The sequence below is a fragment of the Rhinoderma darwinii genome, unplaced genomic scaffold (assembly GCF_050947455.1).
Source record: "Rhinoderma darwinii isolate aRhiDar2 unplaced genomic scaffold, aRhiDar2.hap1 Scaffold_4589, whole genome shotgun sequence".
NCBI lineage: Eukaryota > Metazoa > Chordata > Amphibia > Anura > Rhinodermatidae > Rhinoderma > Rhinoderma darwinii.
This window is the reverse complement of record NW_027463992.1, coordinates 13,893-85,981: the sequence shown is the minus strand read 5'-3', so window position 1 is coordinate 85,981 and position 72,089 is coordinate 13,893. Positions and strand designations below refer to the sequence as shown.

The 72,089-nt window shown below is 48.8% G+C and overlaps 1 long non-coding RNA gene across 1 annotated transcript; it reads right to left on the bottom strand.

Annotated features, from left to right (window-relative positions):
• Positions 1 to 35,770: 35,770 nt before the first annotated feature.
• Positions 35,771 to 42,587, bottom strand: LOC142718070 (uncharacterized). Its single transcript, XR_012872209.1, has 2 exons — positions 39,243 to 42,587; positions 35,771 to 39,172 (listed from the first exon to the last, which is right to left on the bottom strand). It is a non-coding gene; the product is annotated as an uncharacterized LOC142718070 (long non-coding RNA).
• Positions 42,588 to 72,089: the final 29,502 nt, after the last annotated feature.

Sequence of the window (72,089 nt, the reverse complement as noted above, 5' to 3'; positions counted from 1 at the left end):
GAGTGTACGCCTGTCCCTGACTGTAAGAGCGAGTGTACGCCTGTCCCTGACTGTAAGAGCGAGTGTGCGCCTGTCCCTGACTGTAAGAGCGAGTGTACGCCGGTGTCTGACTGTAAGAGTGAGTGTACGCCTGTTTCTGACTGTAAGGGCGAGTGTACGCCTGTCCCTGACTGTAAGAGCGAGTGTGCGCCTGTCCCTGACTGTAAGGGCGAGTGTACGCCTGTCCCTGACTGTAAGAGCGAGTGTACGCCTGTCCCTGACTGTAAGAGCGAGTGTGCGCCTGTCCCTGACTGTAAGAGCGAGTGTACGCCTGTCCCTGACTGTAAGAGCGAATGTGTACCTGTCCCTGACTGTAAGAGCGAGTGTATGCCTGTCCCTGACTGTAAGAGCGAGTGTACGCCTGTTCCTGACTGTAAGAGCGAGTGTACGCCTGTCCCTGTCTGTAACAGCGAGTGTACGCCTGTCCCTGACTGTAGGAGCGATCGTACGCCTGTCCTTGACTGTAAGAGCGAGTGTACGCCTGTCTCTGACTGTAAGAGCGAGTGTACGCCTGTCCCTGACTGTAAGAGCGAGTGTACGCCTGTCCCTGACTGTAAGAGCGAGCGTACGCCTGTCCTTGACTGTAAGAGCGAGTGTATTCCTGTCCCTGATTGTAAAAGCAAGTGTACTCCTGTTCCTCACTGTAAAAGCGAGTGTACGCCTCTCCCTGATTGTAAGAGCAAGTGTACGCCTGTCCCTGATTGTAAGAGCAAGTGTATGCCTGTCCCTGACTGTAAGAGCAAGTGTACACCTGTCCCTGACTGTAAGAGCGAGTGTACGCCTGTCCCTGACTGTAAGAGCGAGTGCACACCTGTCCCTGACTGTAAGAGCGAGTGTACACCTGACCCTGACTGTAAGAGCGAGTGTACGCCTGTCCCTGACTGTAAGAGTGAGCGTACGCCTGTCCTTGACTGTAAGAGCGAGTGTATGCCTGTCCCTGATTGTAAAAGCAAGTGTACACCTGACCCTGACTTTTATAACGATTGTACGCCTGTCCCTGACTGAAAGAGCGAGCGTACGCCTGTCCTTGACTGTAAGAGCGAGTGTACGCCTGTCCCTGATTGTAAGAGTGAGCGTACGCCTGTCCTTGACTGTAAGAGCGAGTGTACGCCTGTCCCTGACTGTTATAACGAGTGGACGCCAGTCCCTGACTGTAAGAGCGAGTGTACGCCTGTCCCTGACTGTAAGAGCGAGTGTATACCTGTCCCTGACTGTTATAACGAGTGTACACCTGTCCCTGACTGTTATAACGAGTGGACGCCAGTCCCTGACTGTAAGAGTGAGTGTACGCCTGTCCCTGACTTTTATAACGATTGTACGCCTGTCCCTGACTGTAAGAGCGAGCGTACACCTGTCCTTGACTGTAAGAGCGAGTTTACGCCTGTCCCTGATTGTAAGAGCGAGTGTACACCTGTCCCTGACTGTTATAACGAGTGGACGCCAGTCCCTGACTGTAAGAGCGAGTGTACGCCTGTCCCTGACTGTAAGAGCGAGTGTACACCTGTCCCTAACTGTTATATCGAGTGTACACCTATCCCTGACTGTTATAACGAGTGGACGCCAGTCCCTGACAGTAAGAGTGAGTGTACGCCTGTCCCTGACTTTTATAACGATTGTACGCCTGTCCCTGACTGTAAGAGCGAGCGTACGCCTGTCATTGACTGTAAGAGCGAGTGTACGCCTGTCCCTGATTGTAAGAGCGAGTGTACACCTGTCCCTGACTGTTATAACGAGTGGACGCCAGTCCCTGACTGTAAGAGTGAGTGTACGCCTGTCCCTGACTGTTATAACGATTGTACGCCTGTCCCTGACTGTAAGAGCGAGCGTACGCCTGTCCTTGACTGTAAGAGCGAGTGTATGCATGTCCCTGACTGTAAGAGCGAGTGTACGCCTGTCCCTGACTGTTATAACGAGTGGACGCCAGTCCCTGACTGTAAGAGCGAGTGTACGCCTGTCCCTGACTGTAAGAGCGAGTGTACACCTGTCCCTGACTGTTATAAAGAGTGTACACCTGTCCCTGACTGTTATAACGAGTGGACGCCAGTCCCTGACTGTAAGAGTGAGTGTACGCCTGTCCCTGACTTTTATAACGATTGTACGGCTGTCCCTGACTGTAAGAGCGAGCGTACGCCTGTTCCTGACTTTTACAACGAGTGTACGCCTGTCCCTGATTGTAAGAGCAAGTATACGTCTGTCCCTGATTGTAACTGCGAGTGTACGCCTTTCCCTGATTGTAACAGCGAGTGTACGCCTGTCCCTGACTGTAAGAGTGAGTGTACACCTGTCCCTGACTGTTATAACGAGTGGACGCCAGTCCCTGACTGTAAGAGTGAGTGTACGCCTGTCCCTGACTTTTATAACGATTGTACGCCTGTCCCTGACTGTAAGAGCGAGCGTACGCCTGTCCTTGACTGTAAGAGCGAGTGTACGCCTGTCCCTGATTGTAAGAGCGAGTGTACACCTGTCCCTGACTGTTATAACGAGTGGACGCCAGTCCCTGACTGTAAGAGCGAGTGTACGCCTGTCCCTGACTGTAAGAGCGAGTGTACACCTGTCCCTGACTGTTATAACGAGTGTACACCTGTCCCTGACTGTTATAACGAGTGGACGCCAGTCCCTGACTGTAAGAGTGAGTGTACGCCTGTCCCTGACTGTAAGAGCGAGTGTACACCTGTCCCTGACTGTTATAACGAGTGGACGCCAGTCCCTGACTGTAAGAGTGAGTGTACGCCTGTCCCTGTCTTTTATAACGAGTGGACGCCAGTCCCTGACTGTAAGAGTGAGTGTACGCCTGTCCCTGACTTTTATAACGATTGTACGCCTGTCCCTGACTGTAAGAGCGAGCGTACGCCTGTCCTTGACTGTAAGAGCGAGTGTATGCCTGTCCCTGACTGTAAGAGCGAGTGTACACCTGTCCCTGACTGTTATAACGAGTGGACGCCAGTCCCTGACTGTAAGAGTGAGTGTACGCCTGTCCCTGACTTTTATAACGAGTGGACGCCAGTCCCTGACTGTAAGAGTGAGTGTACGCTTGTCCCTGACTTTTATAACGATTGTACGCCTGTCCCTGACTGTAAGAGCAAGCGTACGCCTGTCCCTGATTGTAAGAGCGAGTGTACACCTGTCCCTGACTGTTATAACGAGTGGACGCCAGTCCCTGACTGTAAGAGCGAGTGTACGTCTGTCCCTGACTGTAAGAGCGAGTGTACGCCTGTCCCTGACTGTAAGAGCGAGTGTACGCCTGTCCCTGACTGTAAGAGCGAGTGTACGCCTGTTCCTGACTTTTACAACGAGTGTACGCCTGTCCCTGACTGTAAGACCGAGTGTATGCCTGTCCCTGACTGTAAGAGCGAGTGTGCGCCTGTCCCTGACTGTTATAACGAGTGTACGCCTGTCCCAGACAGTTATAATAAGTGTACGCCTGTCCCTGACAGTTATAATGAGTGTACGCCTGTCCCTGACAGTTATAATAAGTGTACGCCTGTCCCTGACAGTTATAATGAGTGTACGCCTGTCCCAGACAGTTATAATAAGTGTACGCCTGTCCCTGACAGTTATAATGAGTGTACGCCTGTCCCTGACAGTTATAATAAGTGTACGCCTGTCCCTGACAGTTATAATGAGTGTACGCCTGTCCCAGACAGTTATAATAAGTGTACGCCTGTCCCTGACAGTTATAATGAGTGTACGCCTGTCCCTGACAGTTATAATAAGTGTACGCCTGTCTCTGACAGTCTAATGAGTGTACGCCTGACCCTGACAGTTATAATGAGTGTACGCCTGTCCCTGACAGTTATAATGAGTGTACGCCTGTCCCTGACAGTTATAATGAGTGTACGCCTGTCCCTGACTGTTATAATAAGTGTACGCCTGTCCCTGACAGTTATAATGAGTGTACGCCTGTCCCTGACAGTTATAATGAGTGTACGCCTGTCCCTGACAGTTATAATGAGTGTACGCCTGTCCCAGACAGTTATAATAAGTGTACGCCTGTCCCTGACAGTTATAATGAGTGTACGCCTGTCCCTGACAGTTATAATGAGTGTACGCCTGTCCCTGACAGTTATAATAAGTGTACGCCTGTCCCTGACAGTTATAATGAGTGTACGCCTGTCCCTGACAGTTATAATGAGTGTACGCCTGACCCTGACAGTTATAATAAGTGTACGCCTGTCCCTGACAGTTATAATGAGTGTACGCCTGTCCCTGACAGTTATAATGAGTGTACACCTGACCCTGACAGTTATAATAAGTGTACGCCTGTCCCTGACAGTTATATTGAGTGTACGCCTGTCCCTGACAGTTATAATGAGTGTACGCCTGTCCCTGACAGTTATAATAAATGTACGCCTGTCCCTGACAGTTATAATGAGTGTACGCCTGTCCCTGACAGTTATAATAAGTGTACGCCTGTCCCTGACAGTTATAATAAGTGTACGCCTGTCCCTGACAGTTATAATAAGTGTACGCCTGTCCCTGACAGTTATAATGAGTGTACGCCTGTCCCTGACAGTTATAATAAATGTACGCCTGTCCCTGACAGTTATAATGAGTGTACGCCGGTCCCTGACAGTTATAGTAAGTGTACGCCTGTCCCTGACAGTTATAATAAGTGTACGCCTGTCCCTGACAGTTATAATAAGTGTACGCCTGTCCCTGACAGTTATGAGTGTACGCCTGTCCCTGACAGTTATAATAAGTGTACGCCTGTCCCTGACAGTTATGAGTGTACGCCTGTCCCTGACAGTTATAGTAAGTGTACGCCTGTCCCTGACAGTTATAATAAGTGTACGCCTGTCCCTGACAGTTATAATGAGTGTACGCCTGTCCCTGACAGTTATAATGAGTGTACGCCTGTCCCTGACAGTTATATTGAGTGTACGCCTGTCCCTGACAGTTATAATGAGTGTACGCCTGTCCCTGACAGTTATAATAGGTGTACGCCTGTCCCTGACAGTTATGAGTGTACGCCTGACCCTGACAGTTATAATAAGTGTACGCCTGTCCCTGACAGTTATAATGACTGTACGCCTGTCCCAGACCGTTATAATAAGTGTACGCCTGTCCCTGAGTTATAATAAGTGTACGCCTGTCCCAGACAGGTATAATAAGTGTACGCCTGTCCCAGACAGTTATAATAAGTGTACGCCTGTCCCAGACAGTTATAATAAGTGTACGCCTGTCCCTGACAGTTATAATAAGTGTACGCCTGTCCCTGACAGTTATAATGAGTGTATGCCTGTCCCTGAGTTATAATAAGTGTACGCCTGTCCCAGACAGTTATAATGAGTGTACGCCTGTCCCTGACAGTTATAATAAGTGTACGCCTGTCCCTGAGTTATAATAAGTGTACGCCTGTCCCAGACAGTTATAATAAGTGTACGCCTGTCCCTGAGTTATAATAAGTGTACGCCTGTCCCAGACAGTTATAATAAGTGTACGCCTGTCCCTGACAGTTATAATGAGTGTACGCCTGTCCCTGACAGTTATAATGAGTGTACGCCTGACCCTGACAGTTATAATAAGTGTACGCCTGTCCCTGACAGTTATAATGAGTGTACGCCTGTCCCTGACAGTTATAATGAGTGTACGCCTGACCCTGACAGTTATAATAAGTGTACGCCTGTCCCTGACAGTTATATTGAGTGTACGCCTGTCCCTGACAGTTATAATGAGTGTACGCCTGACCCTGACAGTTATAATAAGTGTACGCCTGTCCCTGACAGTTATAATAAGTGTACGCCTGTCCCTGACAGTTATAATAAATGTACGCCTGTCCCTGACAGTTATAATGAGTGTACGCCTGTCCCTGACAGTTATAATGAGTGTACGCCTGTCCCTGACAGTTATAATGAGTGTACGCCTGTCCCTGACAGTTATAATGAGTGTACGCCTGTCCCTGACAGTTATAATGAGTGTACGCCTGTCCCTGACAGTTATAATAAGTGTACGCCTGTCCCTGACAGTTATAATGAGTGTACGCCTGTCACTGACAGTTATAATGAGTGTACGCCTGTCACTGACAGTTATAATGAGTGTACGCCTGTCCCTGACAGTTATAATGAGTGTACGCCTGACCCTGACAGTTATAATGAGTGTACGCCTGACCCTGACAGTTATAATGAGTGTACGCCTGTCCCTGACAGTTATAATAAGTGTACGCCTGTCCCTGACAGTTATAATGAGTGTACGCCTGTCCCTGACAGTTATAATGAGTGTACGCCTGTCACTGACAGTTATAATGAGTGTACGCCTGACCCTGACAGTTATAATGAGTGTACGCCTGTCCCTGACAGTTATAATGAGTGTACGCCTGTCCCTGACAGTTATAATGAGTGTACGCCTGTCCCTGACAGTTATAATGAGTGTACGCCTGTCCCTGACAGTTATAATGAGTGTACGCCTGTCCCTGACAGTTATAATGAGTGTACGCCTGTCCCTGACAGTTATAATGAGTGTACGCCTGTCCCTGACAGTTATAATGAGTGTACGCCTGTCCCTGACAGTTATAATGAGTGTACGCCTGTCCCTGACAGTTATAATGAGTGTACGCCTGTCCCTGACAGTTATAATGAGTGTACGCCTGTCCCTGACAGTTATAATGAGTGTACGCCTGTCCCTGACAGTTATAATGAGTGTACGCCTGTCCCTGACAGTTATAATGAGTGTACGCCTGTCCCTGACAGTTATAATGAGTGTACGCCTGTCCCTGACTGTGTGATCAGGTATTTCTGAGCTCCACTTTTGTACACGTGTGAACACAGCCTTACCTGATGGCTGGGGGGGGGCCGCTGTTTTGATGTTAGTCCTGTCAGCTATATTCTAGGTACGGGCCTGGTTTATATTTGTACTTTGTTCTGATATTCGATGATTTCTACGATGAAGGAGGAGAAGTCACCATCACTCGCAGCCTCCTACGCGCACAGCTAATTATCAGACAAATGTCAACAGATCTCAGCGAGAAATCTTATATAACGGAAAGTGACAGCTCTGACTAAAGATCTGACACTCACGAGCAGCGAGTACAGGGAGGGAAGACGGCTGCCTGCTCTGCTGGAATACTCTGTGCTGCTGGGAGGACCCTGCTGCTTCTACCTGTAAGGGCATGTTCACATTTCGTATTTTCAGGCAGAAAAACACAGAAGGGATTTGAATGTAAATCTCCCTCTGAATTCCGGGCGTTATTGTCGCAGAATTTTAAAGCCTTTTTTGAGGTGTATTTTTGATTCTTTTTTTGCTTTTTTAATGGAAATGCTGAAAATTTGTTTAAAAAACACCTCAACGCACTTTCTTAAAGCGTATTTTAGCGGCGTAACATTGTGCCTCACATGAATTACACAGCTCTTTACCAATGAAAACAATAGAAGTCTCTGCTGTGTGCTGTCTGCTGTGTGATGTCTGCTGTGTGCTGCCTGCTGTCTGCTGTCTGCTGTGTGCTGTGTGCTGTCTGCTGTGTGCTGTCTGCTGTGTGCAGTGTGCTGTCTGCTGTGTGCTGTGTGCTGTCTGCTGTGTGCTGTGTGCTGTGTGCTGTGTGCTGTGTGCTGTCTGCTGTGTGCTGTCTGCTGTCTGCTGTGTGCTGTCTGCTGTGTGCTGTCTGCTGTCTGCTGTGTGCTGTGTGCTGTCTGCTGTCTGCTGTGTGCTGTGTGCTGTCTGCTGTGTGCTGTCTGCTGTGTGCTGTCTGCTGTCTGCTGTGTGCTGTGTGCTGTGTGCTGTCTGCTGTGTGCTGTCTGCTGTCTGCTGTGTGCTGTGTGCTGTCTGCTGTCTGCTGTGTGCTGTGTGCTGTCTGCTGTGTGCTGTCTGCTGTGTGCAGTGTGCTGTCTGCTGTCTGCTGTGTGCTGCGTGCTGCGTGCTGTGTGCTGTGTGCTGTCTGCTGTGTGCTGTGTGCTGTCTGCTGTGTGCTGTCTGCTGTGTGCTGTCTGCTGTGTGCTGTGTGCTGTCTGCTGTGTGCTGTCTGCTGTCTGCTGTGTGCTGTCTGCTGTCTGCTGTGTGCTGTCTGCTGTCTGCTGTGTGCTGTGTGATGTCTGCTGTGTGCTGTCTGCTGTGTGCTGTCTGCTGTGTGCTGTGTGCTGTCTGCTGTGTGCTGTGTGCTGTCTGCTGTGTGCTGTCTGCTGTGTGCTGTGTGCTGTCTGCTGTGTGCTGTGTGCTGTCTGCTGTGTGCTGTGTGATGTCTGCTGTGTGCTGTCTGCTGTGTGCTGTCTGCTGTGTGCTGTGTGCTGTCTGCTGTGTGCTGCCTGCTGTCTGCTGTCTGATGTGTGCTGTCTGCTGTGTGCTGTCTGCTGTGTGCTGCGTGCTGTCTGCTGTGTGCTGTGTGCTGTCTGCTGTGTGCTGTCTGCTGTGTGCTGTCTGCTGTCTGCTGTGTGCTGTCTGCTGTCTGCTGTGTGCTGTCTGCTGTGTGCTGTCTGCTGTGTGCTGTCTGCTGTCTGCTGTGTGATGTCTGCTGTGTGCTGTCTGCTGTGTGCTGTCTGCTGTGTGCTGTGTGCTGTCTGCTGTGTGCTGTCTGCTGTGTGCTGTCTGCTGTGTGCTGTCTGCTGTGTGCTGTCTGCTGTGTGCTGTCTGCTGTCTGCTGTGTGCTGTCTGCTGTCTGCTGTGTGCTGTCTGCTGTGTGCTGTCTGCTGTGTGCTGCGTGCTGTCTGCTGCGTGCTGTCTGCTGTGTGCTGTGTGCTGTGTGCTGTCTGCTGTCTGCTGTGTGCTGTGTGCTGTGTGATGTCTGCTGTGTGCTGTGTGCTGTGTGCTGTGTGCTGTCTGCTGTGTGCTGTGTGCTGTGTGCTGTGTGCTGTCTGCTGCGTGCTGTCTGCTGTGTGCTGTGTGCTGTCTGCTGTGTGCTGTGTGCTGTGTGCTGTGTGCTGTCTGCTGTGTGCTGTGTGCTGTGTGCTGTCTGCTGTGTGCTGTGTGCTGTCTGCTGTGTGCTGTCTGCTGTGTGCTGTCTGCTGTGTGCTGTCTGCTGTGTGCTGTCTGCTGTGTGCTGTCTGCTGTGTGCTGTCTGCTGTCTGCTGTGTGCTGTGTGCTGTGTGCTGTCTGCTGTGTGCTGTCTGCTGTGTGCTGTCTGCTGTGTGCTGTCTGCTGTGTGCAGTGTGCTGTCTGCTGTCTGCTGTGTGCTGTGTGCTGTGTGCTGTCTGCTATGTGCTGTCTGCTGTGTGCTGTCTGCTGTGTGCTGTGTGCTGTGTGCTGTCTGCTGTGTGCTGGGTGCTGTCTGCTGTCTGCTGTGTGCTGTCTGCTGTGTGCTGTCTGCTGTGTGCTGTCTGCTGTGTGCTGTCTGCTGCGTGCTGTCTGCTGTGTGCTGTCTGCTGTGTGCTGTCTGCTGTGTGCTGTCTGCTGTGTGCTGTCTGCTGTCTGCTGTGTGCTGTCTGCTGTCTGCTGTGTGCTGTGTGCTGTCTGCTGTGTGCTGTGTGCTGTGTGCTGTGTGCTGTCTGCTGTCTGCTGTCTGCTGTCTGCTGTGTGCTGTCTGCTGTGTGCTGTCTGCTGTGTGCTGTCTGCTGTGTGCTGTCTGCTGTGTGCTGTGTGCTGTCTGCTGTGTGCTGCCTGCTGTCTGCTGTCTGATGTGTGCTGTCTGCTGTGTGCTGTGTGCTGTCTGCTGTGTGCTGTCTGCTGTGTGCTGTCTGCTGTGTGCTGCGTGCTGTCTGCTGCGTGCTGTCTGCTGTGTGCTGTGTGCTGTCTGCTGTCTGCTGTGTGCTGTCTGCTGTGTGCTGTCTGCTGTGTGCTGTCTGCTGTGTGCTGTCTGCTGCGTGCTGTCTGCTGCGTGCTGTCTGCTGTGTGCTGTCTGCTGTGTGCTGTCTGCTGTGTGCTGTCTGCTGTCTGCTGTGTGCTGTCTGCTGTCTGCTGTGTGCTGTGTGCTGTCTGCTGTGTGCTGTGTGCTGTCTGCTGTGTGCTGTGTGCTGTCTGCTGCGTGCTGTCTGCTGCGTGCTGTCTGCTGTGTGCTGTGTGCTGTCTGCTGTGTGCTGTCTGCTGTCTGCTGTGTGCTGTCTGCTGTGTGCTGTGTGCTGTCTGCTGTGTGCTGTCTGCTGTGTGCTGTGTGCTGTGTGCTGTCTGCTGTGTGCTGTCTGCTGTGTGCTGTCTGCTGTGTGCTGTCTGCTGTCTGCTGTGTGCTGTGTGCTGTCTGCTGTGTGCTATCTGCTGTGTGCTGTCTGCTGTGTGCTGTCTGCTGTGTGCTGTCTGCTGTCTGCTGTGTGCTGTCTGCTGTCTGCTGCGTGCTGTCTGCTGTGTGCTGTCTGCTGTGTGCTGTCTGCTGTCTGCTGTGTGCTGTGTGCTGTGTGCTGTCTGCTGTGTGCTGTGTGCTGCGTGCTGTCTGCTGTGTGCTGTCTGCTGTGTGCTGTCTGCTGCGTGCTGTCTGTTGTGTGCTGTGTGCTGCGTGCTGTCTGCTGTGTGCTGTGTGCTGTGTGCTGTCTGCTGTGTGCTGTCTGCTGTCTGCTGTGTGCTGTCTGCTGTCTGCTGTGTGCTGTCTGCTGTGTGCTGTCTGCTCTGTGCTGTGTGCAGCCTGCTGTCTGCTGTGTGCTGTCTGCTGTCTGCTGTGTGCTGTCTGCTGTGTGCTGTCTGCTCTGTGCTGTGTGCAGCCTGCTGTCTGCTGTGTGCTGTCTGCTGTGTGCTGCGTGCTGTCTGCTGTGTGCTGTCTGCTGTGTGCTGTGTGCTGTGTGCTGTCTGCTGTGTGCTGTGTGCTGTCTGCTCTGTGCTGTGTGCAGCCTGCTGTCTGCTGTGTGCTGTGTGCTGTCTGCTGTGTGCTGTCTGCTGTCTGCTGTGTGCTGTCTGCTGTGTGCTCTGTGCTGTCTGCTGTGTGCTGTGTGCTGTGTGCTGTCTGCTGTGTGCTGTGTGCTGTCTGCTGTGTGCTGTCTGCTGTGTGCTGTCTGCTGTGTACTGCCTGCTGTCTGCTGTGTGCTGTCTGCTGTGTGCTGTGTGCTGCCTGCTGTGTGCTGTCTGCTGTGTGCTGTGTGCTGTCTGCTGTCTGCTGTGTGCTGTGTGCTGTGTGCTGTCTGCTGTGTGCTGTCTGCTGTGTGCTGTGTGCTGCCTGCTGTCTGCTGTGTGCTGCCTGCTGTGTGCTCTGTGCTGTCTGCTGTGTGCTGTGTGCTGTGTGCTGTGTACTGTCTGCTATGTGCTGTCTGCTGTGTGCTGTCTGCTGTGTGCTGTGTGCTGTGTGCTGTCTGCTGTGTGCTGTGTGCTGTGTGCTGTGTGCTGTGTGCTGTCTGCTGTGTGCTGTCTGCTGTCTGCTGTGTGCTGTCTGCTGTCTGCTGTGTGCTGTCTGCTGTGTGCTGTCTGCTCTGTGCTGTGTGCTGCCTGCTGTGTGCTCTGTGCTGTCTGCTGTGTGCTGTGTGCTGTGTGCTGTGTACTGTCTGCTATGTGCTGTCTGCTGTGTGCTGTCTGCTGTGTGCTGTGTGCTGTGTGCTGTCTGCTGTGTGCTGTGTGCTGTGTGCTGTGTGCTGTGTGCTGTGTGCTGTCTGCTGTCTGCTGTGTGCTGTGTGCTGCCTGCTGTGTGCTGTCTGCTGTGTACTGTCTGCTATGTGCTGTCTGCTGTGTGCTGTCTGCTGTGTGCTGTGTGCTGTGTGCTGTCTGCTGTGTGCTGCGTGCTGTCTGCTGCGTGCTGTCTGCTGCGTGCTGTCTGCTGTGTGCTGTGTGCTGTGTGCTGTCTGCTGTGTGCTGTCTGCTGTGTGCTGTCTGCTGTCTGCTGTGTGCTGTCTGCTGTGTGCTGTGTGCTGTGTGCTGTCTGCTGTGTGCTGTCTGCTGTGTGCTGTCTGCTGTGTGCTGTGTGCTGTGTGCTGTGTGCTGTCTGCTGTGTGCTGTGTGATGTCTGCTGTGTGCTGTGTGATGTCTGCTGTCTGCTGCGTGCTGTCTGCTGTGTGCTGTGTGCTGTGTGCTGTCTGCTGTGTGCTGTGTGCTGTCTGCTGTCTGCTGCGTGCTGCGTGCTGTCTGCTGTGTGCTGTGTGCTGTCTGCTGTGTGATGTCTGCTGTGTGATGTCTGCTGTCTGCTGTCTGCTGTGTGCTGCGTGCTGTCTGCTGTGTGCTGTGTGCTGTCTGCTGTGTGCTGTGTGCTGTCTGCTGTCTGCTGCGTGCTGCGTGCTGTCTGCTGTGTGCTGTGTGCTGTGTGCTGTCTGCTGTCTGCTGTCTGCTGCGTGCTGCGTGCTGTCTGCTGTCTGCTGTGTGCTGGGTGCTGTCTGCTGTGTGCTGTCTGCTGTGTGCTGCGTGCTGTGTGCTGTCTGCTGTGTGCTGTCTGCTGTGTGCTGTCTGCTGTGTGGGACCCTTGTATACATTACACGCGGGACACTTGTATACATTACACGCGGGACACTTGTATACATTACACGCGGGACACTTCTATACATTATACGCGGGACACTTCTATACATTATACGCGGGACACTTCTATACATTATACGCGGGACACTTATATACATTATACGCGGGACACTTATATACATTATATGCGGGACACTTATATACATTATATGCGGGACACTTATATACATTATATGCGGGACACTTATATACATTATATGCGGGACACTTATATACATTATATGCGGGACACTTATATACATTATATGCGGGACACTTATATACATTATATGCGGGACACTTATATACATTATATGCGGGACACTTATATACATTATATGCGGGACACTTATATACATTATATGCGGGACACTTATATACATTATATGCGGGACACTTATATACATTATATGCAGGACACTTATATACATTATATGCGGGACACTTATATACATTATATGCGGGACACTTATATACATTATATGCGGGACACTTATATACATTATATGCGGGACACTTATATACATTATATGCGGGACACTTATATACATTATATGCGGGACACATATACATTATATGCGGGACACTTCTATACATTATATGCGGGACACTTCTATACATTATATGCGGGACACTTATATACATTATATGCGGGACACTTATACATTATATGCGGGACACATATACATTATATGCAGGACACTTATTATATGCAGGACACTTATATACATTATATGCAGGACACTTATATACATTATATGCGGGACACTTATATACATTATATGCAGAACACTTATATACATTATATGGGGGACACTTATATACATTATATGCGGGACACTTATATACATTATATGCAGGACACTTATATAAATTATATGCGGGACACTTATATACATTATATGCGGGACACTTATATACATTATATGCAGGACACTTATATACATTATATGCGGGACACTTATATACATTATATACAGGACACTTATATACATTATATGCAGGACACTTATATACATTATATGCAGGACACTTATATACATTATATGCGGGACACTTATATACATTATATGCGGGACACTTATATACATTATATGCAGGACACTTATATACATTATATGCGGGGCGCTTGTATGCATTATATGGGGGACACTTATATACATTATCTGCGGGACACTTATATACATTATATGCGGGACACTTATATACATTATATGCGGGACACTTATATACATTATATGCGGGACACTTATATACATTATATGCAGGACACTTATATACATTATATGCAGGACACTTATATACATTATATGCGGGACACTTATATACATTATATGCGGGACACTCATATACATTATATGCGGGACACTTATATACATTATATGCGGGACACTTATATACATTATATGCGGGACACTTATATACATTATATGCGGGACACTTATATACATTATATGCGGGACACTTATATACATTATATGCGGGACACTTATATACATTATATGCGGGACACTTATATACATTATATGCGGGACACTTATATACATTATATGCGGGACACTTATATACATTATATGCGGGACACTTATATACATTATATGCGGGACACTTATATACATTATATGCGGGACACTTATATACATTATATGCAAGACACTTATATACATTATATGCGGGACACTTATATACATTATATGCGGGACACTTCTATACATTATATGCGGGACACTTATATACATTATATGCGGGACACTTATATACATTATATGTGGGACACTTATATACATTATATGCGGGACACTTATATACATTATATGCGGGACACTTCTATACATTATATGCAGGACACTTCTATACATTATATGCGGGACACTTATATACATTATATGCGGGACACTTATATACATTATATGCGGGACACTTATATACATTATATGCGGGACACTTATATACATTATATGCGGGACACTTATATACATTATATGCGGGACACTTCTATACATTATATGCGGGACACTTCTATACATTATATGCGGGACACTTCTATACATTATATGCGGGACACTTATATACATTATATGCGGGACACTTATATACATTATATGCGGGACACTTATATACATTATATGCAGGACACTTATATACATTATATGCGGGACACTTATATACATTATATGCGGGACACTTCTATACATTATATGCGGGACACTTCTATACATTATATGCAGGACACTTATATACATTATATGCGGGACACTTATATACATTATATGCGGGACACTTATATACATTATATGCAGGACACTTATATACATTATATGCGGGACACTTATATACATTATATGCGGGACACTTCTATACATTATATGCGGGACACTTATATACATTATATGCGGGACACTTATATACATTATATGCGGGACACTTATATACATTATATGCGGGACACTTATATACATTATATGCAGGACACTTATATACATTATATGCGGGACACTTATATACATTATATGCGGGACACTTATATACATTATATGCGGGACACTTATATACATTATATGCGGGACACTTATATACATTATATGCAGGACACTTCTATACATTATATGCGGGACACTTATATACATTATATGCGGGACACTTATATACATTATATGCGGGACACTTATATACATTATATGCGGGACACTTATATACATTATATGCGGGACACTTATATACATTATATGCAGGACACTTATATACATTATATGCGGGACACTTATATACATTATATGCGGGACACTTATATACATTATATGTTGGACACTTATATACATTACATGCGGGACACTTATATACATTATATGCGGGACACTTATATACATTATATGCAGGACACTTATATACATTATATGCGGGACACTTATATACATTATATGCGGGACACTTATATACATTATATGCGGGACACTTATATACATTATATGCGGGACACTTATATACATTATATGCGGGACACTTCTATACATTATATGCGGGACACTTATATACATTATATGCAGGAGACTTATATACATTATATGCGGGACACTTATATACATTATATGCGGGACACTTATATACATTATATGCGGGACACTTATATACATTATATGCGGGACACTTATATACATTATATGCGGGACACTTATATACATTATATGCGGGACACTTATATACATTATATGCGGGACACTTCTATACATTATATGCGGGACACTTATATACATTATATGCAGGACACTTATATACATTATATGCGGGACACTTATATACATTATATGCGGGACACTTATATACATTATATGCAGGACACTTATATACATTATATGCAGGACACTTATATACATTATATGCGGGACACTTATATACATTATATGCGGGACACTTATATACATTATATGCGGGACACTTCTATACATTATATGCGGGACACTTATATACATTATATGCAGGACACTTATATACATTATATGCGGGACACTTATATACATTATATGCGGGACACTTATATACATTATATGCGGGACACTTATATACATTATATGCAGGACACTTATATACATTATATGCGGGACACTTATATACATTATATGCAAGACACTTATATACATTACATGCGGGACACTTATATACATTATATGCGGGACACTTATATACATTATATGTTGGACACTTATATACATTATATGCGGGACACTTATATACATTATATGCGGGACACTTATATACATTATATGCAGGACACTTATATACATTATATGCGGGACACTTATATACATTATATGCGGGACACTTATATACATTATATGCGGGACACTTATATACATTATATGCGGGACACTTATATACATTATATGCGGGACACTTATATACATTATATGCGGGACACTTATATACATTATATGCAGGACACTTATATACATTATATGCAGGACACTTATATACATTATATGCGGGACACTTATATACATTATATGCGGGACACTTATATACATTATATGCGGGACACTTATATACATTATATGCAGGACACTTCTATACATTATATGCGGGACACTTATATACATTATATGCGGGACACTTATATACATTATATGCAGGACACTTATATACATTATATGCGGGACACTTCTATACATTATATGCGGGACACTTATATACATTATATGCGGGACACTTATATACATTATATGCGGGACACTTATATACATTATATGCGGGACACTTCTATACATTATATGCGGGACACTTATATACATTATATGCGGGACACTTATATACATTATATGCGGGACACTTATATACATTATATGCGGGACACTTATATACATTATATGCAGGACACTTATATACATTATATGCGGGACACTTATATACATTATATGCGGGACACTTCTATACATTATATGCGGGACACTTATATACATTATATGCGGGACACTTATATACATTATATGCAGGACACTTATATACATTATATGCGGGACACTTATATACATTATATGCGGGACACTTCTATACATTATATGCGGGACACTTATATACATTATATGCGGGACACTTATATACATTATATGCAGGACACTTCTATACATTATATGCGGGACACTTATATACATTATATGCGGGACACTTCTATACATTATATGCGGGACACTTATATACATTATATGCAGGACGCTTATATACATTATATGCGGGACACTTATATACATTATATGCGGGACACTTATATACATTATATGCGGGACACTTATATACATTATATGCGGGACACTTATATACATTACATGCGGGACACTTCTCAACAAGTAACTCCCCCAGTGTAGCTCCCCCTAGGACATATGATGCTGCAGATTATTACACCCAGATCCTTCTCTACAAGTGACTCCCCCAGTGTAGCGCCCCCTAGGACATATGATGCTGCAGATTATTACACCCAGATCCTTCTCAACAAGTGACTCCCCCAGTGTAGCGCCCCCTAGGACATATGATGCTGCAGATTATTACACCCAGATCCTTCTCAACAAGTGACTCCCCCAGTGTAGCGCCCCCTAGGACATATGATGCTGCAGATTATTACACCCAGATCCTTCTCAACAAGTGACTCCCCCAGTGTAGCGCCCCCTAGGACATATGATGCCTGCAGATTATTACACCCAGATCCTTCTCCACAAGTGACTCCCCCAGTGTAGCCCCCCTAGGACATATGATGCTGCAGATTATTACACCCAGATCCTTCTCTACAAGTGACTCCCCCAGTGTAGCGCCCCCTAGGACATATGATGCTGCAGATTATTACACCCAGATCCTTCTCAACAAGTGACTCCCCCAGTGTAGCCCCCCTAGGACATATGATGCTGCAGATTATTACACCCAGATCCTTCTCAACAAGTGACACCCCCAGTGTAGCCCCCCCTAGGACATATGATGCTGCAGATTATTACACCCAGATCCTTCTATACAAGTGACTCTCTCAGTGTAGCCCCCCTAGGACATATGATGCTGCAGATTATTACACCCAGATCCTTCTCTACAAGTGACTCCCCCAGTGTAGCTCCCCCTAGGACATATGACGCTGCAGATTATTACACCCAGATCCTTCTCAACAAGTGACACCCCCAGTGTAGCCCCCCCTAGGACATATGACGCTGCAGATTATTACACCCAGATCCTTCTCAACAAGTGACTCCCCCAGTGTAGCGCCCCCTAGGACATATGATGCTGCAGATTATTACACCCAGATCCTTCTCAACAAGTGACTCCCCCAGTGTAGCGCCCCCTAGGACATATGATGCTGCAGATTATTACACCCAGATCCTTCTCTACAAGTGACTCCCCCAGTGTAGCGCCCCCTAGGACATATGATACTGCAGATTATTACACCCAGATCCTTCTCCACAAGTGACTCCCCCAGTGTAGCTCCCCCAGGACATATGATGCTGCAGATTATTACACCCAGATCCTTCTCAACAAGTGACTCCCCCAGTGTAGCTCCCCCTAGGACATATGATGCTGCAGATTATTACACCCAGATCCTTCTCTACAAGTGACTCCCCCAGTGTAGCGCCCCCTAGGACATATGATGCTGCAGATTATTACACCCAGATCCTTCTCTACAAGTGACTCCCCCAGTGTAGCTCCCCCTAGGACATATGATGCTGCAGATTATTACACCCAGATCCTTCTCTACAAGTGACTCCCCCAGTGTAGCTCCCCCTAGGACATATGATACCTGCAGATTATTACACCCAGATCCTTCTCAACAAGTGACTCCCCCAGTGTAGCGCCCCCTAGGACATATGATGCTGCAGATTATTACACCCAGATCCTTCTCAACAAGTGACTCCCCCAGTGTAGCCCCCCTAGGACATATGATGCTGCAGATTATTACACCCAGATCCTTCTCAACAAGTGACTCCCCCAGTGTAGCTCCCCCTAGGACATATGATGCCTGCAGATTATTACACCCAGATCCTTCTCAACAAGTGACTCCCCCAGTGTAGCGCCCCCTAGGACATATGATGCTGCAGATTATTACACCCAGATCCTTCTCAACAAGTGACTCCCCCAGTGTAACTCCCCCTAGGACATATGATGCTGCAGATTATTACACCCAGATCCTTCTCCACAAGTGACTCCCCCAGTGTAGCCCCCCTAGAACATATGATTCTGCAGATTATTACACCCAGATCCTTCTCAACAAGTGACTCCCCCAGTGTAGCCCCCCTAGAACATATGATTCTGCAGATTATTACACCCAGATCCTTCTCAACAAGTGACTCCCCCAGTGTAGCTCCCCCTAGGACATATGATGCTGCAGATTATTACACCCAGATCCTTCTCTACAAGTGACTCCCCCAGTGTAGCCCCCCTAGGACATATGATGCTGCAGATTATTACACCCAGATCCTTCTCCACAAGTGACTCCCCCAGTGTAGCGCCCCCTAGGACATATGATGCTGCAGATTATTACACCCAGATCCTTCTCTACAAGAGACTCCCCCAGTGTAACGCCCCCTAGGACATATGATGCTGCAGATTATTACACCCAGATCCTTCTCAACAAGTGACTCCCCCAGTGTAGCTCCCCCTAGGACATATGATGCTGCAGATTATTACACCCAGATCCTTCTCTACAAGTGACTCCCCCAGTGTAGCTCCCCCTAGGACATATGATGCTGCAGATTATTACACCCAGATCCTTCTCTACAAGTGACTCCCCCAGTGTAGCCCCCCCTAGGACATATGATACCTGCAGATTATTACACCCAGACCCTTCTCAACAAGTGACTCCCCCAGTGTAGCTCCCCCTAGGACATATGATGCTGCAGATTATTACACCCAGATCCTTCTCAACAAGTGACTCCCCCAGTGTAGCCCCCCCTAGGACATATGATGCTGCAGATTATTACACCCAGATCCTTCTCAACAAGTGACTCCCCCAGTGTAGCTCCCCCTAGGACATATGATGCTGCAGATTATTACACCCAGATCCTTCTCAACAAGTGACTCCCCCAGTGTAGCCCCCCCTAGGACATATGATGCTGCAGATTATTACACCCAGATCCTTCTCTACAAGTGACTCCCCCAGTGTAGCGCCCCCTAGGACATATGATGCTGCAGATTATTACACCCAGATCCTTCTCAACAAGTGACTCCCCCAGTGTAGCTCCCCCTAGGACATATGATGCTGCAGATTATTACACACAGATCCTTCTCAACAAGTGACTCCCCCAGTGTAGCCCCCTAGGACATATGATGCTGCAGATTATTACACCCAGATCCTTCTCAACAAGTGACTCCCCCAGTGTAGCCCCCCCTAGGACATATGATGCTGCAGATTATTACACCCAGATCCTTCTCCACAAGTGACTCCCCCAGTGTAGCTCCCCCTAGGACATATGATGCCTGCAGATTATTACACCCAGATCCTTCTCAACAAGTGACTCCCCCAGTGTAGCCCCCCCTAGGACATATGATGCTGCAGATTATTACACCCAGATCCTTCTCCACAAGTGACTCCCCCAGTGTAGCGCCCCCTAGGACATATGATGCTGCAGATTATTACACCCAGATCCTTCTCTACAAGTGACTCCCCCAGTGTAGCCCCCCTAGGACATATGATGCTGCAGATTATTACACCCAGATCCTTCTCTACAAGTGACTCCCCCAGTGTAGCTCCCCCTAGGACATATGATCCTGCAGATTATTACACCCAGATCCTTCTCTACAAGTGACTCCCCCAGTGTAGCTCCCCCTAGGACATATGATGCCTGCAGATTATTACACCCAGATCCTTCTCAACAAGTGACTCCCCCAGTGTAGCTCCCCCTAGGACATATGATGCCTGCAGATTATTACACCCAGATCCTTCTCTACAAGTGACTCCCCCAGTGTAGCGCCCCCTAGGACATATGATCCTGCAGATTATTACACCCAGATCCTTCTCTACAAGTGACTCCCCCAGTGTAGCTCCCCCTAGGACATATGATGCCTGCAGATTATTACACCCAGATCCTTCTCAACAAGTGACTCCCCCAGTGTAGCTCCCCCTAGGACATATGATGCTGCAGATTATTACACCCAGATCCTTCTCAACAAGTGACTCCCCCAGTGTAGCGCCCCCTAGGACATATGACGCTGCAGATTATTACACCCAGATCCTTCTCAACAAGTGACTCCCCCAGTGTAGCGCCCCCTAGGACATATGATGCTGCAGATTATTACACCCAGATCCTTCTCTACAAGTGACTCCCCCAGTGTAGCGCCCCTAGGACATATGATGCTGCAGATTATTACACCCAGATCCTTCTCAACAAGTGACTCCCCCAGTGTAGCCCCCCTAGGACATATGATGCTGCAGATTATTACACCCAGATCCTCCTCTACAAGTGACTCCCCCAGTGTAGCCCCCCCTAGGACATATGATGCCTGCAGATTATTACACCCAGATCCTTCTCAACAAGTGACTCCCCCAGTGTAGCGCCCCCTAGGACATATGATGCTGCAGATTATTACACCCAGATCCTTCTCAACAAGTGACTCCCCCAGTGTAGCCCCCCTAGGACATATGATGCTGCAGATTATTACACCCAGATCCTTCTCAACAAGTGACTCCCCCAGTGTAGCGCCCCCTAGGACATATGATGCCTGCAGATTATTACACCCAGATCCTTCTCTACAAGTGACTCCCCCAGTGTAGCGCCCCCTAGGACATATGATGCTGCAGATTATTACACCCAGATCCTTCTCAACAAGTGACTCCCCCAGAGTAGCTCCCCCTAGGACATATGATGCTGCAGATTATTACACCCAGATCCTTCTCTACAAGTGACTCCCCCAGTGTAGCCCCCCTAGGACATATGATGCTGCAGATTATTACACCCAGATCCTTCTCTACAAGTGACTCCCCCAGTGTAGCGCCCCCTAGGACATATGATGCTGCAGATTATTACACCCAGATCCTTCTCTACAAGTGACTCCCCCAGTGTAGCGCCCCCTAGGACATATGATGCTGCAGATTATTACACCCAGATCCTTCTCAACAAGTGACTCCCCCAGTGTAGCCCCCCTAGGACATATGATGCTGCAGATTATTACACCCAGATCCTTCTCAACAAGTGACTCCCCCAGTGTAGCCCCCCTAGGACATATGATGCTGCAGATTATTACACCCAGATACTTCTCTACAAGTGACTCCCCCAGTGTAGCTCCCCTAGGACATATGATGCTGCAGATTATTACACCCAGATCCTTCTCTACAAGTGACTCCCCCAGTGTAGCCCCCCCTAGGACATATGATGCTGCAGATTATTACACCCAGATCCTTCTCTACAAGTGACTCCCCCAGTGTAGCGCCCCCTAGGACATATGATGCTGCAGATTATTACACCCAGATCCTTCTCAACAAGTGACTCCCCCAGTGTAGCTCCCCCTAGGACATATGATGCTGCAGATTATTACACCCAGATCCTTCTCAACAAGTGACTCCCCCAGTGTAGCGCCCCCTAGGACATATGATGCTGCAGATTATTACACCCAGATCCTTCTCAACAAGTGACTCCCCCAGTGTAGCTCCCCCTAGGACATATGATGCTGCAGATTATTACACCCAGATCCTTCTCAACAAGTGACTCCCCCAGTGTAGCGCCCCCTAGGACATATGATGCTGCAGATTATTACTCCCAGATCCTTCTCAACAAGTGTCTCCCCCAGTATAGCCCCCCTAGGACATATGATGTTGCAGATTATTACACCCAGATCCTCCTCTACAAGAGACTCCCCCAGTGTAGCGCCCCCTAGGACATATGATGCCTGCAGATTATTACACCCAGATCCTCCTCTACAAGTGACTCCCCCAGTGTAACGCCCCCTAGGACATATGATGCTGCAGATTATTACACCCAGATCCTTCTCAACAATTGACTCCCCCAGTGTAGCTCCCCTAGGACATATGATGCTGCAGATTATTACACCCAGATCCTTCTCAACAAGTGACTCCCCCAGTGTAGCCCCCCTAGGACATATGATGCTGCAGATTATTACACCCAGATCCTTCTCAACAAGTGACTCCCCCAGTGTAGCCCCCCCCTAGGACATATGATGCTGCAGATTATTACACCCAGATCCTTCTCTACAAGTGACTCCCCCAGTGTAGCCCCCCCTAGGACATATGATGCCTGCAGATTATTACACCCAAATCCTTCTCAACAAGTGACTCCCCCAGTGTAGCGCCCCCTAGGACATATGATGCCTGCAGATATTACACCCAGATCCTTCTCAACAAGTGACTCCCCCAGTGTAGCTCCCCCTAGGACATATGATGCTGCAGATTATTACACCCAGATCCTTCTCCACAAGTGACTCCCCCAGTGTAGCTCCCCCTAGGACATATGATGCTGCAGATTATTACACCCAGAACCTTCTCTACAAGTGACTCCCCCAGTGTAGCGCCCCCTAGGACATATGATGCTGCAGATTATTACACCCAGATCCTTCTCTACAAGTGACTCCCCCAGTGTAGAGTCCCCTAGGACATATGATGCTGCAGATTATTACACCCAGATCCTTCTCAACAAGTGACTCCCCCAGTGTAGCCCCCCTAGGACATATGATGCTGCAGATTATTACACCCAGATCCTTCTCTACAAGTGACTCCCCCAGTGTAGCGCCCCCTAGGACATATGATGCAGATTATTACACCCAGATCCTTGTCTACAAGTGACTCCCCCAGTGTAGCGCCCCCTAGGACATATGATGCTGCAGATTATTACACCCAGATCCTTCTCTACAAGTGACTCCCCCAGTGTAGTGCCCCCTAGGACATATGATGCTGCAGATTATTACACCCAGATCCTTCTCTACAAGTGACTCCCCCAGTGTAGCCCCCCCCCCTAGGACATATGATGCTGCAGATTATTACACCCAGATCCTTCTCTACAAGTGACTCCCCCAGTGTAGAGCCCCCTAGGACATATGATGCTGCAGATTATTACACCCAGATCCTTCTCTACAAGTGACTCCCCCAGTGTAGCGCCCCCTAGGACATATGATGCCTGCAGATTATTACACTCAGATCCTTCTCAACAAGTGACTCCCCCAGTGTAGCCCCCCTAGGACATATGATGCTGCAGATTATTACACCCAGATCCTTCTCAACAAGTGACTCCCCCAGTGTAGCTCCCCCTAGGACATATGATGCTGCAGATTATTACACCCAGATCCTTCTCAACAAGTGACTGCCCCAGTGTAGCGCCCCCTAGGACATATGATGCTGCAGATTATTACACCCAGATCCTTCTCAACAAGTGACTCCCCCAGTGTAGCCCCCCTAGGACATATGATGCTGCAGATTATTACACCCAGATCCTTCTCTACAAGAGACTCCCCCAGTGTAGCGCCCCCTAGGACATATGATACTGCAGATTATTACACCCAGATCCTTCTCAACAAGTGACTCCCCCAGTGTAGCCCTCCCTAGGACATATGATGCTGCAGATTATTACACCCCGATCCTTCTCTACAAGTGACTCCCCCAGTGTAGCCCCCCTAGGACATATGATGCCTGCAGATTATTACACCCAGATCCTTCTCTACAAGTGACTCCCCCAGTGTAGCGCCCCCTAGGACATATGATGCTGCAGATTATTACACCCAGATCCTTCTCAACAAGTGACTCCCCCAGTGTAGCGCCCCCTAGGACATATGATGCTGCAGATTATTACACCCAGATCCTTCTCTACAAGTGACTCCCCCAGTGTAGCTCCCCTAGGACATATGATGCTGCAGATTATTACACCCAGATCCTTCTCAACAAGTGACTCCCCCAGTGTAGCCCCCCTCGGACATATGATGCTGCAGATTATTACACCCAGATCCTTCTATACAAGTGACTCCCCCAGTGTAGCGCCCCCTAGGACATATGATGCTGCAGATTATTACACCCAGATCCTTCTCAACAAGTGACTCCCCCAGTGTAGCGCCCCCTAGGACATATGATGCCTGCAGATTATTACACCCAGATCCTTCTCCACAAGTGACTCCCCCAGTGTCGCCCCCCCTAGGACATATGATGCTGCAGATTATTACACCCAGATCCTTCTCAACAAGTGACTCCCCCAGTGTAGCTCCCCCTAGGACATATGATGCTGCAGATTATTACACCCAGATCCTTCTCTACAAGTGACTCCCCAGTGTAGCACCCCCTAGGACATATGATGCTGCAGATTATTACACCCAGATCCTTCTCTACAAGTGACTCCCCAGTATAGCGCCCCCTAGGACATATGATGCTGCAGATTATTACACCCAGATCCTTCTCTACAAGTGACTCCCCCAGTGTAGCGCCCCCTAGGACATATGATGCTGCAGATTATTACACCCAGATCCTTCTCTACAAGTGACTCCCCCAGTGTAGCTCCCCCTAGGACATATGATGCTGCAGATTATTACACCCAGATCCTTCTCCACAAGTGACTCCCCCAGTGTAGCCCCCCCTAGGACATATGATGCCTGCAGATTATTACACCCAGATCCTTCTCAACAAGTGACTCCCCCAGTGTAGCCCCCCCTAGGACATATGATGCTGCAGATTATTACACCCAGATCCTTCTCTACAAGTGACTCCCCCAGTGTAGCCCCCCTAGGACATATGATGCTGCAGATTATTACACCCAGATCCTTCTCTACAAGTGACTCCCCCAGTGTAGCCCCCCTAGGACATATGATGCTGCAGATTATTACACCCAGATCCTTCTCAACAAGTGACTCCCCCAGTGTAGCCGCCCTAGGACATATGATGCTGCAGATTATTACACCCAGATCCTTCTCAACAAGTGACTCCCCCAGTGTAGCCCCCCCCCTAGGACATATGATGTTGCAGATTATTACACCCAGATCCTCCTCTACAAGAGACTCCCCCAGTGTAGCGCCCACTAGGACATATGATGCCTGCAGATTATTACACCCAGATCCTTCTCTACAAGAGACTCCCCCAGTGTAACGCCCCCTAGGACATATGATGCTGCAGATTATTACACCCAGATCCTTCTCAACAAGTGACTCCCCCAGTGTAGCCCCCTTAGGACATATGATGCTGCAGATTATTACACCCAGATCCTTCTCAACAAGTGACTCCCCCAGTGTAGCTCCCCCTAGGACATATGATGCTGCAGATTATTACACCCAGATCCTTCTCTACAAGTGACTCCCCCAGTGTAGCTCCCCCTAGGACATATGATGCTGCAGATTATTACACCCAGAACCTTCTCAACAAGTGACTCCCCCAGTGTAGCGCCCCCTAGGACATATGATGCTGCAGATTATTACACCCAGATCCTTCTCTACAAGTGACTCCCCCAGTGTAGCTCCCCCTAGGACATATGATGCCTGCAGATTATTACACCCAGATCCTTCTCTACAAGTGACTCCCCCAGTGTAGCGCCCCCTAGGACATATGATGCTGCAGATTATTACACCCAGATCCTTCTCAACAAGTGACTCCCCCAGTGTAGCCCCCCCTAGGACATATGATGCTGCAGATTATTACACCCAGATCCTTCTCAACAAGTGACTCCCCCAGTGTAGCTCCCCCTAGGACATATGATGCCTGCAGATTATTACACCCAGATCCTTCTCTACAAGAGACTCCCCCAGTGTAGCTCCCCCAGGACATATGATGCTGCAGATTATTACACCCAGATCCTTCTCAACAAGTGACTCCCCCAGTGTAGCCCCCCTAGGACATATGATGCTGCAGATTATTACACCCAGATCCTTCTCTACAAGTGACTCCCCCAGTGTAGCTCCCCTAGGACATATGATACTGCAGATTATTACACCCAGATCCTTCTCTACAAGTGACTCCCCCAGTGTAGCGCCCCCTAGGACATATGATGCTGCAGATTATTACACCCAGATCCTTCTCTACAAGTGACTCCCCCAGTGTAGCTCCCCCTAGGACATATGATGCCTGCAGATTATTACACCCAGATCCTTCTCTACAAGTGACTCCCCCAGTGTAGCGCCCCCTAGGACATATGATGCTGCAGATTATTACACCCAGATCCTTCTCAACAAGTGTCTCCCCCAGTGTAGCTCCCCTAGGACATATGATACTGCAGATTATTACACCCAGATCCTTCTCTACAAGTGACTCCCCCAGTGTAGCGCCCCCTAGGACATATGATGCTGCAGATTATTACACCCAGATCCTTCTCTACAAGTGACTCCCCCAGTGTAGCTCCCCCTAGGACATATGATGCCTGCAGATTATTACACCCAGATCCTTCTCTACAAGTGACTCCCCCAGTGTAGCTCCCCCTAGGACATATGATGCCTGCAGATTATTACACCCAGATCCTTCTCTACAAGTGACTCCCCCAGTGTAGCGTCCCCTAGGACATATGATGCTGCAGATTATTACACCCAGATCCTTCTCAACAAGTGACTCCCCCAGTGTAGCGCCCCCTAGGACATATGATGCTGCAGATTATTACACCCAGATCCTTCTCTACAAGTGACTCCCCCAGTGTAGCGCCCCCTAGGACATATGATGCAGATTATTACACCCAGATCCTTCTCTACAAGTGACTCCCCCAGTGTAGCGCCCCCTAGGACATATGATGCAGATTATTACACCCAGATCCTTCTCTACAAGTGACTCCCCCAGTGTAGTGCCCCCTAGGACATATGATGCCTGCAGATTATTACACCCAGATCCTTCTCCACAAGTGACTCCCCCAGTGTAGCGCCCCCTAGGACATATGATGCTGCAGATTATTACACCCAGACCCTTCTCAACAAGTGACTCCCCCAGTGTAGCCCTCCCTAGGACATATGATGCTGCAGATTATTACACCCAGATCCTTCTCAACAAGTGACTCCCCCAGTGTAGCCCTCCCTAGGACATATGATGCTGCAGATTATTACACCCAGATCCTTCTCCACAAGTGACTCCCCCAGTGTAGCCCCCCTAGGACATATGATGCTGCAGATTATTACACCCAGATCCTTCTCCACAAGTGACTCCCCCAGTGTAGCCCCCCTAGGACATATGATGCTGCAGATTATTACACCCAGATCCTTCTCAACAAGTGACTCCCCCAGTGTAGCCCCCCTAGGACATATGATGCTGCAGATTATTACACCCAGATCCTTCTCAACAAGTGACTCCCCCAGTGTAGCCCCCCTAGGACATATGATGCTGCAGATTATTACACCCAGATCCTTCTCAACAAGTGACTCCCCCAGTGTAGCTCCCCCTAGGACATATGATGCTGCAGATTATTACACCCAGATCCTTCTCTACAAGTGACTCCCCCAGTGTAGCGCCCCCTAGGACATATGATGCCTGCAGATTATTACACCCAGATCCTTCTCTACAAGTGACTCCCCCAGTGTAGCCCCCCCTAGGACATATGATGCCTGCAGATTATTACACCCAAATCCTTCTCAACAAGTGACTCCCCCAGTGTAGCGCCCCCTAGGACATATGATGCTGCAGATTATTACACCCAGATCCTTCTCAACAAGTGACTCCCCCAGTGTAGCTCCCCCTAGGACATATGATGCTGCAGATTATTACACCCAGATCCTTCTCTACAAGTGACTCCCCCAGTGTAGCCCCCCTAGGACATATGATGCTGCAGATTATTACACCCAGATCCTTCTCCACAAGTGACTCCCCCAGTGTAGCGCCCCCTAGGACATATGATGCTGCAGATTATTACACCCAGATCCTTCTCAACAAGTGACTCCCCCAGTGTAGCTCCCCCTAGGACATATGATGCTGCAGATTATTACACCCAGATCCTTCTCTACAAGTGTCTCCCCCAGTGTAGCCCCCCTAGGACATATGATGCTGCAGATTATTACACCCAGATCCTTCTCAACAAGTGACTCCCCCAGTGTAGCCCCCCTAGGACATATGATGCTGCAGATTATTACACCCAGATCCTTCTCTACAAGTGACTCCCCCAGTGTAGCCCCCCTAGGACATATGATGCTGCAGATTATTACACCCAGATCCTTCTCAACAAGTGACTCCCCCAGTGTAGCTCCCCCTAGGACATATGATGCTGCAGATTATTACACCCAGATCCTTCTCTACAAGTGACTCCCCCAGTGTAGAGCCCCCTAGGACATATGATGCTGCAGATTATTACACCCAGATCCTTCTCAACAAGTGACTCCCCAGTGTAGCGCCCCCTAGGACATATGATGCTGCAGATTATTACACCCAGATCCTTCTCCACAAGTGACTCCCCCAGTGTAGCGCCCCCTAGGACATATGATGCTGCAGATTATTACACCCAGATCCTTCTCAACAAGTGACTCCCCCAGTGTAGCGCCCCCTAGGACATATGATTCTGCAGATTATTACACCCAGATCCTTCTCTACAAGTGACTCCCCCAGTGTAGCCCCCCTAGGACATATGATGCTGCAGATTATTACACCCAGATCCTTCTCCACAAGTGACTCCCCCAGTGTAGCTCCCCCTAGGACATATGATGCTGCAGATTATTACACCCAGATCCTTCTCCACAAGTGACTCCCCCAGTGTAGCCCCCCCTAGGACATATGATGCTGCAGATTATTACACCCAGATCCTTCTCTATAAGTGACTCCCCCAGTGTAGCGCCCCCTAGGACATATGATGCTGCAGATTATTACACCCAGATCCTTCTCAACAAGTGACTCCCCCAGTGTAGCCCCCCTAGGACATATGATGCTGCAGATTATTACACCCAGATCCTTCTCCACAAGTGACTCCCCCAGTGTAGCCCCCCCTAGGACATATGATGCCTGCAGATTATTACACCCAGATCCTTCTCAACAAGTGACTCCCCCAGTGTAGCGCCCCCTAGGACATATGATGCTGCAGATTATTACACCCAGATCCTTCTCAACAAGAGACTCCCCCAGTGTAACGCCCCCTAGGACATATGATGCTGCAGATTATTACACCCAGATCCTTCTCAACAAGTGACTCCCCCAGTGTAGCGCCCCCTAGGACATATGATGCTGCAGATTATTACACCCAGATCCTTCTCAGCAAGTGACTCCCCCAGTGTAGCGCCCCCTAGGACATATGATGCTGCAGATTATTACACCCAGATCCTTCTCAACAAGTGACTCCCCCAGTGTAGCTCCCCCTAGGACATATGATGCTGCAGATTATTACACCCAGATCCTTCTCTACAAGTGACTCCCCCAGTGTAGCGCCCCCTAGGACATATGATGCTGCAGATTATTACACCCAGATCCTTCTCAACAAGTGACTCCCCCAGTGTAGCTCCCCCTAGGACATATGATGCTGCAGATTATTACACCCAGATCCTTCTCAACAAGTGTCTCCCCCAGTGTAGCGCCCCCTAGGACATATGATGCTGCAGATTATTACACCCAGATCCTTCTCTACAAGTGACTCCCCAGTGTAGCCCCCCCTAGGACATATGATGCTGCAGATTATTACACCCAGATCCTTCTCTACAAGTGACTCCCCCAGTGTAGCGCCCCCTAGGACATATGATGCTGCAGATTATTACACCCAGATCCTTCTCAACAAGTGACTCCCTCAGTGTAGCGCCCCCTAGGACATATGATGCTGCAGATTATTACACCCAGATCCTTCTCTACAAGTGACTCCCCAGTGTAGCGCCCCCTAGGACATATGATGCTGCAGATTATTACACCGTGATCCTTCTCTACAAGTGACTCCCCCAGTGTAGCGCCCCCTAGGACATATGATGCTGCAGATTATTACACCCAGATCCTTCTCTACAAGTGACTCCCCCAGTGTAGCTCCCCCTAGGACATATGATGCTGCAGATTATTACACCCCGATCCTTCTCTACAAGTGACTCCCCCAGTGTAGCGCCCCCTAGGACATATGATGCTGCAGATTATTACACTCAGATCCTTCTCTACAAGTGACTCCCCCAGTGTAGCGCCCCCTAGGACATATGATGCTGCAGATTATTACACCCAGATCCTTCTCTACAAGTGACTCCCCCAGTGTAGCGCCCCCTAGGACATATGATGCTGCAGATTATTACACTCAGATCCTTCTCCACAAGTGACTCCCCCAGTGTAGCGCCCCCTAGGACATATGATGCTGCAGATTATTACACCCAGATCCTTCTCCACAAGTGACTCCCCCAGTGTAGCCCCCCTAGGACATATGATGCTGCAGATTATTACACTCAGATCCTTCTCTACAAGTGACTCCCCCAGTGTAGCTCCCCCTAGGACATATGACGCTGCAGATTATTACACCCCGATCCTTCTCTACAAGTGACTCCCCCAGTGTAGCTCCCCTAGGACATATGATGCTGCAGATTATTACACTCAGATCCTTCTCCACAAGTGACTCCCCCAGTGTAGCCCCCCCCCCTAGGACATATGATGCTGCAGATTATTACACCCAGATCCTTCTCTACAAGTGACTCCCCCAGTGTAGCCCCCCTAGGACATATGATGCTGCAGATTATTACACCCAGATCCTTCTCTACAAGTGACTCCCCCAGTGTAGCTCCCCCTAGGACATATGATGCTGCAGATTATTACACCCAGATCCTTCTCCACAAGTGACTCCCCCAGTGTAGCGCCCCCTAGGACATATGATGCTGCAGATTATTACACCCAGATCCTTCTCAACAAGTGACTCCCCCAGTGTAGCGCCCCCTAGGACATATGATTCTGCAGATTATTACACCCAGATCCTTCTCTACAAGTGACTCCCCCAGTGTAGCCCCCCTAGGACATATGATGCTGCAGATTATTACACCCAGATCCTTCTCTACAAGTGACTCCCCCAGTGTAGCCCCCCCTAGGACATATGATGCTGCAGATTATTACACCCAGATCCTTCTCTATAAGTGACTCCCCCAGTGTAGCGCCCCCTAGGACATATGATGCTGCAGATTATTACACCCAGATCCTTCTCAACAAGTGACTCCCCCAGTGTAGCCCCCCCTAGGACATATGATGCTGCAGATTATTACACCCAGATCCTTCTCAACAAGTGACTCCCCCAGTGTAGCCCCCCTAGGACATATGATGCTGCAGATTATTACACCCAGATCCTTCTCCACAAGTGACTCCCCCAGTGTAGCCCCCCCTAGGACATATGATGCCTGCAGATTATTACACCCAGATCCTTCTCAACAAGTGACTCCCCCAGTGTAGCGCCCCCTAGGACATATGATGCTGCAGATTATTACACCCAGATCCTTCTCAACAAGTGACTCCCCCAGTGTAGCGCCCCCTAGGACATATGATGCTGCAGATTATTACACCCAGATCCTTCTCAGCAAGTGACTCCCCCAGTGTAGCGCCCCCTAGGACATATGATGCTGCAGATTATTACACCCAGATCCTTCTCAACAAGTGACTCCCCCAGTGTAGCTCCCCCTAGGACATATGATGCTGCAGATTATTACACCCAGATCCTTCTCTACAAGTGACTCCCCCAGTGTAGCGCCCCCTAGGACATATGATGCTGCAGATTATTACACCCAGATCCTTCTCAACAAGTGACTCCCCCAGTGTAGCTCCCCCTAGGACATATGATGCTGCAGATTATTACACCCAGATCCTTCTCAACAAGTGTCTCCCCCAGTGTAGCGCCCCCTAGGACATATGATGCTGCAGATTATTACACCCAGATCCTTCTCTACAAGTGACTCCCCAGTGTAGCCCCCCCTAGGACATATGATGCTGCAGATTATTACACCCAGATCCTTCTCTACAAGTGACTCCCCCAGTGTAGCGCCCCCTAGGACATATGATGCTGCAGATTATTACACCCAGATCCTTCTCAACAAGTGACTCCCTCAGTGTAGCGCCCCCTAGGACATATGATGCTGCAGATTATTACACCCAGATCCTTCTCTACAAGTGACTCCCCAGTGTAGCGCCCCCTAGGACATATGATGCTGCAGATTATTACACCGTGATCCTTCTCTACAAGTGACTCCCCCAGTGTAGCGCCCCCTAGGACATATGATGCTGCAGATTATTACACCCAGATCCTTCTCTACAAGTGACTCCCCCAGTGTAGCTCCCCCTAGGACATATGATGCTGCAGATTATTACACCCCGATCCTTCTCTACAAGTGACTCCCCCAGTGTAGCGCCCCCTAGGACATATGATGCTGCAGATTATTACACTCAGATCCTTCTCTACAAGTGACTCCCCCAGTGTAGCGCCCCCTAGGACATATGATGCTGCAGATTATTACACCCAGATCCTTCTCTACAAGTGACTCCCCCAGTGTAGCGCCCCCTAGGACATATGATGCTGCAGATTATTACACTCAGATCCTTCTCCACAAGTGACTCCCCCAGTGTAGCGCCCCCTAGGACATATGATGCTGCAGATTATTACACCCAGATCCTTCTCCACAAGTGACTCCCCCAGTGTAGCCCCCCTAGGACATATGATGCTGCAGATTATTACACTCAGATCCTTCTCTACAAGTGACTCCCCCAGTGTAGCTCCCCCTAGGACATATGACGCTGCAGATTATTACACCCCGATCCTTCTCTACAAGTGACTCCCCCAGTGTAGCTCCCCTAGGACATATGATGCTGCAGATTATTACACTCAGATCCTTCTCCACAAGTGACTCCCCCAGTGTAGCCCCCCCCCCTAGGACATATGATGCTGCAGATTATTACACCCAGATCCTTCTCTACAAGTGACTCCCCCAGTGTAGCCCCCCTAGGACATATGATGCTGCAGATTATTACACCCAGATCCTTCTCTACAAGTGACTCCCCCAGTGTAGCGCCCCCTAGGACATATGATGCTGCAGATTATTACACCGAGATCCTTCTCAACAAGTGACTCCCCCAGTGTAGCCCCCCCTAGGACATATGATGCTGCAGATTATTACACCCAGATCCTTCTATACAAGTGACTCTCTCAGTGTAGCGCCCCCTAGGACATAAGATGCTGCAGATTATTACACCCAGATCCTTCTCAACAAGTGACTCCCCCAGTGTAGCGCCCCCTAGGACATATGATTCTGCAGATTATTACACCCAGATCCTTCTCTACAAGTGACTCCCCCAGTGTAGCCCCCCTAGGACATATGATGCTGCAGATTATTACACCCAGATCCTTCTCCACAAGTGACTCCCCCAGTGTAGCTCCCCCTAGGACATATGATGCTGCAGATTATTACACCCAGATCCTTCTCCACAAGTGACTCCCCCAGTGTAGCCCCCCCTAGGACATATGATGCTGCAGATTATTACACCCAGATCCTTCTCTATAAGTGACTCCCCCAGTGTAGCGCCCCCTAGGACATATGATGCTGCAGATTATTACACCCAGATCCTTCTCAACAAGTGACTCCCCCAGTGTAGCCCCCCTAGGACATATGATGCTGCAGATTATTACACCCAGATCCTTCTCCACAAGTGACTCCCCCAGTGTAGCCCCCCCTAGGACATATGATGCCTGCAGATTATTACACCCAGATCCTTCTCAACAAGTGACTCCCCCAGTGTAGCGCCCCCTAGGACATATGATGCTGCAGATTATTACACCCAGATCCTTCTCAACAAGTGACTCCCCCAGTGTAGCGCCCCCTAGGACATATGATGCTGCAGATTATTACACCCAGATCCTTCTCAACAAGTGACTCCCCCAGTGTAGCGCCCCCTAGGACATATGATGCTGCAGATTATTACACCCAGATCCTTCTCAACAAGTGACTCCCCCAGTGTAGCTCCCCCTAGGACATATGATGCTGCAGATTATTACACCCAGATCCTTCTCTACAAGTGACTCCCCCAGTGTAGCGCCCCCTAGGACATATGATGCTGCAGATTATTACACCCAGATCCTTCTCAACAAGTGACTCCCCCAGTGTAGCTCCCCCTAGGACATATGATGCTGCAGATTATTACACCCAGATCCTTCTCTACAAGTGACTCCCCCAGTGTAGCGCCCCCTAGGACATATGATGCTGCAGATTATTACACCCAGATCCTTCTATACAAGTGACTCTCTCAGTGTAGCGCCCCCTAGGACATATGATGCTGCAGATTATTACACCCAGATCCTTCTATACAAGTGACTCTCTCAGTGTAGCGCCCCCTAGGACATATGATGCTGCAGATTATTACACCCAGATCCTTCTCTACAAGTGACTCCCCCAGTGTAGCGCCCCCTAGGACATATGATGCTGCAGATTATTACACCCAGATCCTTCTCTACAAGTGACTCCCCAGTGTAGCCCCCCCTAGGACATATGATGCTGCAGATTATTACACCCAGATCCTTCTCTACAAGTGACTCCCCCAGTGTAGCGCCCCCTAGGACATATGATGCTGCAGATTATTACACCCAGATCCTTCTCAACAAGTGACTCCCTCAGTGTAGCGCCCCCTAGGACATATGATGCTGCAGATTATTACACCCAGATCCTTCTCTACAAGTGACTCCCCAGTGTAGCGCCCCCTAGGACATATGATGCTGCAGATTATTACACCGTGATCCTTCTCTACAAGTGACTCCCCCAGTGTAGCGCCCCCTAGGACATATGATGCTGCAGATTATTACACCCAGATCCTTCTCTACAAGTGACTCCCCCAGTGTAGCTCCCCCTAGGACATATGATGCTGCAGATTATTACACCCCGATCCTTCTCTACAAGTGACTCCCCCAGTGTAGCGCCCCCTAGGACATATGATGCTGCAGATTATTACACTCAGATCCTTCTCTACAAGTGACTCCCCCAGTGTAGCGCCCCCTAGGACATATGATGCTGCAGATTATTGTCGTGGAAATCCATCGCTCAAAATATATTAGACTGAAATTTATACGAGTCCCAACAGACTCTCAAGGCCAGACTCCATTAGTCAGAATCCTAATTAGGATATTTCACCGATATATATCGAGAGACGAGAAGAAAACACACAGACACGCTGAAATGTTCAAAATTCTCATCTGAAGGATTTATTACCAAACTCAAACTGTTAAACTGAAATTCAGAAGGGGTGTAGGCTTGAGGTAAACCAATCAGAGACAATGTAACAATATTTGTTATTCAGTAAAAAGCATACAATAAAATACATCATTATAATTCTTCACACATTATGTTTACAGGTTTCTTATCTCTCTTTTGGACAGAATGTCCTCGTGGAGATGGGGGGAGACCTTCCCTCACGCATACTTGCCATCCCCCCATCTCACTCCCATCTCCATCTTCGCATGGGAACCAAGGTCAAAGATAAAACATACGAAATCAACATTACTTGTATTAAAGGAACAATGACTTTTCTATTCACTACAATAAAACCAAGATGGGAACTCCAGACAAGATGGCTGCTGCACGAAACTAAATCATTTAAACATTATCATCACTTTCACATAATACATATCTTAGTAATTCGGCCTCCTGCTTGATAATTCACAATGTAATTTCATACAGAGAATATAAGCAAATAAATCATCCTTCACAAACCTCCCTTTTTCTCATATTAAATTACAGAAATTATATATTATGATTATGAAAGTCAAACAATATATCAATAGGGCCACAACTAATATGATGCCATCACCAATGTCCGGTTAGGGTATGGGGTCCCACCAGTGTATCGACAAGTCATGTACATCATCGTCCTCTTCTTCTCCTGTCTTCTGATTAGAACACTTGATACTGCTGACGGATTCACTCAGGTCTTTGGTCTTTACTTGGAATTTTGCTGATGTCATCACGACTTGATTTGGTCCTTTTCATCTGTCAGACACCGTCTCTTTTAGTTTACGTCACCGGGCTATACACAACACCTCATGCTGTGAGCCTGGTGTGAGATCCCACGTAGGCGGATTAGTGGGGTGTTATTGTGACCCCACAAACCCTCCGCTCATCTGTCTTCTTACTTGTCTGGGCGGCTGCTTGGAATTGTGACACTGCCGTCAGTTCATGACAAACGCGTTGTACTGGCTCCGGCTGCGCCTGCCGCACCTCAGTAATGGAGTTCATCGTATTAAAAATCTTTTAGTTCATGTTTACTGGCACTTTCTGGGGAACCCCAACCCTTGTCAATTGTTACTAATCTGGTGATAACATCTACGTACTATAAAAGTTGTTCTAAGTACATACAATAACAATGTCAGGCCCTTAAACTAAATCAAACAAACAAACACCTTTTATATAAGAAAAACTTCTCTGTTCCAATGGACAGGGCACCTAGAAGATGTGTAATTATTGGGTACATTTCATATGGTGTCACGCTTTCCAGCAGGATTTGTACGTTGATCTGAGCTGATTGCCTGGAACATTTCCAGCTCACCAAAATATACATAGATTCCACATGTTTATCTGACAAATGTCACAAACCAATTTTTCTTACTCTAATTTGTATTGCATGGGGAGGCCTCTCAAGGTCTGTTCTCTTTGTGGGAGGCGGGTATGATAAGGTTGGCACCGGTCTGCCAGGACTGTTCTGTAGGCAAATCAAACAGCTCTAACAGAATTTAGCAGCAACAGCTGTAAAGCCTGGGACATACCAATTAGATCTCACCAAATCGATCCTTGCAGTCTTGGGGCATATGTGAGGTCATACACCATCAATGCAAAAGCCATCAAGAGTGCCTTGGGTCTTACCGGTTCACGTTCCCTTATCCGTCCACATTCTGTTAGAATCTGGTTCTCACGCCTTCCGCTCCCAGTTGGACTCGTCCTATGGAGAACAAGCTTTTTCATTGTATAAACATTAATTGATCTTAATCAAATAATTAATTTGAAGAAAAACATTAACAAATAACATCTTTACATCAAACGTTCACATTGAGCAATAACTAGAAATGATACATGCAAACTCATTTTTCTTCTTTATATATATATATATATATATATATATACACACACACACACACAAACACTGCACAGAATTTTCCTTTCACAATAACAACGACAAAAAACAAATAACTAAAAATGTTTTCAAATGGGAATATTCCACTTCTGTACCTTTTATCTGACGCATGACTCTAATAGTCCAATGCTAAGGCTGATCCAGAACTTTACATAAAACTTAACTTCAGTATTTAATATTCCCACAACACTTCTTAAATACAATTATTAAACAAACTAACTTTGGAATAACATCTGGAGAACTGCTGATATCGTATTGTACAAACATCAGGTCAATACTTGGGATAACACTATTCCCCTGTCACTTACACACAACGTCTGCAGTGGGGAAAATACAGGCCGGGCTTCAGGCCTCCCTGAGAACAGGTCTACACACACGAGCACCGCGTCATACACTTCTACCTCGGGTAGTTGTATGTTCTGCAGTCGCTGGGACTGTTAATCTGGCCGGGCTGCACTTTTCACAGGTACCTTTGCTGTTTTACCTATGTCATGCCATGTGCACATCATGCCGGCTGCTACAAACCTAGTGGTGGCATTATTGTATCCAGGGACAAGCCAATTTACTGATACCTGGCTGCATATACCCTTGTTGTCAGTTCTGTTTTCTCTTGCTCTCTCAATTGGCTTACCCAATGATCCAATAAAGTTCCTACTACCAATGGGCCCATAATTGTGGGCGATGCCAAAAGCGTACCTAGAGTCCGTGTAGATGTCGGCCGTCTTACCTTCTGCCAGGTTACAGCCTCAGCGAGCACCTCCAACTCCGCTCCTTGAGATGAACAAGAAGGTGAGAGTGGTTTCTGGGTAATTTACCTTGTGCCTCGTATCCTGTTCTACACATGCTGTATATGATAAAGTATGTCTACATTACAAATTTACATTGGAAACCCATGTCACATATAGATAGAACATTTCAAAAGGGTGGAGTTTTATTGTTCCACATTTATCTGATGATCCAGAACACTTGTAAATCCCACCCACCAGGTCCTGTAAATACCTGATTAATACAAAAACAAACAAAATATGTTACTGAAATCTGGCATAAAAGAAACAATATTCAAACAATTTTTTTTGTTTTGCCTTCTCCCCATCTAAATCTGTAAAGACTCATCTGTGAGTGACGTCACCTCACCTCCTGTGTAAATTGGCTGGAGGGGGATCTGGAACCATCTACACAGAAAAACCTCAAAATATAAGTTACTGTCATACACATTTAATCTGGGTTACTCCTTGAAACTCATACACATTTTGTAGATCTCCTAGAACCAAATTCATTAATTCAAAACAAAATAAAACACAAAACAAAACTACCTGATCAGTCCCTTCACCATTGGGAAATCTTCAACCCTTTCTCAGCCACTGGGATAGGGCAGTGCTTGGCATAGCTCCCTCTGGCTGTGAAGGGGTCATAAAATTGCCTGTAAAAAGGAGAACAAAAAACAAAAACTACCTGATCAGTCCCTTCAACATTCCCTCCTATTTGGACTCTGCGAAAGTAATGTAGCAGGGTTCAAAACTACATATTAACATAATGAGATTAGGCACTCTATCGGGGGAGCACTAGTTTAACCCCCTGTAATACACAACAGCCTGGAACAAAAAAAGATGACTTTCTCCTGACAAAAATACATTTTATCTTTAAAATGACCTGCAACCATTTACCTGTAAAACATCTCACATTTTTAAAAAATAACATTTAGGCCGCACCATAGCACGTGCCTCATGTGTGAAAACAAAAACAAAACAATTGTAATTAGTTATTCAATAACACAGAAAATAATATATCTGGTAATATTAATTACTGCAAACCAATAAGCTGTACATAAGAATAGGGAACAGAGGGGGCACATACATGTTCAAGACCCCGTGTCTCACAATATCTGTAGTTTAATACATTTGAATTAACATTAAAACATTCCAACATTAAATCTTATCACATTATAACACATTAATCTGCAGTATAGCTTTTATCTTTTTACAAACAGATCCAGCCGGCTGTAATATTTTTCTCGCTTGGTGTAGTTCAGACGACTGCGCTGCGCGAAAATAAAACACGTTCCATAAAAAAATGAAAAAAAAAGTAGAACTGATTTTAACCCCATACACAAAACACTAACATTTTTAGACATTACTGCTGTTAAAAATAGGAAACATACAATATAGTTCTGCTTTTATTGTGGCCATTAGTTTCAAATTTCAGACATGTTACATTACACACATCACACAGATGTCTCATCACATCACACATGTTACATTACACACATCACACAGATGTTTCATCACATCACACATGTTACATTGCACACATCACACAGATGTTTCATCAAATCACACATTACACTCCCCCCGTTCTGACCCACGTTAGTCACTGCAATGTACCTGGCTGCTCCGTTTTCTTCACTCTTCCAATGAAAATTTACACCTGTATTTAAATTGTTCTTTCTCACATGCAAACATCCTTCTTACGGCTGCCAGCCTTTTCAACAATTTTTTTCAGTGTGTTATTTTGCCTTCACATACTTTATAATTAAAGCCCCAGCTCCTTTTGCTCATTCTAATGTTGGCCGGGACCAGTGCCCCAAAGCATCTTTGTCCAACTTCCTCCTGACCCCATGGTCGGAGAGCAGTAGGGTGATTTCCGGTAAATCCCCCACCTCCAGGCAAACAGGCCACGTTTGCCGACAGATATCTCAGACCAGTCTATCTCCTAGACTGTCTTACCAATACGATATCACAAGTCGTTCCTCCAGACATTCTAGCAGTAGGATCCTCTGATCCCTCACTGGATTGAACATCAAGAACAGACAAAATGCTGCCAATCAACAATTACAAGAGCAAATTCTTCAACACAATCGACATTCATGAAACTCCATTGATTCAAGCAGGAGTTGGTAACACTTCACTTATGCAGAACACTTGCTGCCGGGGTGTGTCTTTCAGTTCATAGAGCCCATGATGTAACATATATCCCAAACTCTTTCCTCTAGCACTTTGCAATGGTTTCACATGCAAATTATATTTGGTAACATATATATATTATCCTCCCCGCTCAGCCGTTCACTCTGTGGGTTGTAGTTTAGGGGGTTGTTATCTAGGTTGGTGATAATTTCTTTACGTGCTATGGGTCTGAGCCAATACCAATGTCCTTCACTGTAATTACTACTACGACACAGGTGGCACCTGGGATAAGTGTCAGGGTCATTCAATGAATACAGGATGTTATATTACAACGGTATTCAATCCAGCGGTCTGATGTTATACTACTACAGACTTAATTACTTGGATGTTATTTTACATCAAAGTGTATATGCCGGATTATCATGTGCTAGAAATCAGTCTGTACTGATTCCCACCTTATGCCAGTCTGGCAATGCATACAACTGGTTTATGGACCCTTACACACAATATCACTGGCTGGCAATGCGTTAGGAAAATATAAATGATTTTCTAATACAGTATTCAAAGTTTTCCCTGTTGCACTGGGTAATGGTATTTAGTGCAAATTCAATATAGACACAATTGCTTCTCCTTGCACTGGATTCTACATTATCAGGACTTAACCATTGAAGCCCCTGTGGTACTACATGATATTACTCACAACTATCTCACCTACAAACAGTCAATACCTCCCAACTATAATCCCAGACAAACGGGTAACAGAACAACTATTAATCCTCAACAATTTTACACAACTAAATAACAAATAACGCTACAACAAAGCAGCAAGCAGAAGTTTTGTTTTTTCCTCACAGTCCAAAACAACTCTTTGCATTTCAAATACTTCACATGTGAGTTACGACTTCTCTCTGCCATGCGCTACGTCACTGCATTCCAAAGGCTTCTCACAATTTTTCCTGGTTAACTATGTATTTGCTGGCAAAAATTCTCTCATGTCTTTCATATCAACAGTTTAAGATCACGTACACACCTGCAATCCTTCATCACACAAAAAGCTTCAACATACCTTTTTGGATCCATCTTGCAACCCACTGACTAAGGAGTCTCGTCCATAGAAGTGACGTTCTGACAGCTGGATTCCAAGGCTTACGCAATACATGTGTGAATGGTGTAAGAATAAGCTCCTTACCTACCGCGGTTTTTTGTAATTCACAGATGCAAAGCCAGACCTCTCCAGTGACAGCTTATCAGACGTGCAATCTTCCTGGGTTTTATCGGCACCATTACTGTCGTGGAAATCCATCGCTCAAAATATATTAGACTGAAATTTATACGAGTCCCAACAGACTCTCAAGGCCAGACTCCATTAGTCAGAATCCTAATTAGGATATTTCACCGATATATATCGAGAGACGAGAAGAAAACACACAGACACGCTGAAATGTTCAAAATTCTCATCTGAAGGATTTATTACCAAACTCAAACTGTTAAACTGAAATTCAGAAGGGGTGTAGGCTTGAGGTAAACCAATCAGAGACAATGTAACAATATTTGTTATTCAGTAAAAAGCATACAATAAAATACATCATTATAATTCTTCACACATTATGTTTACAGGTTTCTTATCTCTCTTTTGGACAGAATGTCCTCGTGGAGATGGGGGGAGACCTTCCCTCACGCATACTTGCCATCCCCCCATCTCACTCCCATCTCCATCTTCGCATGGGAACCAAGGTCAAAGATAAAACATACGAAATCAACATTACTTGTATTAAAGGAACAATGACTTTTCTATTCACTACAATAAAACCAAGATGGGAACTCCAGACAAGATGGCTGCTGCACGAAACTAAATCATTTAAACATTATCATCACTTTCACATAATACATATCTTAGTAATTCGGCCTCCTGCTTGATAATTCACAATGTAATTTCATACAGAGAATATAAGCAAATAAATCATCCTTCACATTATTACACCCAGATCCTTCTCTACAAGTGACTCCCCCAGTGTAGCGCCCCCTAGGACATATGATGCTGCAGATTATTACACTCAGATCCTTCTCCACAAGTGACTCCCCCAGTGTAGCGCCCCCTAGGACATATGATGCTGCAGATTATTACACCCAGATCCTTCTCCACAAGTGACTCCCCCAGTGTAGCCCCCCTAGGACATATGATGCTGCAGATTATTACACTCAGATCCTTCTCTACAAGTGACTCCCCCAGTGTAGCTCCCCCTAGGACATATGACGCTGCAGATTATTACACCCCGATCCTTCTCTACAAGTGACTCCCCCAGTGTAGCTCCCCTAGGACATATGATGCTGCAGATTATTACACTCAGATCCTTCTCCACAAGTGACTCCCCCAGTGTAGCCCCCCCCCTAGGACATATGATGCTGCAGATTATTACACCCAGATCCTTCTCTACAAGTGACTCCCCCAGTGTAGCCCCCCTAGGACATATGATGCTGCAGATTATTACACCCAGATCCTTCTCTACAAGTGACTCCCCCAGTGTAGCTCCCCCTAGGACATAAGATGCTGCAGATTATTACACCCAGATCCTTCTCAACAAGTGACTCCCCCAGTGTAGCGCCCCCTAGGACATATGATGCTGCAGATTATTACACCCAGATCCTTCTCCACAAGTGACTCCCCCAGTGTAGCTCCCCCAGGACATATGATGCTGCAGATTATTACACCCATATCCTTCTCAACAAGTGACTCCCCCAGTGTAGCTCCCCCTAGGACATATGATGCTGCAGATTATTACACCCAGATCCTTCTCTACAAGTGACTCCCCAGTGTAGCGCCCCCTAGGACATATGATGCTGCAGATTATTACACCCAGATCCTTCTCCACAAGTGACTCCCCCAGTGTAGCGCCCCCTAGGACATATGATGCTGCAGATTATTACACCCAGATCCTTCTCTACAAGTGACTCCCCCAGTGTAGCGCCCCCTAGGACATATGATGCCTGCAGATTATTACACCCAGATCCTTCTCAACAAGTGACTCCCCCAGTGTAGCGCCCCCTAGGACATATGATGCTGCAGATTATTACACCCAGATCCTTCTCAACAAGTGACTCCCCCAGTGTAGCCCCCCTAGGACATATGATGCTGCAGATTATTACACCCAGATCCTTCTCTACAAGTGACTCCCCCAGTGTAGCGCCCCCTAGGACATATGATGCTGCAGATTATTACACCCAGATCCTTCTCAACAAGTGACTCCCCCAGTGTAGCGCCCCCTAGGACATATGATGCTGCAGATTATTACACCCGGATCCTTCTCTACAAGTGACTCCCCCAGTGTAGCGCCCCCTAGGACATATGATGCCTGCAGATTATTACACCCAGATCCTTCTCAACAAGTGACTCCCCCAGTGTAGCGCCCCCTAGGACATATGATGCTGCAGATTATTACACCCAGATCCTTCTCTACAAGTGACTCCCCCAGTGTAGCGCCCCTAGGACATATGATGCTGCAGATTATTACACCCAGATCCTTCTCTACAAGTGACTCCCCCAGTGTAGCTCCCCCTAGGACATATGATGCTGCAGATTATTACACCCAGATCCTTCTCAACAAGTGACTCCCCCAGTGTAGCGCCCCTAGGACATATGATGCTGCAGATTATTACACCCAGATCCTTCTCTACAAGTGACTCCCACAGTGTAGCTCCCCTAGGACATATGATGCTGCAGATTATTACACCCAGATCCTTCTCTACAAGTGACTCCCCCAGTGTAGCCCCCTAGGACATATGATGCTGCAGATTATTACACCCAGATCCTTCTCAACAAGTGACTCCCCCAGTGTAGCGCCCCCTAGGACATATGATGCTGCAGATTATTACACCCAGATCCTTCTCCACAAGTGACTCCCCCAGTGTAGCTCCCCTAGGACATATGATGCTGCAGATTATACACCCAGATCCTTCTCTACAAGTGACTCCCCCAGTGTAGCTCCCCCTAGGACATATGATGCTGCAGATTATTACACCCAGATCCTTCTCAACAAGTGACTCCCCCAGTGTAGCGCCCCCTAGGACATATGATGCTGCAGATTATTACACCCAGATCCTTCTCAACAAGTGACTCCCCCAGTGTAGCCCCCCTAGGACATATGATACCTGCAGATTATTACACCCAGATCCTTCTCTACAAGTGACTCCCCCAGTGTAGCCCCCCCTAGGACATATGATGCTGCAGATTATTACACCCAGATCCTTCTCAACAAGTGACTCCCCCAGTGTAGCCCCCCTAGGACATATGATGCTGCAGATTATTACACCCAGATCCTTCTCTACAAGTGACTCCCCCAGTGTAGCTCCCCTAGGACATATGATGCTGCAGATTATTACACCCAGATCCTTCTCCACAAGTGACTCCCCCAGTGTAGCCCCCCCTAGGACATATGATGCTGCAGATTATTACACCCAGATCCTTCTCAACAAGTGACTCCCCCAGTGTAGCGCCCCCTAGGACATATGATCCCTGCAGATTATTACACCCAGATCCTTCTCTACAAGTGACTCCCCCAGTGTAGCCCCCCTAGGACATATGATGCCTGCAGATTATTACACCCAGATCCTTCTCTACAAGTGACTCCCCCAGTGTAGCCCCCCCTAGGACATATGATGCTGCAGATTATTACACCCAGATCCTTCTCAACAAGTGACTCCCCCAGTGTAGCGCCCCCTAGGACATATGATGCTGCAGATTATTACACCCAGATCCTTCTCTACAAGTGACTCCCCCAGTGTAGCCCCCCCTAGGACATATGATGCTGCAGATTATTACACCCAGATCCTTCTCAACAAGTGACTCCCCCAGTGTAGCCCCCCCTAGGACATATGATGCTGCAGATTATTACACCCAGATCCTTCTCAACAAGTGACTCCCCCAGTGTAGCCCCCCTAGGACATATGATGCTGCAGATTATTACACCCAGATCCTTCTCTACAAGTGACTCCCCAGTGTAGCGCCCCCTAGGACATATGATGCTGCAGATTATTACACCCAGATCCTTCTCAACAAGTGACTCCCCCAGTGTAGCCCCCCTAGGACATATGATGCTGCAGATTATTACACCCAGATCCTTCTCTACAAGTGACTCCCGCAGTGTAGCCCCCCCCTAGGACATATGATGCTGCAGATTATTACACCCAGATCCTTCTCTACAAGTGACTCCCCCAGTGTAGCCCCCCTAGGACATATGATGCTGCAGATTATTACACCCAGATCCTTCTCTACAAGTGACTCCCCCAGTGTAGCTCCCACTAGGACATATGATGCTGCAGATTATTACACCCAGATCCTTCTCTACAAGTGACTCCCCCAGTGTAGCTCCCCCTAGGACATATGATGCTGCAGATTATTACACCCAGATCCTTCTCTACAAGTGACTGCCCCAGTGTAGCCCCCCTAGGACATATGATGCTGCAGATTATTACACCCAGATCCTTCTCAACAAGTGACTCCCCCAGTGTAGCCCCCCTAGGACATATGATGCTGCAGATTATTACACCCAGATCCTTCTCTACAAGTGACTCCCCCAGTGTAGCCCCCCCTAGGACATATGATGCTGCAGATTATTACACCCAGATCCTTCTCAACAAGTGACTCCGCCAGTGTAGCCCCCCTAGGACATATGATGCTGCAGATTATTACACCCAGATCCTTCTCTACAAGTGACTCCCCCAGTGTAGCTCCCCCTAGGACATATGATGCTGCAGATTATTACACCCAGATCCTTCTCAACAAGTGACTCCCCCAGTGTAGCCCCCCCTAGGACATATGATGCTGCAGATTATTACACCCAGATCCTTCTCAACAAGTGACTCCCCAGTGTAGCTCCCCCTAGGACATATGATGCTGCAGATTATTACACCCAGATCCTTCTCAACAAGTGACTCCCCCAGTGTAGCCCCCCCTAGGACATATGATGCTGCAGATTATTACACCCAGATCCTTCTCAACAAGTGACTCCCCCAGTGTAGCCCCCCCTAGGACATATGATGCTGCAGATTATTACACTCAGATCCTTCTCAACAAGTGACTCCCCCAGTGTAGCCCCCCTAGGACATATGATGCTGCAGATTATTACACCCAGATCCTTCTCTACAAGTGACTCCCCCAGTGTAGCTCCCCCTAGGACATATGATGCTGCAGATTATTACACCCAGATCCTTCTCCACAAGTGACTCCCCCAGTGTAGCCCCCCTAGGACATATAATGCCTGCAGATTATTACACCCAGATCCTTCTCTACAAGTGACTCCCCCAGTGTAGCGCCCCCTAGGACATATGATGCTGCAGATTATTACACCCAGATCCTTCTCTACAAGTGACTCCCCCAGTGTAGCCCCCCTAGGACATATGATGCTGCAGATTATTACACCCAGATCCTTCTCAACAAGTGACTCCCCCAGTGTAGCGCCCCCTAGGACATATGATACTGCAGATTATTACACCCCGATCCTTCTCAACAAGTGACTCCCCCAGTGTAGCTCCCCCTAGGACATATCATGCTGCAGATTATTACACCCAGATCCTTCTCAACAAGTGACTCCCCCAGTGTAGCGCCCCCTAGGACATATGACGCTGCAGATTATTACACCCAGATCCTTCTCCACAAGTGACTCCCCCAGTGTAGCGCCCCCTAGGACATATGATGCTGCAGATTATTACACCCAGATCCTTCTCTACAAGTGACTCCCCCAGTGTAGCGCCCCCTAGGACATATGATGCTGCAGATTATTACACCCAGATCCTTCTCAACAAGTGACTCCCCCAGTGTAGCCCCCCTAGGACATATGATGCTGCAGATTATTACACCCAGATCCTTCTCTACAAGTGACTCCCCCAGTGTAGCTCCCCCTAGGACATATGATGCTGCAGATTATTACACCCAGATCCTTCTCCACAAGTGACTCCCCCAGTGTAGCGCCCCCTAGGACATATGATGCTGCAGATTATTACACCCAGATCCTTCTCAACAAGTGACTCCCCCAGTGTAGCGCCCCCTAGGACATATGATGCTGCAGATTATTACACCCAGATCCTTCTCTACAAGTAACTCCCCCAGTGTAGCTCCCCCTAGGACATATGATGCTGCAGATTATTACACCCAGATCCTTCTCAACAAGTGACTCCCCCAGTGTAGCGCCCCCTAGGACATATGATGCTGCAGATTATTACACCCAGATCCTTCTCTACAAGTGACTCCCCCAGTGTAGCTCCCCCTAGGACATATGATGCCTGCAGATTATTACACCCAGATCCTTCTCAACAAGTGACTCCCCCAGTGTAGCCCCCCTAGGACATATGATGCTGCAGATTATTACACCCAGATCCTTCTCTACAAGTGACTCCCCAGTGTAGCGCCCCCTAGGACATATGATGCTGCAGATTATTACACCCAGATCCTTCTCAACAAGTGACTCCCCCAGTGTAGCGCCCCCTAGGACATATGATGCTGCAGATTATTACACCCAGATCCTTCTCAACAAGTGACTCCCCCAGTGTAGCTCCCCCTAGGACATATGATGCTGCAGATTATTACACCCAGATCCTTCTCCACAAGTGACTCCCCCAGTGTAGCGCCCCCTAGGACATATGATGCTGCAGATTATTACTCCCAGTGTAGCTCCCCCTAGGACATATGATGCTGCAGATTATTACACCCAGATCCTTCTCCACAAGTGACTCCCCCAGTGTAGCCCCCCCTAGGACATATGATGCTGCAGATTATTACACCCAGATCCTTCTCAACAAGTGACTCCCCCAGTGTAGCTCCCCCTAGGACATATGATGCTGCAGATTATTACACCCAGATCCTTCTCCACAAGTGACTCCCCCAGTGTAGCGCCCCCTAGGACATATGATGCTGCAGATTATTACTCCCAGTGTAGCTCCCCCTAGGACATATGATGCTGCAGATTATTACACCCAGATCCTTCTCTACAAGTGACTCCCCCAGTGTAGCCCCCCTAGGACATATGATGCTGCAGATTATTACACCCAGATCCTTCTCTACAAGTGACTCCCCCAGTGTAGCTCCCCCTAGGACATATGATGCTGCAGATTATTACACCCAGATCCTTCTCTACAAGTGACTCCCCCAATGTAGCCCCCCCTAGGACATATGATGCTGCAGATTATTACACCCAGATCCTTCTCAACAAGTGACTCCCCCAGTGTAGCCCCCCTAGGACATATGATGCTGCAGATTATTACACCCAGATCCTTCTCTACAAGTGACTCCCCAGTGTAGCGCCCCCTAGGACATATGATGCTGCAGATTATTACACCCAGATCCTTCTCAACAAGTGACTCCCCCAGTGTAGCCCCCCTAGGACATATGATGCTGCAGATTATTACACCCAGATCCTTCTCTACAAGTGACTCCCGCAGTGTAGCCCCCCTAGGACATATGATGCTGCAGATTATTACACCCAGATCCTTCTCTACAAGTGACTCCCCCAGTGTAGCCCCCCCTAGGACATATGATGCTGCAGATTATTACACCCAGATCCTTCTCAACAAGTGACTCCGCCAGTGTAGCCCCCTAGGACATATGATGCTGCAGATTATTACACCCAGATCCTTCTCTACAAGTGACTCCCCCAGTGTAGCTCCCCCTAGGACATATGATGCTGCAGATTATTACACCCAGATCCTTCTCAACAAGTGACTCCCCCAGTGTAGCCCCCCCTAGGACATATGATGCTGCAGATTATTACACCCAGATCCTTCTCAACAAGTGACTCCCCCAGTGTAGCTCCCCCTAGGACATATGATGCTGCAGATTATTACACCCAGATCCTTCTCAACAAGTGACTCCCCCAGTGTAGCCCCCCCTAGGACATATGATGCTGCAGATTATTACACCCAGATCCTTCTCAACAAGTGACTCCCCCAGTGTAGCTCCCCCTAGGACATATGATGCTGCAGATTATTACACTCAGATCCTTCTCAACAAGTGACTCCCCCAGTGTAGCCCCCCTAGGACATATGATGCTGCAGATTATTACACCCAGATCCTTCTCAACAAGTGACTCCCCCAGTGTAGCGGCCCCTAGGACATATGATGCTGCAGATTATTACACCCAGATCCTTCTCTACAAGTGACTCCCCCAGTGTAGCTCCCCCTAGGACATATGATGCTGCAGATTATTACACCCAGATCCTTCTCCACAAGTGACTCCCCCAGTGTAGCCCCCCTAGGACATATGATGCTGCAGATTATTACACCCAGATCCTTCTCAACAAGTGACTCCCCCAGTGTAGCGCCCCCTAGGACATATGATGCTGCAGATTATTACACCCAGATCCTTCTCCACAAGTGACTCCCCCAGTGTAGCCCCCCTAGGACATATAATGCCTGCAGATTATTACACCCAGATCCTTCTCTACAAGTGACTCCCCCAGTGTAGCGCCCCCTAGGACATATGATGCTGCAGATTATTACACCCAGATCCTTCTCTACAAGTGACTCCCCCAGTGTAGCTCCCCCTAGGACATATCATGCTGCAGATTATTACACCCAGATCCTTCTCAACAAGTGACTCCCCCAGTGTAGCGCCCCCTAGGACATATGACGCTGCAGATTATTACACCCAGATCCTTCTCCACAAGTGACTCCCCCAGTGTAGCCCCCCTAGGACATATGATGCTGCAGATTATTACACCCAGATCCTTCTCAACAAGTGACTCCCCCAGTGTAGCCCCCCTAGGACATATGATGCTGCAGATTATTACACCCAGATCCTTCTCTACAAGTGACTCCCCCAGTGTAGCTCCCCCTAGGACATATGATGCTGCAGATTATTACACCCAGATCCTTCTCCACAAGTGACTCCCCCAGTGTAGCGCCCCCTAGGACATATGATGCTGCAGATTATTACACCCAGATCCTTCTCAACAAGTGACTCCCCCAGTGTAGCGCCCCCTAGGACATATGATGCTGCAGATTATTACACCCAGATCCTTCTCTACAAGTAACTCCCCCAGTGTAGCTCCCCCTAGGACATATGATGCTGCAGATTATTACACCCAGATCCTTCTCAACAAGTGACTCCCCCAGTGTAGCGCCCCCTAGGACATATGATGCTGCAGATTATTACACCCAGATCCTTCTCTACAAGTGACTCCCCCAGTGTAGCTCCCCCTAGGACATATGATGCCTGCAGATTATTACACCCAGATCCTTCTCAACAAGTGACTCCCCCAGTGTAGCCCCCCTAGGACATATGATGCTGCAGATTATTACACCCAGATCCTTCTCTACAAGTGACTCCCCCAGTGTAGCGCCCCCTAGGACATATGATGCTGCAGATTATTACACCCAGATCCTTCTCAACAAGTGACTCCCCCAGTGTAGCGCCCCCTAGGACATATGATGCTGCAGATTATTACACCCAGATCCTTCTCAACAAGTGACTCCCCCAGTGTAGCTCCCCCTAGGACATATGATGCTGCAGATTATTACACCCAGATCCTTCTCCACAAGTGACTCCCCCAGTGTAGCGCCCCCTAGGACATATGATGCTGCAGATTATTACTCCCAGTGTAGCTCCCCCTAGGACATATGATGCTGCAGATTATTACACCCAGATCCTTCTCCACAAGTGACTCCCCCAGTGTAGCCCCCCCTAGGACATATGATGCTGCAGATTATTACACCCAGATCCTTCTCAACAAGTGACTCCCCCAGTGTAGCTCCCCCTAGGACATATGATGCTGCAGATTATTACACCCAGATCCTTCTCCACAAGTGACTCCCCCAGTGTAGCGCCCCCTAGGACATATGATGCTGCAGATTATTACTCCCAGTGTAGCTCCCCCTAGGACATATGATGCTGCAGATTATTACACCCAGATCCTTCTCTACAAGTGACTCCCCCAGTGTAGCCCCCCTAGGACATATGATGCTGCAGATTATTACACCCAGATCCTTCTCTACAAGTGACTCCCCCAGTGTAGCTCCCCCTAGGACATATGATGCTGCAGATTATTACACCCAGATCCTTCTCTACAAGTGACTCCCCCAGTGTAGCGCCCCCTAGGACATATGATGCTGCAGATTATTACACCCAGATCCTTCTCTACAAGTGACTCCCCCAGTGTAGCGCCCCCTAGGACATATGATGCTGCAGATTATTACACCCAGATCCTTCTCTACAAGTGACTCCCCCAGTGTAGCCCCCCTAGGGACATATGATGCTGCAGATTATTACACCCAGATCCTTCTCAACAAGTGACTCCCCCAGGGTAGCGCCCCCTAGGACATATGATGCTGCAGATTATTACACCCAGATCCTTCTCCACAAGTGACTCCCCCAGTGTAGCGCCCCCTAGGACATATGATGCTGCAGATTATTACTCCCAGTGTAGCTCCCCCTAGGACATATGATGCTGCAGATTATTACACCCAGATCCTTCTCCACAAGTGACTCCCCCAGTGTAGCCCCCCCTAGGACATATGATGCTGCAGATTTATTACTCCCAGTGTAGCTCCCCCTAGGACATATGATGCTGCAGATTATTACTCCCAGTGTAGCTCCCCCTAGGACATATGATGCTGCAGGTTGTTGGTACCCAGATGCAGAACTTTACATTTATCTACATTAAACTTCATTTGCCAAGTGGACGCCCGAACACTCAGTGTTTATATCCGCTTGCAATTCACGAACATCTTCCATAGTCTGAACATTATTACATCGCTCGGTGTGGGATTTGACACCAATTTTGTGTCATACCAATGACAATGCATGTGAGTGGTGGGTGTAGGGGTCCCCTGCTCCGTCATCAGTGTCTCTCCTCCATAGTCGCTGGGTCTTGGTGATTCAGCACCGCGGTCAGCGCCCCCAGGAGAGGGAAGGTGCGGATGGTGGAGGGGAGAGCAGGTGTCTGGTGCCCGGGGAGAATACTCCTTCATGTCCTGACAGGTCCTGCAGAGCAGTGATAATGTCCTTCTGTCAATAACAAGGCGAATGGGAGTTATCCTCCTCTGCTCTCATCTTCCTCCATGTCATACGCTCAGAATGATCTGCTTGGAGAGGCATGATGGACCAGTGCTGAACCTTTCTGCTCAGAAGGAAAATCTTTCGCTCCAAAGGATAATCCCACAAACCCGCAAAGTGGAGATCGTTGGATGTAAACAATTTATGGTTCCACTCAATGACCGCAAGCAGAGATCTTGTAAATGGTGAGGTATTAAAAGTACAAAATCTAATAGAAAGGTGCAGAACTTTTCCTTATACACTGGTTAAGATTTATTTACATAAGAACGTGCACCGGCCCTTTAAGATATTCTTCACTTTGTTGCATGTTCACAGAAAATGTATGAAAATCTATAGATAATCCCCCGATCACCATGACCAGGAACCGGGACAAGAGACGGAAGTGACGGGACAGAAGTGACAGGGGACGGAGGTGACAGGGGACGGAGGTGACAGGGGACGGAGGTGACGGGACGGAGGTCACAGGGGACGGAGGTGACGGGGGACAGAGGAGACAGGGGATGGAGGTGACAGGGGATGGAGGTGACAGGGGATGGAAGTGACAGGGGACGGAGGAGACAGGGGATGGAGGTGAGAGGGGACGGAGGAGACAGGGGATGGAAGTGACAGGGGACGGAGGAGAAAGGGGATGGAAGTGACAGGGGACGGAGGAGACAGGGGACAGAGGTGACAGGGGACGGAGGTGACGGGACGGAGGTGACGGAGGTGACGGGACGGAGGTCACAGGGGACGGAGGTCACAGGGGACGGAGGTCACAGGGGACGGAGGTGACGGGACGGAGGTCACAGGGGACGGAGGAGACGGGGGACAGAGGAGACGGGGGACAGAGGAGACAGGTGACGGAGGAGACGGGTGACGGAGGAGACGGGGGACAGAGGAGACAGGGGACAGAGGTGACAGGGGACGGAGGTGACGGGACGGAGGTCACAGGAGACGGAGGTGACGGGACGGAGGTCACAGGGGACGGAGGTCACAGGGGACGGAGGTCACAGGGGACGGAGGTGACGGGACGGAGGTCACAGGGGACGGAGGAGACAGGTGACGGAGGAGACGGGTGACGGAGGAGACGGGTGACGGAGGAGACGTGGGACAGAGGAGACAGGGGACAGAGGTGACAGGAGACGGAGGTGACAGGACAGTGGTGACAGGGGACGGATGAGACGAGACAGAGGTGAGAGGGGACGGAGGTGAGAGGGGACGGAGGTGATAGGGGACGGAGGTGACAGGGGAAGGAAGAGACAGGGGACGGAGCTGAGAGGAGACGGAGGTGAGAGGAGACGGAGGTGAGAGGAGACGGGGGTGAGAGGAGACAGAGGTGAGAGGAGACAGAGGTGAGGCGGAGGTGACAGGGGACGGAGGAGACAGAGGACAGAGGTGAGAGGGGACGGAGGTGATGGAACGGAGGAGACAGGGGATGGAGGAGACAGGGGACGGAGGAGACAGGGGACGGAGGTGATGGAACGGAGGAGACAGGGGATGGAGGAGACAGGGGACGGAGGAGACAGGGGACGGATGAGACGAGACAGAGGTGATAGGGGACGGAGGTGATAGGGGACGGAGGTGAGGCGGAGGAGACAGGGGACGGAGGAGACAGGGAACGGAGGAGACAGGGAACGGAGGAGACAGGGGACGGAGGAGACAGGGGACGGAGGAGACAGGGGACGGAGGAGACAGGGGACGGAGGAGACAGGGGACGGAGGAGACAGGGGATCATGGTGACATGGGTTTGTTGATTTTCTGTCAGAGAAGAAGAACAACGAAAATACTGTAAATGTTATTTCCGTTGTACGGTGGACGCCATTTCTCCCCGATTGAACCCCTTGACTGCTATGGGATCCGTTGTGGTGTTCGTGGTTTTACTGTAAACAATAGCAGAGCACGCTGAGCTATTGTTTCTGGCATTTTCACCCGGATGTGTGGCGGAGGCCCCTGACGCAAAATTGGGAGGTCCAACTCAGCTGTGAACAAGGCCCCTAACTGGTTCCACGTTACCAAAGACGTAATAAAGTGTCATATTATGTGACGACGATGACGCTGACGACGCCGTGTCCGTGTGTGACTCTCATGTATGATATTGTAAGTAGGTATCATGACCAGGCATAATGGAGCTCGCTTCTGTTTTACCCATTTTCTTAGCACCAGTTCACACTCCGCAGCTTCCCCTCATTCTTTCCTTTTATCTCTCTGATCCCTTCAGTAATGACACATAGTTAGTACGGCTGAAAAAAGACACAAAAAAAACAAGAGACTTAAAAGTCGGAATAAATACAAAATAAACAACAAACGCTGAACTTTTCACAACATCATTCACGTGAAAACCACTCACCCCTACGGAAAATGCAGAGGTCCTTTAAGATAAGAAAAAGGATTTTGGGCCACTCTGCCCATACCTCTATTTTACGCCCAGCCGTCCTGCCACAGGCTCAGGGGCAGTGTGACCAATCACAGACGGCTAAAATTCACATTTTTTTTCCTCCTCGGGGCCCCACCCAGCAAGAGCCCAAATAAGCCAGATCCCCCATAATGTATACATTTGGGAGGGACCATGCCCACTATGAATCCCCCCCCCCCCCCCCCCATTTTAACCAACTCCAAGAAACCCCCAAACCCACCATCCACTGCCATGGCACCATAAAAAAAAACCAACATATACCACACACTAGCCCAAGAAAAAAACCATAACCAGGGCCAGCCTTAGGGGTGTGCAACCTGTATGAGTGCACAGGGGGCTGCACCCTCCGAGCATGTAGGGGGCGCCACTGCGCTCTGCCTCTGCTCTTAGTTACACACATGGAGGAAACAAGAGCCGAGGAGCAGAGGAGGAAGCTCCGCCCACAGCCGCTCCTGCAAGAAACCTGTGATCCTGTCAGCATGGAGAGGTGGTAAGTGTCTATGTGTGGATATGTCTCTGTGTTTGTATGTGTGTGCTTATGTGGGTATAGTTATCAGAGTGTGTTATCTGTGATGTTACATAGGACTGCAGGTAACATCTACTACATTATCTGTACTCAGAGAGTTATCACTGTGTGTTATCTGTGATGTTACATAGGACTGCAGGTAACATCTACTACATTATCTGTACTCAGAGAGTTATCACTGTGTGTTATCTGTGGTGTTACATAGGACTGCAGGTAACACTACTACATTATCTGTACACAGAGAGTTATCACTGTGTGATATCTGTGGTGTTACATAGGACTGCAGGTAACACTACTGCATTATCTGTACTCAGAGAGTTATCACTGTGTGTTATCTGTGGTGTTACATAGGACTGCAGGTAACATCTACTACATTATCTGTACTCAGAGAGTTATCACTGTGTGTTATCTGTGGTGTTACATAGGACTGCAGGTAACATCTACTACATTATCTGTACTCAGAGATTTATCACTGTGTTATCTGTGGTGTTACATAGGACTGCAGGAAACACTACTACATTATCTGTACTCAGAGAGTTATCACTGTGTTATCTGTGGTGTTACATAGGACTGCAGGTAACACTACTACATTATCTGTACTCAGAGAGTTATCACTGTATTATCTGTGGTGTTACATAGGACTGCAGGTGACACTACTACATTATCTGTAGTCAGAGAGTTATCACTGTGTTATCTGTGGTGTTACATAGGACTGCAGGTAACACTACTACATTATCTGTACTCAGAGAGATATCACTGTGTGTTATCTGTGGTGTTACATAGGACTGCAGGAAACACTACTACATTATCTGTACTCAGAGAGTTATCACTGTGTTATCTGTGGTGTTACATAGGACTGCAGGTAACATCTACTACATTATCTGTACTCAGAGAGTTATCACTGTGTTATCTGTGGTGTTACATAGGACTGCAGGTGACACTACTACATTATCTGTAATCAGAGAGTTATCACTGTGTGTTATCTGTGGTGTTACATAGGACTGCAGGTGACACTACTACATTATCTGTACTCAGAGAGTTATCACTGTGTTATCTGTGGTGTTATATAGGACTGCAGGTGACACTACTACATTATCTGTAATCAGAGAGTTATCACTGTGTGTTATCTGTGGTGTTACATAGGACTGTAGGTAACTACTACATTATCTGTACTCAGGGAGTTATCACTGTGTTATCTGTGGTGTTACATAGGACTGCAGGTAACACTACTACATTATCTGTACTCAGAGAGTTATCACTGTGTGTTATCTGTGGTGTTACATAGGACTGCAGGTAACACTACTACATTATCTGTACACAGAGAGTTATCACTGTGTTATCTGCTGTGTTACATAGGACTGCAGGTAACACTACTACATTATCTGTAATCAGAGAGTTATCACTGTGTTATCTGTGTTGTTACATAGGACTGCAGGTAACACTACTACATTATCTGTACTCAGAGAGTTATCACTGTGTTATCTGTGGTGTTACATAGGACTGCAGGTAACACTACTACATTATCTGTACTCAGAGAGTTATCACTGTGTGTTATATGTGGTGTTACATAGGACTGCAGGTGACATCTACTACATTATCTGTACTCAGAGTTATCACTGTGTTATCTGTGGTGTTACATAGGACTGCAGGTAACATCTACTACATTATCTGTACTCAGAGAGTTATCACTGTGTGTTATCTGTGGTGTTACATAGGACTGCAGGTAACACTACTACATTATCTGTACTCAGGGAGTTATCACTGTGTTATCTGTGGTGTTACATAGGACTGCAGGTAACACCTACTACATTATCTGTAGTCACACGGGGATTCCGCTCCTTCAGGGAGCTACAGTGGCGCTATTTATACTGGAAGGGGGGGGGGTTGCTATCTACAGGGGGGCACTATAGCAGAGCAGGTAGGTATCTCCCTGCTCTGCTGTCTACTAGCGCCACTGTAGCTCCCTGAAGGAGCGGAATCCCCGTGTGGCCGGGGATTCCGCTCCTAGAGCGCTGCTTGATGTTTCTGTCCATATATGGACGGTGACATCAGGGAAAACTCCTGAGGCGGAATCCCCATCCACAGCATTGCAGACTCTATGACCAGGGATTCCACTCCAGGAGAAGCCAATGTCGTCATGGACATAGACGACAGGAGCTTCTCCTGGAGTGGAATCGACGGTCATAGTGTCTGCAACGCTGTGGACGGGGATTCCGCCTCAGGAGTTTTCCCTGATGTCACTGTCCATATATGGACAGAGGCATCAAGCAGCGCTCCAGGACAGGAATCCCCCGGCCACACTGGGATTCCGCTCCTTCAGGAAGCTACGGTGGCGCTATCTTTACTGGAAGGGGGGTGTTGCTATCTACAGGGGCAGGGCCGCCATCAGGAATTTCAGGGCCCCCTACAGCTAAATTTTCTGGGCCCCCCTACCGTGGCACCGCCTGTTAATGGTACTCCGTCCAGCACTATATCATGGTACCCAGGGCCGCCATCAGGGGGGGTATTAGGGGTACTGATGTGAGAGGCCCGGCCAAACCTAATTGAAAGGGGGGCCCGGCAAACTGCCGCGACTTGCCTTTGGTAGAAAAAAAACAGGCCCCTGCAATGGGGCCCGTTTATTTCACCAAAAGAATGTCATGAGCTGCGGGCCCCCCTTTCAATTAGGTTTGGCCGGGCCTCTCACATCAGTACCCCTAATACCCCCCCTGATGGCGGCCCTGGGTAGCATGGGGGCCGTCAAACACCGCCGCCCGTGCGACCGATCGCGCGCACCCGCAAACTCCCGCGCATGCGCTCCGGCGACCGCCTGGAACCGCGCACCGAATTTTGAGGCAGATTTTGACCTGCCCACACTATCTTGCCGCGTTTTTTGCCTGCGGCGATTGAGGACAGCAGACAGAAAACGCAGCGAAAAATGCATTTTCTGCCTCCCATTGATTTCGATGGGAGGTCAGAGGCAGAACCGCGGCAAGAAAGGACGTGCTGCTTTTTCTTTTTTCCGCGACTGGCTCCCATTGATTTCAGATTACATCAATGGGAGGCGGTTTTGGAAGTTTTTTGGTGCTGATTCTGACGCAGCGTCCGAGTCAATATCAAGGGCCAAAAACTCTGTGAACTGGGCCTTATTGTTAGGGCTTATTCAGACGAACGTGTAATACGTCCGTGCAACGCGCGTGATTTTCACGCGCCTCGCACGGACCTATGTTAGTCTATGGGGCCGTGCGGACTGTCAGTGATTTTCATGCAGCGTGAGTCCGTGTGTCCGCTGCGTAAAACTCACGACATGTCCGATATTTGGGCATTGTTCGCGCATCACGCACCCATTGAAGTCAATGGGTGCGTGAAAATCCCGCCCAGCACTCCCGCAGCCGTATAAACTATGAATGAAAACAGAAAAGCACCACGTGCTACAAACAGAGTGTCATAATGATGGCGGCTGCGCGAAAATCACGCATCATACGCTGCTGACACACGGAGCTGTTATGGACCTTTTGCATGCGCAAAACGCCACGTTTTTTGCGCGTGCAAAAAGCACACGCTCGTGTGAATCCGGCCTTAGGGTAGGAACACACTAGGCATGAACACTGCGGATTTTATGCAACACATTTTATTGTGGATAATCCGCAGCGTATCACAGTCGCAGCGGAGTGGGTCAGATATGAACAAATCTCATCCGCACGCTGAAAAAATAATTGACCTGCCGTGTGGCTTTTGGCTTTTTAAGCCGCAGCGTGTCAATGTATTCTGTGGAATCGCTGCTCCTCTGTTGCGGAAATGCTGCGGTTCTGCCGCAAAAATCACACATGAGAAAAAAAAAAAAGGCACTTTTTTAAATTTATAAAAAAGTTTAGACTTACCCCGGCCGTAGTCCTGGTGACGCGATCCTCTAGTCTTAGCGCAGCTCGGCCTCCTGTCATGAAGTTTCATCCCATGTGACTGCTGCAGCGGTCACATGGTCTACAGCGTCATCCCAGGAGGCGGGGCTACGTTCAGAAGAGAGAGATGCGTCACCTAAACTACGGCCGGGGCAAGTCTAAACTTTTTTTCCCTGCAGGATTCCCGCAGCGGACACGCCTCACCAAACCTGCGCCACTATTTGGTGCGGTTTTGCTGTCGGAATTCCCTGCGGCTACCGGGGCGGATAAGCTGTGGAGTTTTACTCAGCATATCCGCCTAGTGTGTCCCTTATGATGTCGCTCCTGGAGCTGCTGCCGCTCTCTAAATAGGCAGTTGGTTCAGTAGAATTTGGAATTATTTTTTTTTGTGAACCAGCTTAAAAAAATACAAAACTTTTGTGTTAGGGCCTGTTCACATCACCGTTCGCTTCCGTTCCGGGGTTCCGTCTGAGGTTTCTGTCGGGTGAACCCCGCAACGGAAAGTGAAAGTGACAGCACAGCTTCCGTTTCCATCACCATTAGCGCAGTCGACTGCGATATTGATTCCGTCCGAAAACCAGCCGGAATGGTGACGAACGGAAACCATTAGCGATATTTCCGTCACCATTGAGATTAATGGTGACTGAAACGGAAGCTGTGCTGTCACTTTCACTTTCCGTTGCGGGGTTCACCCGACAGAAACCTCAGACGGAACCCCGGAGCGGAAGCGAACGGTGATGTGAACAGGCCCTAACACAAAAGTTTTGTATTTTTTTAAGCTGGTTCACAAAAAAAAATAATTCCAAATTCTACTGGACCAACTGCCTATTTAGAGAGCGGCAGCAGCTCCAGGAGCGACATCATAAGGGACACACTAGGCGGATATGCTGAGTAAAACTACACAGCTTATCCGCCCCGGGAGCCGCAGGGAATTCCGCCAGCAAAACCGCACCAAATAGTGGCGCAGGTTTCGTGAGGCGTGTCCGCTGCGGGAATCCTGCAGGGAAAAAAAAGTTTAGACTTACCCCGGCCGTAGTTTAGGTGACGCGTCTCTCTCTTCTGAACGTAGCCCCGCCTCCTGGGATGACGCTGTAGACCATGTGACCTGCAGCAGTCACATGGGATGAAACGTCATGACAGGAGGCGGGGCTGCGCTAAGAATAGAGGATCGCGTCACCATGACTACGGCCGGGGCAAGTCTAAACTTTATCAATTTAAAAAAGTACCTTTTTTTTTTCTCATTTGTGATTTTTGCGGCAGAACCGCAGCATTTCCGCAACAGAGGAGCGGCGATTCCACAGAATACATTGAATCGCTGCGGCTTAAAAAGTCACACGGCAGGTCCATTATTTTTGCAGCGTGTGGATGAGATTTGTTCATATCTGACCCCCTCGGCTGTGACTGTGATACGCTGCGGATTATCCACAATAAAATGTGTTGCATAAAATCCGCAGCGTTCATGCCTAGTGTGTTCCTACCCTAAGGCCGGATTTACACGAGCGTGTGCTTTTTGCACGCGCAAAAAACGTGGCGTTTTGCGCATGCAAAAGGTCCATAACAGCTCCGTGTGTCAGCAGCGTATGATGCGTGATTTTCGCGCAGCCGCCATCATTATGACACTCTGTTTGTAGCACGTGGTGCTTTTCTGTTTTCATTCATAGTTTATACGGCTGCGGAAGTGCTGGGCGGGATTTTCACGCACCCATTGACTTCAATGGGTGCGTGATGCGCGAACAATGCACCAATATAGGACATGTCGTGAGTTTTACGCAGCGGACACACGGACACACGCTGCGTGAAAATCACTGACAGTCCGCACGGCCCCATAGACTAACATAGGTCCGTGCGAGGCGCGTGAAAATCACGCGCGTTGCACGGATGTATTACACGTTCGTCTGAATAAGCCCTAACAATAAGGCCCAGTTCATAGAGTTTTTGGGCCTTGATATTGACTCGGACACTGCGTCAGAATCAGCACCAAAAAACTTCCAAAACCGCCTCCCATTGATTTAATCTGAAATCAATGGGAGCCAGTCGCGGAAAAAAGGAAAAGCAGCACGTCCTTTCTTGCCGCGGTTCTGCCTCTGACCTCCCATCGAAATCAATGGGAGGCAGAAAATGCATTTTTCGCTGCGTTTTTTGCCTGCTGTCCTCAATCGCCGCGGGCAAAAAACGCAGCAAAAAAACGCGGCAAGATAGTGTGGGCAGGTCAAAATCTGCCTCAAAATTCTTTAAGGAATTTTGAGGCAGATTTTTTTTTGCCTGCAAAATACTCTGTGTGAACAGGGCCATACATAAACAGCACTTTGAGATAATTTACTCACTGTGTCAGAAGAGCTGCTCCCACTCCAGTCCTCTTCCGGCGATGTCTTCCAGGCGAGGTCTTCGGGTTAGACGTCCAGTCCTTCACCTCCAGCCAGGCTCCAGGTAAGTTTTGTCCATGTGTGTCCGCGGCTGCGCGCGCTTCGTTCGCGGGTGCGGGCGCGGCCGATCGCGGGTGCGGGCGCGGCCGATCGCGGGTGCGCGCGCGGGCGGTCTCCAGTGCGGGCGTTCGTGGGTGCGCGCTCGGGAGTTTCCTTGGGCGCGCGCTCGGGAGTTTCCTTGGGCGAGCGATCGGGTGCGCGCGCGCGGGCGGACGGTTTGACGGCCCCCCATGACGAGGGGAGGGGGCCCGCAGCAGCAGCAGCAGCTCACGACATTCTTTTAGTGAAAAAAACGGGCCCCATTGCAGGGGCCCATTTTTTCCTACCAAAAGAATGTCGCGGCAGTTGCCGGGCCCCCCTTTCAATTAGGTTTGGCCGGGCCCCTCACACCACTACCCCTAATACCCCCCTGATGGCGGCCCTGTACAGGGGGGCTGTGGGCTGTGTCACTACCTACAAAGGACAACTGTGCAGGAGCACACAAAATACCCAGCTTTGCCGGGTATAAAAAAAGTGTGGAAATAAACTAAGATATAACTTTTATTTAATCTAGCTAAAAGGATTAATCCATTATTCAGACTAAATAAAAGTTATATCTTAGTTTATTTCCACACATTTATTTGATAGCCGGGAAAGCTGGGTATTTTGTGCTCCTGCACAGTTGTCCTTTTTTGAATGTCTATTGCCTGCCAGCTATCAGGGTCATTTCGTAGTCCTTGCACTACCTACAAGGGGGCTGTGGGCTGTGTGGCACTACCTACCAGGGGGCTGTGGGCTGTGTGGCACTACCTACAAGGGGGCTGTGGACAGTGTGGCACTACCTACCAGGGGGCTGTGGGCTGTGTGGCACTACCAACCAGGGGGCTGTGGGACACTACCAACCAGGGGGCTGTGGGGCACTACCAACCAGGGGGCTGTGGGGCATTCCCTACCTGTGGGCTGTGTGGCACTCCCTACCAGGGGTCTTTGCGACACTTCCTACCAGGGGGCTGTGTAACACTACCTACCAGGGGGCTGTGTAGCACTACCTACCAGGGGGCTGTGGGCTGTGGGGCACTCCCTACCAGGGGTCTTTGCGACACTTCCTACCAGGGGGCTGTGCGGCACTCCCTACAGGGGGCTGTGCGGCACTCCCTACAGGGGGCTGTGCGGCACTCCCTACAGGGGGCTGTGCGGCACTCCCTACAGGGGGCTGTGCGGCACTCCCTACAGGGGGCTGTGCGGCACACTCTACAAGGGAGCAGTGTGGCGCTATCTACAAGGGAGCAGTGTGGCGCTATCTACAAGGGGGCAGTGTGGCGCTATCTACAAGGGGGCTGTGTGGCGCTATCTACAAGGGGGCTGTGTGGCGCTATCTACAAGGGGGCTGTGTGGCGCTATCTACAAGGGAGCAGTGTGGCGCTATCTACAAGGGAGCAGTGTGGCGCTATCTACAAGGGGGCTGTGTGGCGCTATCTACAAGGGGGCTGTGTGGCGCTATGTACAAGGGGGCAGTGTGGCGCTATGTACAAGGGGGCAGTGTGGCGCTATGTACAAGGGGGCAGTGTGGCGCTATCTACAAGGGGGCAGTGTGGCGCTATCTACAAGGGGGCTGTGTGGCGCTATCTACAAGGGGGCAGTGTGGCGCTATCTACAAGGGAGCAGTGTGGCGCTATCTACAAGGGGGCAGTGTGGCGCTATCTACAAGGGGGCTGTGTGGCGCTATCTACAAGGGGGCAGTGTGGCGCTTTCTACAAGGGGGCAGTGTGGCGCTATCTACAAGGGAGCAGTGTGGCGCTATCTACAAGGGAGCAGTGTGGCGCTATCTACAAGGGGGCAGTGTGGCGCTATCTACAAGGGGGCAGTGTGGCGCTATCTACAAGGGGGCTGTGTGGCGCTATCTACAAGGGGGCTGTGTGGCGCTATCTACAAGGGGGCAGTGTGGCGCTATGTACAAGGGGGCAGTGTGGCGCTATCTACAAGGGGGCAGTGTGGCGCTATCTACAAGGGCGCTGTGTGGCGCTACCTACAAGGGGGCTATCTGGCGCTACCTACAAGGGGCTACATGGTGCTACCTACAAGGGGCTGTCTGGCGCTACCTACAAGGGGGCTGATGGTCATTACTGTGAGTGGGGGGCTGATGGTCATTACTGTGAGTGGGGGGCTGATGGTCATTACTGTGAGTGGGGGGCTGATGGTCATTACTGTGAGTGGGGGGCTGATGGTCATTACTGTGAGTGGGGGGCTGATGGTCATTACTGTGAGTGGGGGGCTGATGGTCATTACTGTGAGTGGGGGGCTGATGGTCATTACTATGAGTGGGGGGCTGATGGTCATTACTGTGAGTGGGGGCCTGATGGTCATTACTGTGAGGGGGGGCTGATGGTCATTACTGTGAGTGGGGGGGCTGATGGCCATTACTGTGAGTGGGGGGCTGATGGTCATTACTGTGAGTGGGGGGCTGATGGTCATTACTGTGAGTGGGGGGCTGATGGCCATTACTGTGAGTGGGGGGCTGATGGCCATTACTGTGAGTGGGGGGGCTGATGGTCATTACTGTGAGTGGGGGGGCTGATGGTCATTACTGTGAGTGGGGGGGCTGATGGTCATTACTGTGAGTGGGGGGCTGATGGTCATTACTGTGAGTGAGGGGCTGATGGTCATTACTGTGAGTGGGGGGCTGATGGTCATTACTGTGAGTGGGGGGGCTGATGGTCATTACTGTGAGTGGGGGGGCTGATGGCCATTACTGTGAGTGGGGGGCTGATGGTCATTACTGTGAGTGGGGGGCTGATGGTCATTACTGTGAGTGGGGGGCTGATGGCCATTACTGTGAGTGAGGGGCTGATGGCCATTACTGTGAGTGGGGGGCTGATGGTCATTACTGTGAGTGGGGGGCTGATGGTCATTACTGTGAGTGGGGGTCTGATGGTCATTACTGTGAGTGAGGGGCTGATGGCCATTACTGTGAGTGGGGGGCTGATGGTCATTACTGTGAGTGGGGGTCTGATGGTCATTACTGTGAGTGAGGGGCTGATGGCCATTACTGTGAGTGGGGGGGCTGATGGTCATTACTGTGAGTGGGGGCTGATGGTCATTACTGTGAGTGGGGGGGCTGATGGTCATTACTGTGAGTGGGGGGCTGATGGTCATTACTGTGAGTGGGGGGCTGATGGTCATTACTGTGAGTGGGGGGCTGATGGTCATTACTGTGAGTGGGGGGGCTGATGGTCATTACTGTGAGTGGGGGGGCTGATGGTCATTACTGTGAGTGGGGGGCTGATGGTCATTACTGTGAGTGGGGGGCTGATGGTCATTACTGTGAGTGGGGGGCTGATGGCCATTACTGTGAGTGGGGGGCTGATGGTCATTACTGTGAGTGGGGGCTGATGGTCATTACTGTGAGTGGGGGGGCTGATGGTCATTACTGTGAGTGGGGGGCTGATGGTCATTACTGTGAGTGGGGGGCTGATGGTCATTACTGTGAGTGGGGGGCTGATGGTCATTACTGTGAGTGGGGGGGCTGATGGTCATTTTACTGTGAGTGGGGGGGCTGATGGCCATTACTGTGAGTGGGGGGCTGATGGTCATTACTGTGAGTGGGGGGCTGATGGTCATTACTGTGAGTGGGGGGCTGATGGTCATTACTGTGAGTGGAGGGGCTGATGGTCTTCAAGTGGTTTCCACCTCTGACTTCCAATTGACTTTAATAGGGGGCAGTAAATTCCTGTGTCTCTCGTTTGGAGCTTTTTTTTCCTGCCTCTTTTGCATTCGCTTCAACAGCTTAAGAAAAAACACAAAAAAAAGGTCACACGCTGTCAGTTCCTGAAGGAATTTTGAGGCAGATTTTTTTTGCCTTACAATAAACGCAGTGTGAACAGACCCTACGAGTGCGGTGCTTGTTCTTAGCCGTTTTCTGTCTTTCTCAAAACAATTTTTGGTAGGGGGGCCCTGAGGAAATTTTGTTTTTCCAGTACTGCCTCGAGTCCGAAAAGGTCGTGAAACTCTGTACTAGGCTACAGGAGCAGCTCAGTTCGTCGTGGGAACGGGGCCTAGGCGAGCACAATTTTTGTTTTTGTTTGAGGGCACTGTCTACAAAGGGGGAGGTGGGGACTGTATGGCACTGTCTACAAGGGGGAGGTGGGGGACTGTATGGCACTGTCTACAAAGGGGGAGGTGGGGGGGGCTGTATGGCACGATCTACAAAAAGGAGGTGGGGGATTATGGCACTGTCTACAGGGAGGCTATATGGCAAAATCTACAGGGGGGCACTATACTGTGTGGGGGCCACTAAGCGGACATTATACTGTGTAGGGGCACTACAGATGGCATAATACTGTGGGCACAATTAGAGGAGAAAATACTGTTTCCTTGAAGGGGTTGTAATATATTATGTTATGGGCACTAAAGGGGCATTATAATTTTTTTATACGGCATTTTTTTTTAATGATGGGGTGGGGCGCCGAAAGATCATTTCGCACAGGGCGCCCTCTATCCTAGGGCCGGCCTTGTATTTACCTTTATGTCTAGATATATTCTAGAATGTGTGTTTATATATATATATATATATTTTTTTTTGCCCTCTTGTCTGAATATGCCTTTATGTCTGTACAGTGTATATGTTCCAGTATGTGCGTGTCTATCTATGTGGTTACTTTTTGGTTTGTAGAGGGGGCGGCAATAGAGAGTCCCGCACAGGGCGCCATCCAACCTAAAACCGACCCTGACCATAACGCGGAGCACTCAACGGATATTAGGGGGGAGGGGTGGAAGGCTATAATCACTCATCATTATCATTAAACTGAAATCTTCATCAAGTCCCTTATAATATCCGCAGCTGAAGACTTGAATGGAAAGTGCGGTAATGAAGTGTCCGTATGTACCAGCCCCGGCTCTCCATACATGATGACACATATATCCATACTGGACCAGACACAATTTATGCTAATCTGATCGTTTCATCAATATGACCAATTAGCCGTCTCCTAATGGCGGACAACGGCTGCACCTGGCGCGCTACTCAATTGTCCCTCGTGTGAATTAATTTACCGCTAGTAAACACCTTCATTATTAGATTATGGCTCCACCACTCAATTATATCACATACGTTATATATTGTAAACAGCGCTGTATGTAGCAGAGGCGAGAACGTGGAGCATATTATCTGGTACCAAGAAGCGTATCTACGTAAGGCACCACTTAAGAAGACACCAGTATTAAAAAAGGGGTATATGGTAGGTAGGGGCTCTATTACAGTACAGGATAAGTAATGTAATGTATGTACACAGTGACTCCACCAGCAGAATAGTGAGTGCAGCTCTGGAGTATAATACAGGATATAACTCAGGATCAGTACAGGATAAGTAATGTAATATATGTACACAGTGACTCCACCAGCAGAATAGAGAGTGCAGCTCTGGAGTATAATACAGGATATAACTCAGGCTCAGTACAGGATAAGTAATGTAATGTATGTACACAGTGACTCCACCAGCAGAATAGTGAGTGCAGCTCTGGAGTATAATACAGGCTATAACTCAGGATCAGTACAGGATAAGTAATGTAATGTATGTACACAGTGACTCCACCAGCAGAATAGTGAGTGCAGCTCTGGAGTATAATACAGGATATAACTCTGGATCAGTACAGGATAAGTAATGTAATGTATGTACACAGTGACTCCACCAGCAGAATAGTGAGTGCAGCTCTGGAGTATAATACAGGATGCAACTCAGGATCAGTATAGGATATGTAATGTAATGTATGTACACAGTGACTCCACCAGCAGAATAGTGAGTGCAGCTCTGGAGTATAATACAGGATGCAACTCAGGATCAGTACAGGATAAGAAATGTAATGTATGTACAGTGACTCCACCAGCAGAATAGTGAGTGCAGCTCTGGAGTATAATACAGGATGTAACTCAGGATCAGTACAGGATAAGTAATGTAATGTATGTACACAGTGACTCCACCAGCAGAATAGTGAGTGCAGCTCTGGAGTATAATACAGGATATAACTCTGGATCAGTACAGGATAAGTAATGTAATGTATGTACACAGTGACTCCACCAGCAGAATAGTGAGTGCAGCTCTGGAGTATAATACAGGATGCAACTCAGGATCAGTACAGGATAAGAAATGTAATGTATGTACAGTGACTCCACCAGCAGAATAGTGAGTGCAGCTCTGGAGTATAATACAGGATGTAACTCAGGATCAATACAGGATAAGTAATGTAATGTATGTACACAGTGACTCCACCAGCAGAATAGTCAGTGCAGCTCTGGAGTGGGTGGAGTAGGACGTGTGGAGAGAGCTGCTGAGACTTCCGTGCAGGCCTTGGATCCAGGGACTTTCCTTATCCTATCTGCCCAGGCCTCATACCATCTGCCTGGGCTTGGAAAGTACCCTGAGGGGGGTTCCATCCTAGGATGGAGCCTCAGACCTCTACCTCCCGGAGCATGCCAGCGGGGGGTAGAGGGTCATCCCAGCTGGCTGGGAATATGCAAACAGTCGCGGGGGTGAGGAGATCATCTCGGGGCAAGGCTGTCCTGGCTCCCCCTGACGCTGGAACCCTGGATAAGGGTATGGAGACGCGGTCCGGCAGGGTGATCGAGGTGTTGTCATCTGGAGAAGGACCAGCACTGTCCGGACATTTGGATGACGGTCGTGTGGAGGAATGGGGACAGCTGAGGACCGGAGAGACGGTGGAGAACTTCAGCTCCCGTCTGGCTATGCGGTTGGAGGAGTATCGGGACCTCAGGAAGTCGCTGCAACGGCTCCGTGCGGACTTGGCGGTCGCCAGAGGAAGAGCTGCAAAAGCCTCAGGAGGTAAGAGGTCCCGATACCTTTTAAATGTGAAATCCTTGTTGGAGGAAATAAAAGAAGTGGAAGAGAGACGTGAGGAGATTTTGGCAGGCGGAGGGGTGTTTGGTGAAAAATTAAAAAATGAAGAGAGGTTTGCCGAGATGGCAGAACCTATAAAAATAGAAAGTGTGGAGGAAGACACAGCAAAGGAAAATGTGGTGGAGGCAATGGAGCATGAGAATGTAAAGTCCAGAGAAGGCTCAGATTCTGATGCACCCAGGAGCAGTGAGGAGGAGGAGGGTGAACTCACAGCTGGGAGAAATCAGGAGAGTTTTGATACTGACAGTGAGCGGCCTCCAGGATTACTTACACAGATCCGTAATGTGGAGTCGCCGGTATCCTTCCAGGGATTTTGTTTCGGTGCAGAGTTACCCGCAGAGGAGGAAAAGCAAAAGAAAAAAAAATTTAAGAAGAAAAAAAAGACAAAGGAAAAAAAATCTGCTAAAGGTTCATTTAAAATGGTGTATACAGCAAGATCCTTCCTGTGCTCTGAGCCAGATGCAAGTCAGGATCAGGGCGCAGGTCCCGCAAGACCCCCAGCTCAAGCCTCTGCAGTGGGGCTGGAGCGGGAATGCGGGGAGAGTGTTACGGGTCCGGCATTAGAACACGTGGTGGCCAAAATGGCGCCGGACGCCAACCCCTGCAAAGGGGGCGGTACTGGTGGCCTGGTGACGCCAGGGGGTGTGTCCCTGTGTCCGGTTAATGGCGAGCCCGGGAAACTGGTCTCTGATGCGAGTTAGCGGTCTGGAGAACGGGTAAACCAGAAACCGGATGTGGTGTCTGAAAGCCGGAAGTCTGTCGGTGTCGCAGTAAAGCCGTCAGACGTTCCGGACAAGGGCGGTCACAGAGGGGGCTCCGGCTCTGTTGGCCACTCCTCTGTGGGAGGGGGGAGTGGTCCGGCGCCGGAGGCGGCTCCAGTGACATCAGTGGCTCCTTCGTCCGCATCACTGAAAAGTGGTGTAGGCGAGAAGGGGGCTGCTGGCGTCGGGGGCGGCGGTGGCCCCTTTCCCAAAAATGTTCCGCACATAGAAAAGATGGAGGTTAATGAGGCGGAGGGCACAGCGGGGACACCGCTTATAACATCTGGTGGCGTCCCTGCAAAGGTGCCTGATGATGCGGAGACTGAAGCAGTGTCTACCCACACAAAATGTACAGGAAAAATACATAACATAGAACCAGGCCTGGCCAGAAGGATGACTGCAGGGGGACCTGGTGGGTTAAATAAAAAAGTTGCGGCTGTGGATGTGGGAACTGCTGGGGGTATGCAGGTGTCTGTAAATAAAGTTGCTGGAGTGTCTGCTGGTAATGGGGTGTTGAGTGCTGTGTCTGTAGGTGGTGAGGTGGTGGGTGGTGGGGATGGGGTATCAACCAGGGGCAATGGGCCTGGCGCTCCTCTTGCTGTGACATCCGGCAGGTCTTATGCTGGTGTGGCAGCGGGGGGACAGCGGGCCCACCCATCTTCATCCTCAAGGTCCGGGGACGGTAACTTGCAACAACGTCTCTTGGACGCTTTAAGAGAGGGAAAGCAAACCCTAACCATAGGGGGAGTGCAGAAGGACCTGTCTTTCTGGATAGACAGATATGGTCTAAATGCCTTCCGAGAGCAACGAGGAGATCAGTGGTCGTTCCCAACAGCCGGGCAGGCTGTAGCCAGGAGGAATGTGGTCCGTCTCCGGTGGCGTGGCAATGATGCGTGCCCTCCCAGAAAGACTGTGGTGGAGCTGCTGCTGGGGATGGGCTTCAAGGCGAGTGACATCTTTGCCTTGATACATCCTCATGGCTCGGTCGAGTTTGACATCAGCTTTGTTCACCTAGGGGGCGTTGAGGTCTTCTGGGGGAACTACGAGCTGATGAAGGACGAGCCTGGCTGGCGAGACTTTGCTGCACAAGCAATTTCTCGCCAAAGTGGTCCCAAGAGAGTGACCGTTCTTACCCGTAATGAGTCACTCTCTTGTATTGATATCATGACCTGGTTGGGAAGGTACGGAGAGGTAGTAGAGATGCCACGGAAGAACATGGATGAGTTTGGCATCTGGTCAGGGGCCTGGACGTTCATGGTTAAATTAAAGCGTCTGGGACAGACGGTGTCCCACATACCATCGTCTGCTTTCCTGGGAAGAGATCGGATCCTTGTCTTCTACCAGGGGCAGCAGAAGTTGTGTCACCGGTGTGGCGACCCCTCACATTTGAGTGCAGGCTGCAAGGTGCAGAAGTGTGCTCATTGTGGGGGGATTGGTCATCTAGCCGCATCGTGTGACCGTATTCGGTGCAACCTGTGTGGTGACTTAGGTCACCCGTTCAGTCGGTGTCCTCGCTCTGTTGTCAATGCTTGTTCCAAACCTGCGGAGGATGAAAGGAGGGAGGCCTCCGTGGGTGAGGGTGCGGGCAGGGACGATGGGGCACAGGGGCAAGGGAAGAATGCAAAGAAGGGTCCCCCTTCTCGCCAGAGAAGGGCGGAGAAGCGAAGGAAAGAGAGGATTTGGAGGGTGCTCCAGGAAACTGGGACAACCTCTGATTCGGATCTGGATGCCCCCCCTGAATCTGATGCCCCTGGGGAGGCCGAATTGAATGGGGAGATGAGGAGGATCCAAAGGGAGCAGAGGGCTGAGGACTCTCAGTCCTCCCACTATGAAAGTGTGGGAGAGGAAGAGAGGACTCAGCCTACAGCAAAAGGGACACCGGGCAAAACCCAAGGGCCAAATACATCTGGCCCCGCCCTGGCCCAGGAAGGTAAATCCTGTACCCCCCTGGTGCGCTCTACTGATCGATACCATGCTCTCGTGGACATTCCAGCCTCTCATACTAAGAGGGAGGGCATGGTAGGGCACCCTAGAGTCGTTGAGCCTCCCCTGCTGCAGGGGCCGTTGCCCCCAGAGGGGGAGGTTGACCCGGAACTTGGGGATGAAGATGGGAATAGGGTGGTGAGTATGGACTCCTCAGTTTGCAAGAAGCGAGGCAAAGAAGGGGGGTCCTCATCAGATAGAGGGGGGGGTGGGAAGAAGAAAGCCGTCTAATTCAAACATCCATGATGGCGGCACCCATTCCGTTGACGCTGGCATCAATTAACGTTGCCAGCATTAAGTCAGATAGGGCGAGATTTGCAGCCTTTGATTTTCTTGGCCGAGTTGAAGCCGACATTTTGTTTTTGCAGGAGACCAGGCTGTCACTTTTCGCAGACGTCGTTAAATCTAGGAGGGAGTGGCGAGGCGGGCCCTCCTACTGGTCTCTTGAGGCTGAGCCCTATAGCGGAGTGGCGGTCCTTTTCACCGCACCGGTAACATGCCGACGGATGATTGAGTTAGAAATGGGGAGGTGCTTGATCTTAGATGTCCTCATGAGGGGACAGGAATTAAGACTAATC